Genomic DNA, 72,089 nt, shown 5'->3' with positions numbered 1-72,089 from the left:
TTTGCTCACACACTTGGCCACCCTCCTCTCCCAGTCTCGCAGGACCGACATCCCAGGTTTGACATTCTGTGCATGAAGCACACCCACATGCCTCACTCGACATGTGCCATGTTTTATTATTTTATAAGTATTATGGCAGACTATTGTTCTCACAGTATGATTGGACAGGCACTGTTTATATGTTACACATAGACTGATCAAAATACTGTATTTGAGCAATATACAAATGGTTGCTCGTAATTAATCTACATACTTACATACATTCCCTATACTGTTGAATGACTGTGCTGGATGATATGTTTGTGATAGCAGCTGTATGTGTATCTGCCATGGTTTAGTGGTAACTCACTTTGACTATAATGTGCAGTGTCTGGGGGTAGCAACCTGGGAGTGCAGAATATTTTGTTGCTGGGCAGGATGAGAGCTCTTGGCTACAGAGTAACTAAGGCACTTGTGAACAATTGTGAGTTTGCACAGGTTTGCACGAGGGTAAGCAATGCTGACCTCCAGTTATGGTGTCTTACACTGAGTTAGCTTCTACATTGCTTAACCAGTGTAGGCATTGCTTACTGCTGTGCAAACAGGCTTAAACCTGCTTACTGCTGCTTAAAAGTGCTTACTCCCACTTACCCCCATGCTACATTATTTATTTATTTTACATTTGTTTACCGGGAAAATCCAACTGGATGCTCGTCCATTTTCAGCGGAGGCCCGGGGAGAAAAGCTCCACAGTAATACAGAGGTGTTCACATTCATAGAGAGTAACAGACTTAACATAGCTAAGTAACATATTATTCATGCATAGTTTACTTTAACATGTAGGCATTATTCATGTTTAGTTCAAGTTTACATGTCAGGTATGACTGTTGACAAAGATCAGTTTAAGGTGTAGTTATATTCCAGTTTAACAGTTCTGGATAGGATACACTCAGGTATTCAGGTTAAGATTTAGTTATTCCATATTTGTGTGGTAGAGTAGAAGAGAATAGTGAAGGCGTAGGTATGTAGGCACTGGGGGGAGACATTATAACTGTATAGTAGGTTGTGGGAATAATTGGTAGGGGAGCAATAGGGAAGGATTAAAGGATGTTGGAATATGTATGTGAGGCAGGAAAGGAGGTGTTAGTTGCAGTAGTTGATGTAGGGGTATAGAGTGTAAGGTGGGGGAGGGGTTTAGCCAGGTGGTGAGCATGTGCTGATACAAGTGTGCATGAGGTGTTCCTTCAAGTGTTTTTTACATGTGTCCTCTGAGACAGCTGTGGTAATAGATGTGGGTAGGGAGTTCCAGATTCTGCCAATATAGTTGGAGAAGAGGGTGTCACCTAATTGTAACTTTAACCTTTAAAAGAAAAGCACAAGGGGTTGATAGGTAAGTGTTGTTAAATGGCACAAAGAGGGATAGACAGTAGGGGAAATAGCCAGGGATGTGCAAGAAGGCTGAAGGGAAGGTCCACAGCTGGCCATTTCTTCTACAGCAACAGCTGTGCATATACACTGAATTTGGAGGTAGATTTGGACACTCACACCCCTGTGTGGGATTGAGGACAACAATAATACATTGTGATGCCAGTTAGAATGGCTTACATACCTACAGTGGGGAGCTGCAACCATATGTTCTTTGGTGTTATTTAGTGGGTTTTGCAGCAACAAAATTGGTTATAATGTGCTTTGCCATCTACGATTGACTGTGCTGCAGTGGGACTCATACCGGGAATGCCTGCTCGTTAGGTGACTGTTCTGCCCAATTCACACTATTGCTTACATCCACGAGGCAGCCCGATTAGAACCACTCCAGCCAAACCTGGCATGCCTCGACCCATAATTTCAGACCTATCGCCCTCCCACCCTCTCCCCCTCTGCAGCAATCATCCTTTCTCTGGGTGCAGGTCGGGTCTAGCCACACCACTACACACTGCCCACTCTCCACTTCTCGGGACCCATCACTTATGTTGTCTCGACCCATGGATCATCAGGCCTTTCCAACCTTGTTGTCCAGGAACATACGTGCCGTGGCATGATGGATCGGTATAATGCCTGGAAACTAAATATTCTGACATTTTTGGGTTGTCCCGCAAGGGACGTTCATGCCTTTGTTTCTAGATTGATTAGACTTAGCAGGTCCACAATGTTTCTCCCACTGGTAGTATCCTACCTGTGGTTTGGGAAGCAGTGGTTTGTTTACTTTGTTTGTGTGTTTGTTTGTATGTTTCACCTGTTTGCCTGGGGGTATATTGGTACGTGTAACATGTATGTTGATCAGGACCCCTCAGCCCCATTGGTGGTGCCTGTGGTCATATATGTCATCCTTATCTGCTGTCTCATATCATAGATATATATCTGTGTATATATATATATATATATATATATATATACACACACACACACACACACACACACACACACACACACACACACACACACACACACACATATATATATATCTAATGACATATACGTGTATGGATGTCTGCATATGTATATTTGGTTATTTATATATATATGTATGTCTATATATGTATACATATGTAATACAGGGAGGGAGAGGTATATATATCTATTTAGTTTTACACATATATATATATATATATATATATATATATATATACACACAGACACACACACACACATACATCTACATATTTAGCTACATGTCTTGTAAGGTCGAATGGTATTGCTGGATGCTATGTTTGTGGAAATGTCAGGCTTATGTATATTTGCGGTGGCTTAATGGCAAATCACACTGCCTATGGTGTGCAGGCTCCTGGGTTCGGGCATTGCAGGGACTGTTTAATTTGTTGCTGGCCAGAACAAGGCCCATTGGATATGAAGTGGTTAAAGCACTTTTACTCTGTTGTCAGTGGGTTTGTGCGATGGTAAGCACTGCTAACTTCTGGTGACATCCGCTTACACATGGTTAGCCTCTCTGTTGCTTACTCTGTGTAAGCACTGCTTTCTGTTGTGCAAACAAACTTGCACCTGCTTAGTTGTGCTTATTTATCCTTACTACTGCTCTATTTTCGACAGTAATAGTCTATTGGTTCTTGGGGGGGATGGATCTGGCACGTGTATGGGGTTATCATTCATTACACTGCTTCCTACTCCAGTTCACACATACATGTTATTTATTAGGTTATACAACTAAATATATTGATCATATTTGACATGGAAATGGAATATACTGCAGTGGGACTCGAACCAGGATTGACTGCTCATGAGGCAAATGCTCTGCCCACTACAATATTGCTGTACTGCTTCCTTTGCACATATCCTGCTTTTTATCCTCCTTTTGCTATTTCAGCTACATTAACTGTAGCTAAGCGATGGGCACACCCGCAAACCTACAGTTAGCTTTGATTGGTGCTTTGAAAGCTATAGATGGGTTTCATCTTTTAATTTATATGTCTTGTTATTGTTGTACACGTTGGGGTCTGTTGAGGATATGGGGACACCTGTGAGTGATCTCTCTCATTTCTTAACAGCTTCTGCTGCTCAACATTGCAGGGGCATGTTTATTCTGAGAGCTCTGCTCTCAGACACACCCCCTGCACTCATTCACGCTCCTTGTAAGCCTAGGAGCTCGGCCAGCGCACCTTCATTACTATGCACAGCGCGCTGCAATCCTGTTCCTAAATGGGTGCTTCTGTGCAGGACGGAAGTTTAGTAAATATGGGGGGTGGGCTGAAGCATATTGTTCAAAGATATATTTGTTCACCTGATAACTTACTGCTAGAAGTCCAGAGAATCAGACATGCATCCCCTGTCAAATACATTAAGCTATCTATGTTTTGCAAACTCAGTCCTTACTGATTTTCTAAATTTCTGCATTAACTTTGCTGAAATTCAAATAGAGTTTAGCAGAAAGACATTTGTGCATATAATTTGTTGTGACTTTAAAATAACAGTACATTCAAAAGTACCCTCCCTCAGGATGCCAGATATTATTGTACACTTGAATTAGGCATGAATACTTTCCTGATGGCCCATTTTAATGAACATGAGAGCAGCATTTCAAATTATGCACAAAACTTTGGGCATTAGTACAGCGTGTAGGTATAACGATATGAACAGAGCAACTGGAAGCAATTTTGTGCTACAGTATTTTCAGGTTTACCAACAGCAAAATCTGTGAGAGCGAGAAAAGAAAACAACATAACAGAAAATCATGATGGCCTGAAGATCGAATGACATTTGTCTAATTAATATATAAACAGTGAATTACAGCCATAACAAAGTTTTATTTTTTTGGCTAATAACTGTGCATGTTAACAAAACATTAAAAGTGAATTATGGATAGTTAATGAATTTACATACATTAACTTTGTTATTAAAGACAATGCCAACAATTAATAGATGACAAAGAAACTAATTCTTTTTTTTTTTTTATTTTACAAAAAATTGTTTATGCAGTGTGATTTTAAGGTGTAGCAACTAATTACGTTTGTAGAAGAAAATAGTTTATGCAGTGTTATTTTAGTTGCAGCAATGATTTATTTGCAATTACTTTAAAAGACAGAAAGCATAAAGAGGGGTTGTGAAAGATAAACATACAGAGTGAAATGTATGTGAAAGCAGATTAAGAAAAGTGATTTAAATAGAAGCAGTTACATAATTATTTGCCAAAGTGATTTACATGGTGCTGGATAGTGGTTAGAAAGGACAGAGTACATTTTGGCCTGAAATTATTTAAAACAGACGGCATAAACCATCATACAGTGTCATTTGCCGTAAAGACATTTTAGGAAGCTTGACTCAGACATAAGCGATTTAGTGTCTCTTTGTAAAAACAGTTTGCACAATACTAGCTGGTGGCATAAAAAGAAAATCTCGAGTAACATTTTACATGAAAAAAGTTTAAATAAACTGTATAAATGAGGATAAAGACTGATATTTGGATAAGAAACATTTTAGACCTAGGAAAGAAACATCAGACAGAGTACTGTTTGTGATTTTATGAAACTGCACCAAGTAAATATGATGTTATGTACAGGAACAAAGAAATAGCTACAAATGTCAAGACATGATAGTGGTAGGAAGGCTTCAAAGAGATAATGATCAATAACAGGTAACTTATAATGAAAAGGTGAAGCTTTGCCATAACATTTATAGCACTTAAAGTATTGGTATGGTTTCAATGCTGCTTAACAGAATAAGCACCAAAATACATGGACTGTTGGAAAGCTTACAGCCATCAATAAAGCAAAAAGAAAATTATTTTATACTAATAATAGAGACATTAGAAAACTTCCTAGCACTGAAAACCAGTAGCAGTTGCAGAATGATATAGATCTCATAGAAAAAAAAAAGAGTAGTCAAAAGTGTATTAGACAGAAACAATATTGGTAATGCCCAAATATGGACCAAGTATTGAAAAAGACAAGGGATTATCATGGATTTTAACATTTTAGGCCAGAAAACTCTTTCAATATTTGCAACTCATGTGAATTGCTAGAAAACCAGTGTTTTGCTGTGCCCTGTATAGCCACAGACACCATGAGTTGACATAAAAGCACCATTGAAATTTCACCAATACCTAGTTGCACACAGGACATCTAATTTGCAGTGACAAGTACTGCCCACAGAATTGCAAACCAGATACTCCTGACATTACTTTATATTCTCACTCCAACTGTCTAATCAATAAAAAAGGGTCTGTTGCCAAGGATATGAACTTTCCCACTATCTCCATTACCAGCATGGTAGATACGGGCATCCAGAGGCAATTTAGAAATTTGCTCATGTTTACTGACAACCAGTTAATCTCAAACTGATATAGTATGTGAGAGATGTATTTACACAATGTCACTGGAGGCAAAATTCTCACATAAAAGCATTGCTAATGTCATTAAGGTTATCGGTATTACACACACTGCAGCCATCACACACAATTCAAAGCAGACATATAGACCCACATATACTGAGGCACTTAAATTTAACCTTTCTAAACCCAAAGATGACCTAGAAAAAGTACACATAACAAACACTCTCAGCAACCCCGAATGTACTCTTTCAAAACAACACCCATATCAACACATACAGCCTCATCTCATGGAGCCTCTACTTCTAAGTCCATAAGGCAAGTCACCACACAATCCAACATGCTAGTCATTTAAAACTCCATTGTAAAACACACTGATGTCCCTCTCACCACGCTGATTAAGGAGAAAGTGATGGTCAATTGCTTATCAGGGGCCAGGATCTGCTACATTATGCACACACTCTTGTCACTGGACCACATGTGCAAGTATGACTTAGTCATAGTCTGTGTTGGTATAAATGACCGGAGTCATACCTTCCTACACTATATGAAGAGTGACATCATGGAGCTCTCGGAATATGTGTCCCAGGCTGGTATAAGACTAGCATTCAGCAACATTTTGCCTTCTCCAAGGATGATGCCACAATGTTAATACAAATTACTGACTTTAATAACTGGCTTAGTTTCCGGTGTCATTCTCTAAGGGGTGCAATATTTGTCAGCATGGAAGGAGATGGTCAAGATACCACACTGCTTTGTCAGGGATGGTCTGCACCTCTCTCATCTAGGCTTTGGAATATTAGCTAAAATATTGTCCTCCCTCATAGTTCCTTTTTTAGGCGATGCCAAATTGAAAGTACTTACAACATAGTAAATCAAAACCAAGAAAATCTAAGGGTATTATTGCTCAATGATAGGAGTCTAAATAAAAAAACTCCACTCCCTAGAAGCTCTCCTCACCCTAGAGAATGCTGACATCTGTGCAGTCACTGAGACATGGTTTAAAGCCACGGAGAGCACTTGAGCTTATTCCTGTTCAAATCATGAAAGTAAAAATCCAGTACCACATCCTTGCAAGCTGTAGGTCCCCTTGAGTGATCCATGAAACCCATGCTATGTATTTAAACTTATTGGAAACACTCACCATCCAGTCCAATACCATATGCATGGTTGACTTTAATTACCCCACTATCAACTGGGAATCATATACATCACCAAATGTACAGGCACAGAGATTCTTGAATTTTGTAAACACAAACTTGCTGGACCAGATTGTCAGTACACCAACAAGGGGTGCAGCCATACTAGATCTGGTCCTGACTGATATTGGAGAGTGATGCACACAGAATGATCTCCTTTGAAGTAAAAATAAAATCTGGAACCTCAGCAAACTGTGGAATATTCTGGAATTACTCTAAGACTAACTTCCAACTATTAAGTGATAACCTGGCAGAATTTCACGCCCCCATAAACCCTCAGACCTGGCAAAATTTCACACCCCCATAAACCCTCAGAACACTGAGCCTACACAGACCTGTTCACAGAAACCCTTTATAAGCATGTTATTAGCTGCATAGAGGCAGCTGCACTCTCCAGGAAGACATACAGAACTAACTCAAAAAAAAAAAAAAAAAACAAGCCACCCTGGTGGAATTACATCATCAGTAAGCTGCATAACCAAAGGAAGAAAACCATGGCAAAAATTAGGAGGTATAGCACCAAGAAAAATAAAAGCACAATCATTAAACTAAGCAAACAACTCAGAGGACAAAGGCTACCAAAGCCAAATTTGAGGAGGTAGATTTGGCCTCCCTGGCCAACGACAACCTCAAGGTATTTTTTAGCTATGTACATAACCTCAAAGGCAATACACAATTGTGTGCAGAGCTCATTGTAAATGGAGCCACCTACACTAAGCCAAAAGATACAGCAAATCTACTGGCTGACAAATTCAGTTACAACTTTACCTCTCTCTCTCCATCAACCTTCCCCCAGGAAATACCATCAAAAATACCCTCCCCGCTATCACTAGTGAACAGGTCCTTAATGCTTTCGCTAAGGCCAAGAACACTGCATCAATAGACCCAGGCAGTATCCCAGGATGCCTCCTAAACAGCATGAAACATGATCTATCAGGCCCTCTGGAATTGCTATTTAACTGTAGCCTCCAAACAGGCCTTGTGCTCATGAATGGAGAACAGTCATCCCTCTGCACAGTGGTGTCTCACTAGATTCATATGCAAATCCATGAAAAGAATTACCATGGAAATGATCAGTAATGACATAGGAAACCTCCAGACACTGGACCCAACCTAATTTGGTTTCATCAAGGACAGGTCATGCCTACTTAGCCTGGTGGGTTTCTTTGAGAAGGTCACCAAAGCAATGGATGAGGGTAAAATGGTTCACACTGCCTCCCTTGACTTGGCCAAGGCATTTGACACAATCCCCAACTCAGGCATTGTTGACATACTTAAGAGATTAGGTATAAACCCTTATGTCTCCCGGTGGATAGACAGCTGGATCACACACAGGTACCCAGGAATTTAGAATTGAGGAATCCACTTCTACAAAGAGGCCAGTTGCAAGCAAAGTCCCATAGGAATCAGTCCTGGGACTGCTCCTTTTTGTCATTTACTTCTCTGAAGTCAAGGCCAATGTTAGTGGCCTCTGGATGACTAAATTTGCATGTGATCACAAATTAGGAGCTCTCATTGAATCCCACAATGACACAAATGTTCGCCAGGAAGGGCTGACACAGACATATAACTGGTGACAGAGTCATGGGCTAAAACTAAATGCCAAGAAATGCATAATAGTATCCTTCAGGAAGTTCCACCCCTGGCAACTATTATATTGACAACACACCCCTAAAAGTTGACCCAGGAGTCAGGGACATGGGACACACATAGATAGTAATCTAGCTTATGACCATCACGTGTCTCCAGTAGTGATTAACTCATTCTAAGTTGTGCAACTTATAAAGAAAGGTATGGCATCTAGGTCCAAGGAAGTCATTGTTCCACTGTATTTAGCACTGGTATGTACCTAACCAGGCATATCCAACAATTGGAACGTCCACATATTTTCCTCCCTAAAAGAATATAGGGCATAAGTGACATGTCCTATGCAGACCACCTCAAGGCCCTATCCCTGTATTCTGTCTCTTACAGGCTGTTAAGGGGCGATCTATGACTGACACACAAGGCATTGTCAGACCCCACTATGCTGGACCTCCTGCCTATCCACAAAATAAACAGGACCAGATTTACCCATTCTGAAGACTTAAACCTTGCCTGTGATATAAGTAGAACCTGCTGGAGAGACAAGTATGTATCCCAGAGGCTACCCCTTCTCTGAAACAGGCTCCCAGTACATGTAAAGCAGAGTTCCTCCCTAACCCAATTCAAGTGTAACTTGTACAATTGGATGGAGAACAGGAACTGTATCCCTGGTGTGGCACATTTGTCTTTAATGGACAACAGGCAGCATGTAAATGGTTCATCTCCCAGGCCCCTGCTTGTTAAGGTTTCACCTGCCAAGCTCCTGCTTACACTACCAAGGGCACCAAAACTTGTCAGAGATTTGGGATTCATGGCTAGGCTTAAAAAGGCCTCTGTGGTCATTAGCCCAGTAAACACCTATGAAGCTGTGTGTGTGTGTGTGTGTGTGTGTGTGTGTGTGTGTGTGTGTGTGTGTGTGTGTGTGTGTGTGTGTGTGTGTAGATATATATTTATATATATATATATATATATATATATATATTAGACACACATTTTATATATATATATATATATATATATATATATATATATGTGTGTGTGTGTGTGTGTGTGTGTGTGTATGTATGCATGTATTAGACTTAAAAATATCTAAACTAAGAAAAAGTACACTTAAAGTAGTCAACAAAAAATATCATCTGCATTATTTCCATGTATGCAGTTAAATCTCAGAGTATTCAAACAAACAAAAAAAAAACAAGGATGTTGTAGGAGGGCAAGGATGCAACCCCATACCCACCCATCCCTGCTAGTTGAATATACCAACTCTGACATTGCACAATACTAGGAAAGGGGCATTTTCCCCAATCAGGACATTGTAGCAATTTCACATGAATACAACAACAAATCTCCAAGCAGTTCTTATTAAAAAAGAACCAATATATTTTTGGAACTGCATGCTCCAAGATTATGATGAAAGCATGCGAATAATGCTCTCATAATTTTTGTCAACTGTTTTAAGTCTACTTTTTTCAGTTTAGAAAATTTTAGGTGATTCAGTTAGTGGAAAGACAGACTTATGTTGTACAAAATAATGATAATTTCAACTACTATTTCATACAAGTACAGTCCTCATGTTCCACATCCACCTGCTGGTTCATCCAGTCTTGCTTCATTCAGCTCATTCTCATTGCAGTTACTATATTTTAGCCAGAGCTGACTTTACTGCTATGGCCACTGTATAGTTTACTGCTTGGTACAGAATCACCACTTTTTGCTGTTTTTCTTTCAGCGTATAATTCTATGTTGAATGTCTGCGTTTATAAACAAATTCTGTTTTTTGGAACAGTGATACATCCCTGACCAGAGATGGCTTCTTTATTGGTTGTTCTTTCTTAACTCTTCTGACATGCACAAGCTAGCTCATGCACATCTGACTCAGCTCATTTTTGTAGCTCTGGACTCTAGGAGCAATATTCATAGTCACTTGTGCAAATACAGTAGGGATATTACTGATGCTTACAAGTGAGCATAGCAAAGGCATGATTCATAGAGGCCACTGACACTAATGTGAAGGCCGAAAAAATAATGAGATGCAAATGAGTAGTGTAGTATGCTAATGAGGCAGTTTTGCAATTCATAGTTCAACATCCCTGCTGTATGAACATCTGTTAGTAAATGCAGTGCTTTGCCTTTGAAACTGGAGTTGCAATCCACAAATTGTTTATTCAAGTATGCGCAAGCACTTCCTTGGCACATAAATTAATTATTTCCCCCAGCAACTGCTTCATTCATTTCTATTAAGAATACATAAACACTAAAATGATAAAGTAAATTATTTTGCCCAGTGATCACTTCAGCAGTCTGAGCATGTATGAACCAGCACTTCTCTGACATAAATGAATTATTTCCCCTAGGGACCCGTTCAATAACATTTCCTAGTATGTACAAGCACTGTGAAGAAGTGTTCACTCAAGCCACCCCTTCAGTAACATGCCCTGGTATGCACAAGCACTAAAATTAACATTTCACCCAAGCGACCCCTTCAATAAAATGTTCACATATGCACAAGCACTAAAATGAACATTTCATCCAAGTGTCCTCTTCAATAAAATGTCCAAGTATGCATAAGCACTAAAATGAACATTTCACCTATTGACCCCTTCAGTAACATGCCCTGGTATGCACAAGCACTAAAATAAACATTTCACCCAAGCAGTCTCCTTCAACAAAATGTCCATGTATGCACAAGCACTAAAATGGACATTTCACATAATGACCCCTTCAGTAACATGTCCAGGTATGTACAAGCACTAAAATGAACATTTCACCCAAGTGAGCCCTTCAACAAATTGTCCAGGTGTGTAGAGGCACTAAAATAAACATTTTCATCAAAGTTACCCCTTCAATGAAAAAGAAAAAAAGTCCAGGTATGCACAAGCATAAAAAAAAATACATTTACCCAATTAAATACTTAGGTGTCTTTATTAACTCAAACCATAATGGTACAATCTCCATAAATTATAAAAACTTAATAAGCACAATTATAAATCTCATAGATAATTGGAATAGATTCTGTTTTTAAATTTGAAGATAGACTAATGTTAATTAAAATGATATTATTACCAAAATCCTATATATTAGTCAGTCCTTAATTATCCCTTCACTTAAAAAAACATACATCAAATTAACAATATTTTATTGAAATTTCTTTGGCACCCCAAAAAAAAAAACAGGATATCCTTACAATGACATACTGCATGCTGGGAAGAAGAAGGCATTCATTTCCCAAATATTTAATTTTATTTAAATGCAGCTGTCCTTAACATGATCTTCTTATGGTTAAGTCCCTCTTACTCTTCCTATTGGAAATTAATGCATGAAACAATATTATTTTCTAATAACAAAATATTATTAAAACCTCTTATTAAACTAGATAGAAACATTTTTATATGGTCTTTAAAAGAATATACACAAGATAACAAACAGAAACTAAAATCCTGCTCTCTCATTAATCACACACTAATGAACATTAAAAGATTCACACAATCTAATCACTCAATCAAAAACTTATTAATATCCATCTTTCCAATTGCTTATACTAATGAATGCTTAATGTCCTTCAATCCTAATAAAATGTATAAATTCAAAGAGAGAAACTTAGTCTATTGGAATCAGTTTTAGTCTATACATAAAGTTAATTTGTCTAATTATCTACTTGCTAGATATATCTTAAATAATAGTGATTGGCTTGACATGAAAGTCTGCAGTGAATGTTTTACAATAAAATATTATCATTAGACACCCATGGTAATAATACACCAAAAACTTTGGAACTGATATATAATATTATAAATGGCTTTCCAAGAGGCACCTTATTCACATCTATGATTTATAAAACTATCAGGTCAGCCGTTAACTTTATAGATGCCTCTTACTGGAACTACTCCACTAAAATTAATAATGAAGAATTTACTACCAATAATAAAAAAGTCTTTCTAAGATCAATAGGGAAAACAACAATCTCCCCCTACTGGAAAATATATACCTGGAATTTCTTCATAGATGCTATTTAACACCACAAAAAATTGGCAAAATAATAAAAAAAAATGATAGAAGTGCTGGAGATGTAATGCAGAAAATCCTGATTTGTATCATATGATTGTCACCTGTAAAATGTTATATTTATTTTGGAATGAATTTAGAAATTTCTGTAATGCACTATGGAATAATAAATGTATAATTTCTGATTTACTCATTTTATTTAATGTATAGATTCCAGAGGTTATACCCAAAACTCATATATATATATATATATATATATATATATATATATATATATATATATTATGGTCAATACTTGCTGTAGCAAGAAAGGTTGTAATAAAAAACTGGACAAAAAAACTTTCTTCTTTCCTTTAATAACAAGTTTGTTTATTTGGCCAAGTCTTTGTGTGATAAAGACATTTCAAACATAAAGCTCAGAACAAAAAATTCAACACATAAATTAATTGCTTTGGAAAAGTTGCATTCTTTACTGCTGAAATTGTAATTAATTTCCTGAAAGTATATAGAAATATATTATTTTGCTATAGACTTTGTAAATAGTTCCTTTTTGTTGTGATTGTAAATATAATGTTGTCTTATTGTTCTTTTAAAAAAAAAGTACTTTTGAAAAAACATAATACATTTACCCAAGAGACGCCTCCAATACAAATGTCCTAGTATGCTGAAGTGCCATATCAGCTTCCATCACGTCTCTATACTCAACTGAAAATTGACTGCTTTCTGTCATAACTTCAGGGTGATTTGTACACTTTGTATGCAAATGAGTTCATTATAGATTCATGTCTATATATCAAACTCATGTGCATATGTGTAATCTCCCTTAACAGAGTAGCAGCTGCCGCATATTGGTTATGTGTAAATCACATTATGCGTTTTCAATAGGGAGGCATATATACAAAAAGACCTCTGAATTTCTGTAGTCATCCTGATAGTCCAGGATTTGCTTAGCCTCATAGCACCACTCTTCATGGATCACAGCTATGAGTATACGAAACCCCACCCTAGATGTTAAAATTTGTGGTATACAAATGCAGGTTTTAGTATTTTTCTTTCACTATACAGGACCATACTGAAATTCTGGTTTTGTTAAGAAATTCTAAACCTCACTAAGGTCCACATTTATTTTTCTTTTTTGCTTTAATTAAGTTTCCATTACAAAAATGGCTTTTTTTTCCAAGTATAGGTTGGGTTAACGTTCCAACTTCATTAGATAGCCAGCTACCTTTATTTAAATCTTATTGCATTTGCTAATACAGTTGTGTTTGATGTTTGGTAAATGTTAGCACTTGCCAGTTATTGTTTTATTTTATATTTTTTGGTCTGTGTTATAATATTTTTCACAGATTGTAAATTCCATCTTGTTATTCCCTACTGTATGCTCTTAATACAGAAATGCATCATTTCAGTCTCTGTACATTGGTCAAACAGAATGTTAGCCTTCTCTTAAATAGACAGTTCTCCTTATAGCCCATTTCCTTGTATCTGATTTTATATACACTGTCCTCATATGAGATTTTAAATTTTCAATGAATGTCATGTTTTAATTTGATTTTGGGACCAGAGCAGATGCGTTCCTTCAGCTTAATGCTCTCTATGGAAAATCATTGAGTGTGGATAGTTTTACAACTGTGTTCATAGATAGAGTAGTTACATTATTGTCATTAATCACAATTTTACAGTCTATTATGAATGTATTCTTTCTGTTTTAAACCTCTTTTGGACATGCGATATGGGTTAGGCTTGGGTGGGTCTAAAGTAGGTTGAATACTGCTGTAGTCTTTTTTTTAAAACACCTTTATTTTTTTAACACCTTTATTAAATTATCACTTGTGACATATGCAAATTTACATTTTGTCCATCAGGTGATGGGGAAGGGCTTATTTATTTATTTTATTTATTTATTTATTTAACATTTGTTGACCGGGAAAGTCCGACTAGGTTCCACAGAGCCTGTTTTCAGCGGAGGCCCGGGGAGAAATGCTCCAGATGCATGTCTTTGGAATGTGGGAGGAAACTGGAGTACCCGGAGGAAACCCACACGAACACAGGGAGAACATGCAAACTCAACGCAGAAGTCACCCCAGCCGAGAATCGAACCAGAGAACCTCTTGCTGTGAGGTGACAATGTTAACCGCTGCACTACTGTGCCGCCCACATGATGCACACATTTAATTATACTAGTGTTTTCCTTACATTATACATTTCACCTTTCTACTGCAACCACATTTAACCAAGTTTATTCTAAATTTACATTTTGTGCCCCGTGTTCAAGTTTTTGTTTTGGAACCTTAAAGGCATTCAAGTCCTTTAAAAGAGAAATTCTTTTTTGAACTTAAACCATAAGTCTGATGCTAATATTGTTATTAGCATAAAATTTGACCTGGCTAGATTACATAAAATTATATCAGATTGCTTTATTCATAGATAACTCATGTAAGTATTCATTGCACAGTTAGGCTACCTAGTAGACCTGTGGTTTGTTCTGGTTTGTTTTTTGTTTTTGCTACACAGTGCAAACTTGAATACAGAGAAATTCAATCAGGGCTAGCCACTCAGCAATGTAAATACTGGCTCTGTGTGATTGGGTGACATTGAGGTTGATGAGACAGCCTGACTCCATGTGAAAATTGGAAAAGTGCTAATGATGACAATGATAATGAATGGAACATGAGAGTCATAACCAATGTGTCATTGTAGTCATAGGTAACATGTAATCAGACATAATATGGTGATTACATATAATCTTGCACTGATCAACCACCTCTGTATGCAACTATATTACTTATAATCAGCTTGTCAAAAATATCTTGCATAACATTTTTTTTTGGTTTAATAAATATCAAATCATTTTCAAAACTCCATATTTCACTCCCAGTACAATGAAAGATTATTTATATAACCCTTGCCATTTACTAAAGTACCACACAAAACTAAGTGCTGAAAAAAAGGAAAGACAATCATAAACATTGCACACCAGGATACCAATTAATTATCTTTACCTCTGCACTAGTTATTACCTTCCCCCATTCATCTTCAAGAAGATTGGTGAAACTAATAAGTTGCTTTGCTTGTTTCCATGAAATTCTCAATGCCCACCTTTCCTGTCTCAATATGGTTGCAAGTTCCACTAGTACAAATGTACAGTAACTGTACTGGATGTACTGTTAGACTTGTAGATATCAATTGCACATTTTATCTGTATGCATCAGGTTACGTCTTAATATCAACTTTACTCTTCTCCATTTTGCAGAGCGCCATGGTATGCATACAACGTCTGTGTTTTTTGGGGGGATATCCTCACTTTGTTTAGATTAAATGTTGATCAAAGAAGCAGTTAAACATCCTAGGTGGTATGTGTAGTTGTTTTGTGTTCACCTGATGGTAATCTGCACTGTCTGCACATTAGTGTAACCCAGGAAGTAATTCAAGGAGGCCATTTGTACTAACACTCGGTAGCCTCAAATAAAATTATGCAAATGAAGATGTAATGAGACTGAAATGAAAAGTGATGTAGAACTTTGATAACAAGCCACCCCCGCATATTTGTAATTCACAGTAATTGTTTGACACATTTCCATACCATCCGCAGATGCGTTATAAAAGGTGAAATCATAATTTTTATGTATGCTTTGCAGTTGGCATAGCATCTTGTTGTAGCTGCCAACACAGCTATTTCACAGTATAAGCTGTTTGTCTTGTTTGAGCCAGAACCAGTGCACACCAGGCAAGAGCACAAATATAGAGGCAAAGAATAATTCTTAACTTTTCTAAACAGGATAGTTTTGATAGATTTAATGTAGACAGCGGCATTTTAAGGGCTTTAGTGAGTATGCATTGCCCACAGACAGGAATGGGGGGATGCTTGACCTTCCTATACCTGTGGACTGTAAGGTATGTGTAGCTCTCTCTATATTTTCAATGGGGACCTTTCAGAGAGAGACTGTGACATACTGGGTATTCTATACTTTCCATTGGGACCTTTCAGAGAGAGACTGTGACATATTGGGTATTTCTCAGTCTTCTGCCTTAATGATACTTCAGCAGTTTCTGGATGTAAAAACTGCAGAACCACTGAAGAAAAATGGTGGCCAAAAACTGAATGAGATAAAAGAATGGCAAAATGAACACCAAACACAGCCAAGTAGCTAAGAAAGAGCTGAACTCAAATATATAAAAATGACCTTTAAAAAGTTGAAATAAAGTAGGTAAGTGTTTTCACTTTGTAAATGCTTCTTCAGACCAGTTCAAAACAATAAAATCAAATGTATTTAAATACTATAAGTTAAATCATTCAACCTATCAAAAAATGAACCTATTCATAAAAACATATCATATGATCACACTACAGCCAATAATATAACAGTAATACATACACCATACCTCCAGAACCACACAGACTTTAAAGGTGTAGTGGTAAAACACCATTCTAAGGCATACAATCAATGCAGTAATCAAGCATATAGCAAAAAGTAAATAAAAACATATATATTAAATACATATATAAATAATACTAACATATACCAAAATAAGTAGTGCCCAACTCCTACCTAACAAGCCTACGAGACTTTAGCATAAGCTTCAACGATACGCATTCATTTAAACCTGACCCTCTGTCAGCCCATAGCATAATAATTCAATGTGTTCCAGAAGTTTATGTTTTATTATGTAAATCACCCATCCATTTTGTAATAAGCACCATGTCAATCACTAAAAATCTAAAGTAATGTGCATCATCTTCATTACCAACATGCTTAGCAAGGGCATTACATAAATTACCCTTGTGTATGTAATATACATGCTCTCTGATTCAATTTCTCAGAGCCTTGTTCATTTTCACAATATAAAAATATCTACATAAGACACAATAAGCAAGATAAATCAAATCCATGGTATTACAATCAGCCCTGATTCTAAAAGAATATTTAAAACCTGTTTCTGGATGTACGAAAGAGTTACATCAATTAAATAACAATATCCACATTAGCCACAGGGAAACATGCCAAAGGCACTTTCATCAATTCTAGAACAACAGTTATTCAAAGAATAACATAACAACCACTTTAATGAATGTCAGTTCTTATAATGAAAACTCAGTCTAGAACAAATGAAATTCCTAATCATGTCATCAGTTAAAAGAACTAAATACATTCCATGTTAGTTGTCTTCTTCGCCTTTTCTTCTGGATGGGGTTCGAGCCGATCCTCCGACGCTCCCGCCACCTAAAAGCTTATATCCCACAATGCTAGGCGAGAGTTACCCCAGATCCGCTTGTTGTAAGCTAACCCAGCTTATAACAATAGCATATAGCTAAGAAAGAGGTGGTAGAAAGAGAGGTCACGATCACACTCCTCTCTAGGTCTCCAGGCCAAAGAAGACAAACACATGGGAACGCTATGGTAAGAACGCTATATGTTATATGTTGCTGTCTATCTCTCTCATTCTTGCTGCTGGATGGGGGGCCTCCCTCAGCACTTCCGGGTGGCCTGGGAACTGAGAACAGTGGAACCAAAATTAGCTCTATGCCTAGAAGCTAAATCCCAATAATATAAAATAAAAAAGTGTGAGAAGTGTAAGAGCACGCTACTGTGCACAAATGGTGTCAGGCAGTCTGGGCTAACAGTGTAATTTTTGTCAGACCTATTTGAATACTCTCGAAAAGACAGGGAGGTCAATGCATTGGTTTAGATTTGATGTTGAAACCAAAAACTCTGTCCTTATGGAACACAAGGTAAGGAGAACGACAAGTGAGTGCTTGAAGTTCTGGGAAAGAATCAAAGAAGCAAGAACCCAAAATTTAGGTCAAGGAGAGGAGGATTTTTTACGGAGGGTCTGAGAAGAAAAACTCCTTTCAAAAAGGCTTGAAGAGTTTGCTTTACATTAGAGCAGAGGACAAATTATGGAAATGAAATTAGAAATAGCGCAATTGAACCTTAAGAGTAGATGGACCTGAAGAGTGCATGGAGAAAATCCAAGGACTAGTTGGAGGAAAGAATGGATGGAGGCGGTGGATGATGGTGTGTGCCTACATGTGCCCAAGCTTTCCACTTACTCAAACTCAATCTTCTCCACAGAAGCTTATAAAAGCTATCAAAAAGAAAATATCTAGTGAGATAATTGAGGCGTTGGAAGTGGAGGAACCAAGCAGTGAGGTTCAGAGAGGGAGGGAGCTGGAGAACTGACCCTGATGATGATCAAAAAGATCTGAAGGTCCAGATTCCTGCTGGGTTGGCCTGGTAAAGGGAATAGAGTAAGTATTCTCTTGCTTTGCTGTTTTGGGGAGTAGCAAAAGATCGCCAGCAAGCTGACCCCACTTGAGAAAAATCTCTCTCACTACAGAGTCTCTTTCAGACCACTCATGAGAATAGCTTATTGAGATACCCAGTTTTTGACAGACGCTAAAAGTGTAATTCCTGGCCATCGAAGGAGAGATGCTTGGTGGGAGCTGTGAGGAGCCAGTCGTCCAAATATGACCTGAATCCTTGTCCTTGTCGTCTCAGGAGAAGCTACCACACCCATGCATTTAACAACACCCGGGGCACCCGGGGCAGTGGGGGCCCTGAATTGAAAGAAAAATGATCCCAGCCTGAAGCGGAGGAACTGAGCCGCCTGTTCATTCTGTGTTCATTTATGTGTGATAGGATACCCCCTGAAATGTCTGTTCCTTTTAAAGAACCTTTGAGTAGATTCCGATCCTAGTTGGTCTGCTGGCACTGGCTGAACAGCTTTTTTTGCAAGCATTTTTGAAATTTCCTAACTATATCCTTTTTGTTGGGGTGAACATCCGGAGGGAAGTTTTTTTGACTGATTTAAAAAAGGAAAGGGAATAAAATAATTTTGATGGACTGTACCCATTTGTCCCATTTGTCTTGTGTCAGGATAGCCAGGCTTTGGCAGTGGGACGCCTCTCCCCCGCCCGCTCGGAGAGGGGGGGGGCAACAGGATGCTGAAAGGGAAAGGCTTCCGGAGGTTCGCGATCGCCCTGGTTCTTCTGGACCTCTGCCTCTAGGGGCGACATCTACCATTGTTGTTCCCCCCTGCCCCTGTCTGGAACCGACTTTCTGTGCTGGCCAGGTCCCTTGAGATTGTTTGGACGAACCATTCTTTATCTTTTCTTTGGGGTATCCATGGACCTAGATTCCTTGTTTAGTGGATGGACAGGCACTGAAGAGGATCCAGTTCCTTTCTTTGTATGGGCAGCTACCCACCATAGCATCCACAAGAGACCTTTTTGAAAAAAATTCCTTGTCTGATGGAGCTGTGATGAATTTGAGGGTCTCCTGGTGGGGGGGTCCACTGAATCAGGAGCATGCCATGCCCCAAACCACCCACCTGAGGGGGGGGTCGGGGGGGGCACCCAGAGGAAGGACAGTGAGCAAGCCAGAGAAACACAGATCAAGATTCCCAAGGGTTCCTCCCTGGGCAATTTTCTGTGGTTTCCAGATCTCCTCTAAATGTCTCAATGACATCTTCAAGGAAGGAGGGGGGACCAGAAGAATCAGAGATCTCCAGAGCTCGATAGACTCCAGGTGAGTCAATGTGCTTCACTTGCTGCACACTTCCTCTTCCTCTTCTGCTGGGCCAAATCAGGCTCCTGAGGAGTTGGCTCTCTGCGTCGGGATGAGGGAGGAGTGAGTCGACCCTGAGGCAGATAAAGGGGAGGGGCTGGCTGGACCCCGACTGTGAGTAGAGCCGAGCCAGGCCAACACCGCCCTCACTCCCCGCCCCCTCCTGTCAAGAGCCAGAGGTCCAGCTCCGGAGCTAAGGACCCCCTCGGCACCCGACATGGATGGCTCCGAGGCCGGTGTGTCGAGCGAACTCACCGCCGCCGAAGCCCAGAGGAAGAGGGGGGGGGGACAAGGGGCGATGCCACTCACCCTCCCCCTCGCGAGGGAAGCGCACGGTGATTCCATGGAAGAAAGCCACGGAAAAGCAGACGGACGCGAACGGACTGCTCGAAACCCAGGTCCTCCCGCGTTCCACTCGGCTCCCCGGACCGAACTGCCCAAGACCTCAGAGAGGCAAAGAGAGAGTTGACTGATAGGGCAGGCCGACACCGATGACCGGGGTTTGGGCTCTCTGGGCTAGCTAGTCGTGCCTCAGACTCCGGATCGACCACACCCCAATGTCTGAAGGTGAAGTGACGGACAGGACTCGGAATGAGACTTTGGACTGCAGAGACAGCTCCGACAGGGACAGCGAATGAGGGAGGGGCCGAAAGGTGACTAAGACCTTTTCTGGTTGTCGCTTTGTTTAGATCTTGTCGGAGCCGACAGAGGTACTCTCGGCCTCACGGGCTCGGCCCAGGCTCGGACCAAGGACTGTGAGGTGAAGCCACAGCTCCGGCTCCAGCCGAGCCGAGCCGGAATAAGTTGAACAAAGCTGTTGAACAACCTCCGGTCTCGGCTCCGAAGCGGGCGGAAGACTTCCCTGTTGAGCTGTTGACAGAACAGACAGACAGACAATCAATCCTCTCAAATAAGCTCTCCGGCAAGCCTCTTTCTTTTTTGAAGCTTCCTGGGCTGAGGGCAAACAGCACAACCAACCTCAAAGCTGTAGCGGCAAGAGATCTGAGGTAACTCTCTCGCCCTAGCATTGTGGGATATGAGGGAGGGCCGAGCCGGTGGAACCAACTCTTTAGAGCTTTTTTGAGTGCGAGGTCGGCGAGGGGCAGTCCGGAACAGAATGAGCAAAGGAGAGAGGCTGAGACACATCCAGCGTTTCCTAAGAAATATCTGTAATCAACTTATCTGTAATAAAACATAGGAACCATAACTTCAGTTTTATTAAGAGAGGGTCTGGCTACCGATGTTTGTTTAAAAGAAGAAAAATAACATTTGGACCTAGTCTGTTTCAGGGATACACCACAAGTTAACCCATCATCCAACTCCCTAGAATGATAACCTCTACCAAATAAATCCTGTCTCAGCACATCTAGGTCACAAAAGAGCTGATCATCATTAGCATTCAACCTAGAAACTCACATGCTCTGACCCCTAACAACATTATCAAAAATGTGCCTAGGGTGCATGCTAGTCCTATAGTAATAAAGAGCATTTATAGCAGTCCTTCCTATGGAGACTGGTAGTAAAACGTGAATCTGACTTCCTACAAACCTTAACATCTAAAAACTCGATAATGGAATGTGAGTATTTAACAGAACATTTAAGAAAATTTGTAGTATTATGCAAAAATTCAACAAAACAATCCAACTCAGCCAGGGGAACTGTCCACAAAAGGAATATATCATCAACAAAACAATGATAAAACTTAACTGAGCATTTATAACTTTTAGATGTAAAAACAATTTATTCTCCCATTGTGCCAATACCATACTGGTGTAGCTATTGGCACAAGTGCCCACAGCTATGCCAGTTCTCTGCAGATACTGAATACCATTAAATGTAAAAACATTGTTCTCAAGAACCATCTCAATAAAGAGGCACAACATTTCAATGAATCTTCCATCAAATTCACTGTTCTCAACTAAATAGCCTTTCACCAACTCAATCCCCTCATAGTTATGGATCACTATAAATAAAGATGTCACATCCATCGTGACCAAGAAGCATGCACCATCAAGCTCACTTTAACTGGTATATTCATATAAATCCCTCAGAAAATGCTTGGTGTCCCTAAGGACCACATTAGACTTATCAAGTGCAGGTCTCAACATATATATGTATATATATATATATATATATATATATATATATATATATATATATATATTGGATGGCACAGTGGTGCAGCGGTAGCATTGTCCCCTCACAGCAAGATGTTCTCTGGTTCAATTTTTGGCTAGAGTGCCTTCTGTGCAGAGTCTGCATGTTCTCCCTGCATTTGTGTGGGTTTCCTCTGGGTGCTGCGGTTTCCTCCAACGTTCAAAGACAAGCATCAGGAGCATTTCTCACCGGGCCTCCACTGAAAATTGGCTTTGTTGCAAGTTGGACTTTTCCGGTTAACAAAATGTTAAATAAATTAAATAAATAAATAAATATATATATATATATATATATATATATATATATATATATATATATACACACACACACACACACACATTATATATATATATATATATATATATATATATATATATATATATATATATATATATATATAAAGTTTCCATAAGCCAACCAGCTCCAGCAACAATAGGCCTAAAAGATGGAGAAATCGGATCTTTATGTATCTTGGGCAGCCTGAGGAAGCTAGGCACTACGGGATGTTCAATCAAAAAATACCGAGATAACTCAGGAGTAATCATATGGCTCATTAAACAGTCACCAATAGTCTTATGCACACATGTAATCATAACTTCAGTCTCATCCAAACCAATCAACAAATAGGTTTCACTATCAGATAATAGTTGTGTCATGGTGGAATAATAAAATACAGAATTCATAACAACAATCGAACCACCCTTATCAGCTGGCCAGATGACTATATCCTTATCATTGTGTAGCTGCTTAAGGGCTTGTCTCTCAGATTGCATGAGATTATTAAAACACTTCTTCATTTTACTACTATAAAATAAATTATAAATATCATTCTTACATAACCTACTAAAAGCTTCAACAATAGGGTTATTAGGAGGTATAAAAGCACAAGTCTTCTTAAACAAACTGCTATTCTTATCATTATAGTTCACTGAATATAAAGTTTTCATTGTTATGTTGTGAATGAACATCTTAAGATCAACAATAGTGTCCACTAAGTCAGCATCCTATGCAGGGAAAAAAGAAAGTCCACAATTTAGAACTGAAATTTCAGAATCAGTAAGTACTCTCTTTGAAATGTTCCACACTATGGACTGTTTGTGGGTTGCCACATCCATTTGAACATACGATGTCCTGCATCGATCAGTTGTTTCCTTTTCATCCTCCCATGACTGTCTGAACATGGAAGGGACCATCCCCTCTCTTACTGAATGGGTAGGGTAGAACAGGAAAAACCTGATTCAAAGTAGACTGATCTGTTTTCCTTCTAACCACTGGTTGAGGTTCAGCTTTAGTCACTGGCCTACTCTTTGATGGAATAGACAGGGGTGGACATCATTTGGTGGAGTGGTACACACAGAACCATTATTCTGTGATGTATTAGATGGAACAAGAGAGACAAACTTACCAATCAGCAGATGATCACCAGTGGTTCTGCTAATATCGCCAGTCAACTTAGGCTCAATTACAGTCCTATATCCCACTTTCTCTTTTCCTCTTTCTTTAGGCTTTTGCCATGAAAATATATGTCCAGTCTTAAAGTCACCAAAATCTCTGGCTAATTTGTGGAAGGGACCAACACCTCTCTTGCCGAATGGGTAGGGGTAGAACAGGAAAAACCTGATTCAAAGTAGACTGCCTTGTTTTCTTTGTAACCATTGTTTGAGGTTCAGCTTCAGTCACTGCCCTACTCTCTGATGGAATAGACAGGGGTAGACATCATTTGGTGGTGTGGTATACACAGAACCATTATTCTGTGATGTACTAGATGGAACAAGAGAGACAAATGTATCAATCAGCAGATTATCACCAGTGGTTCTGCTAATATCGCCAATCAACTTTGGTTCAATTAGAGTCCTATATCCCTCTTTCTCTTTTCCTCTTTCTTTAGGCTTTGGCCATGAAAATTCATGTCCAGTCTTAAAGTCACTAAAATCTCTGGCTATTTTTTTTCTTTTTCTGCATTAGCAGTTTCCATTCATAAACATTCCCCATTATTTAATAAAATCCATGTAGGCATAGTGTAGAGCCTACACAGAATAGTACTGTGTCCATGTACTGGGTTCCACTTGGCAGTTGGCAGTGCGCTATGCATATTAATCATGGTGCATTACTGACGGAGAGCCAAGGAAGAAGGTTATTGGATTAGTGTAGGGAGTGTAGTGTTAACTGTGTCTGAAGATGGGTAAGACACTCTCTGCACTGTCCAACTGTAGTATATCAATATTTTTTTTTAATTTAAAAAGCATATTGTGCAGTATGGTGCAGAGTGCAGCAATGCTAAGCATTACTTTGACAACTGCCAGACGTCTAAAAATAGAAACCGGATGCATTTAAATATTTACTTAAATGTGATGTTTAAGCATGGCTGAGTGGGTTTGCACAGCACTGTGCAGTGTTCTGCAGTGCTTATAGGTAGCACAGAGGTATATGTAAAGGTACAGCAGAATTTCACATATCCACATTGCTAAATGAGTAGAGTTATGCCCTCATGAGCAGTAGGTGCAGTATTTGAATACATGGAAGAGAAAATAAGCATTTACTTTTGAAATAGAAGTTATGCCAATTATTTTTAAATTCTGGCTCGCTGCACTCTGCTAAGCTCTGCTAAGACCTGCTAAGCACTGCATAAACACAAGAACGGCTGAAAATGTTTATGCACTGCTCGGCTAGTTTGCACACTGCTAAGCACTGGTAAGCATATAGATCTTCGGGTCTTACCACTGTTCAGCTCAGTTGCGCTGGTTTGCATGCTGCTAAGCAATGCACAGCATTTTTAAATGTTGCCTAATAGCATGTGAGGGCAGGAAACGGGTTATATTAAGCTCAATAGGTAGGAATACAGCATAATCCATTGGAGTTCTGTCTCTGAAGGATACTAAAGCAGGTGTTGGTGAGGGTTCGCATATTCGGGTGCAGCGTTGGGGCATCCTGGAGTCCAGGGTCATGGTCAGACTCCTTGTAAAAAAACATGAAGGCCAGCTTCTGCAGGAGGTTACCAGGGCTCAGAGTGCAAGGAGGAAGCCTACGACCAGTTGGCAAGGGACCTCAACAGTGCAAGTGGTATCCCCCGCACAGGTGAGCAGTGTCATCATCACTATCATGACCTGAAGAGATGTAAGGGGAATACTTTGGACACCTGGGTCCAATAATTTCAGGCAGGGGATGTCCCACATGTATATAAGTACTTTTACCTCTGTCCACCAATATCTAATTTGAATGTCTGTTAAACTGGTATGCGTAATAGTGTTATTCTCTCCCAACAGCTGCAGAGGAGAGGGCTTGCAACCTTGAGGTGCATGCCAGGTGCTTGGCCAGGTTGCATCATGAGTGTGGTTATTACAGATGTATTATGCTAACTGTAGTCAAATAACCAAGAAAGGGTAAAGCATTAACTGCAATTAGGAATATACAGTAAAGTTTGTATTGCAGTGATTGTGGACTTAGAGTTGTACTCCAATAAGTCCATACTGCCAACTGTACTGCAATAAGCAGGGAAGAGTAAAGCATTAACTGTAAGAAAGTATTTACAATAAAGTTTTCAGTGTGATAAGTGTGGAATTAGAGCTGTATTGCAACACCTGCATAATCACAACTGTTGTGCAATAAAACCCTGAAATTATTCCAGGAACTGCATGAAGGTATGTCAAATAAAGTCTGTTATGCAATAAGTCTGGAAGTAGAGCTGTTGTGCAAGAAATAAATTATGACAACTGTTCTGCAAGAACACATCAACCAATACCAATAACAACAAGGTAAATTGTGTACATCAGAAATGTCTTGTTTTAACCATTGCAGTTGAGCTATATGTATTCAGGCTGTGAGTTAAGGTGCTGTAATCAAGTATAACAGTGTAATAACTGTAGACTGCAAATACAATGGCTGCCAAATAAATTGTTTAACACATATAGTACCAATCAAGGCTGATTCTAGGCCACATAAGGCACATCATCCACAAACAGCAGGTAAGCAAAGTATATGGGTGAGGTAGCCCACAACATAATCTGATATTGTTTGTTGACTTCACAGATATTTAAACCCACTAACAATATATTATCTACACCTGCAGTCTATATGGTAATGTATAGGTTATCTACTATCTCTGTCATGCTTGTACTTTATGCATGTGTGTTCTACTGCACTGCAGGCTAGTATATAACTGTAGTAGTACTGCCAGGTCATATTTTGTTTCCAGGTAAGCTTTAAGCAAATAGCAGTCAATCAGTAATCAGCAGTGACTCAGTAGTTCAGTTTGTTAAATGCACTGTATAAAGTGTATTTTGGCACACACAGACCAGGGTTCAAATCTTATGTGGATAGCTTGAGAGGTCTGTACATACTACAGCAGCTATAGGGGACTTACACACATAAAGAAAGGACAGACCTGTAGAGTAGCTAGTAGCACTGTTGTCAAGTATATAGCCAATAATAGTACTAATGCACTTTGTTTCTCTCTCTTCCCACCACTTATCTTCATTTATTTATTATTGTTATTCATTGATTATTTGTGCCAGTACCAAGATAGGATAAATGGGGAGGGTTGCGTCAGGAAGGGCATCTGGAGTAAAACTTCACTAAATCATTTCATGTAGTCACCAGTAAATATTTCCATACCGGATCGGTCGAGGCCTGGGTTAACAACGACTGCCACCAGTACTGTTAGCCAACAGGGTGCTGGTTTAAATTGGGCTACTGCTGGCCGAAGGAGGAGAATAGGTGGAAGGTATGGCCGAAAGCAGGAAGAGAGGAGAAAGGCTAGGAATGTGGTAGTGAGGGTCGGAACTTTGAATGTTGGCAGTATGACTGGTATAGGGAGAGAGCTAGCTGATATGATGGACAGAAGGAAGGTTGGTATATTGTGTGTGCAAGAGACCAGATGGAAGGGGAGTAAGGCTAGATGTATCGGAGGTGGGTTCAAATTGTTTTATCATGGTGTGCATGGGAGGAGAAATGGCGTAGGAGTTATTATGAAGGAACAGTGTGCGAAGAGAGTTTTGGAGGTGAAAAGAGTGTCGGATAAATGGGCAGGGTTGCGTCCCAAATGCTATGGAACAACTGGTCACCACTCCCACAAGACGGGAAAACATATTGGATCTGGTCATCACCAACATGGGGTCTCTATGTTCCACAGAGGTATACCCCTCACTGGTAAGATCAGACCATAAACAAATCTCACTGGACATCCATATTTTGTCCCCACCCCTTGCCAAGGAAATCACAGTGAAGAACTTCTCAAAAGCAAACTTCACACTTCTCAAAACTGAGGTGGAATCCTTCAAAGCCCCCGGGCCAGTGGAAAATATGGCCCAAAATGCAGAATCCTTTACAAAAGCATTCTATGGACACCTACAGGAATGCATGGAGCATACTATCCCAAATAAAACCAAGACTCACTCCTCCAAAGGCAGGAGACCTGTCTGGTGGTCATAAATAAGCTATACAACAGAAGGAGAAAGCTACTACATGACAGAGCAAAATTCCCAAAAGGGAAGGCGTCACTGATCAGTACTAGCAAGAAACTACGATCCCTCATAAAATCATCTAAGGCCAGCTTCGAAAGAAAAATTGCACAAGACACTAAAGATAATCACAAGGCCTTCTTTAGTTATGTCATAAACCTGGGAGGCAACTCCCAGATATGCTCTGAGTTAGTGCAAAATGACAAAAAATGCACTGAACCCACAGACATTGCCAACATCCTGGCAGAAAGGTTCAGTGCAAACTCCCCCCCCTTCCCCCCAAAAGAGCAAATATCTATCCCAACAGAGAGTAGCCTTCCTGAGATCACAGATGCACAGGTGAGAGCTGCCCCCTCCAAAGCAAAAAACACAGCATCAATGGGACCAGATAGTGTCCCAGGCTGCATCTTACATGAGCTCCAAGAAGAACTAAACCCTCATATAAAGTCACTGTTCAATCTCAGCCTTACTGCAGGATATGTACCGAAGGAATGGCGTACAGCAACAGTGGTCCCACTCCACAAAGTGGTGCCACAACAGACCCCGGAAACTATCACCCTATAATCCTGACTAGCCTGGTCTGCAAAGCTATGGAGTGTATCATCATGGAAATCATAAACAAAGACATTGGGAACCTCAAGACACTGGATCCTACCCAATTCAGCTTCATTAAGGGCAGATCTTGCCTCTTGAACCTGGTCGACTTCTTTGAAACAGTTACCAAAGCCATAATGAAGGGAAGGTAGTCCACACAGCCTACCTGGACCTTGCAAAAGCCATTGACACAATACCCCACTCGGGCATCATAAATAAGCTCACCAGCTTAAATATCAACCCCTATGTCACAAGATGGGTTGCAAACTGGCTCAGGGATAGAACCCACATGGTCAGAATAGCAGGTGCCATGTCAGACTCTAAACCAGTTACAAGTGGTGTCCCACAAGGCTCAGTCTTGGGATCTCTCTTGTTCGGTATATATTTCTCCGAGGTACAGGCTAACATGGGTGGACTATGGCTGACCAAGCTCGCAGATGACTGCAAACTGGGTGCCATAACTGACTCTCTGGCTGACACAAGCATCCTCCAAAAGGGTCTCACAGAGATGGATAACTGATGCCAGAGCCATGGTCTAAAGCTAAATGCCAAAAAGTGCATAGTCATCCCCTTTGGGAAAAACAAAGTGCCCACAAATTACTACATAGGTGGTAATCCATTAAGTACAGAAGAAGTAATTAGGGACTTGGGGACCCAAGTAGATAGCAATCTCTCCTTTGACAATCACATTGCCAAAGTGGTTAGAAAGACCTTCTATATAGCCCACCTTATCACGAAAGGGCTCACATCTAGATCAAGAGAGGTCATTGTGCCCCTCTACTCATCACTTATCAGGCCCATAATTGAGTACATTTCCCCATTTGGGATGTACCTTACCTGACACCTGCAGCAACTGGAAAGACCCCAAAAGTATCTCACCAAGAGGATCAAGGGGCTCAAACAGATACCCTATGCAGTTTGGCTAAATAAACTCCAGCTCTACTCAGTTGTGTACCGTCTACTCAGAGGTGATCTGCGTCTGACGTATAAAGCCATGTCCAACCCAGAATTAATGGACATGCTTCACCTCAGGAAATCCAAATCCCTTAGAGCTACATGCTCCAGGGACTTGAACCTCATCACAGAAATAAATAGGACATGCTGGAGGGACAGATTCATATCCCAGAGGCTCCCCTCACTCTGGAACAAAATCCCAATCCATGTTAGGCAGAGCCCCTCACTGACCCTCTTCAAATGAAATCTTGATGAGTGGATGGGAGATCGTAAGTTTACCCCTGGGATCTCTTATGTGTCCCTGCTTGACAGAGGTACAGTAAACTAACCTTAAAAGGGCTACCTTCTGTGACCTACTATACAGAGGCACAGTCAACTAATCTAAAAAGGTGGCAAAAGCCAAACACACTCTGGCTAGGTTATAAATGCTCTAGGGCAGATAGCCTCATATCAACCTATGAACCTATGATAGAATGATGTTTATGAAGTTGGAAATTGATGGTGTAATGATGAATGTTGTTAGTGCATATGCTCCACAGGTTGGGTGTGCAATGGATGAGAAAGAAAAACTTTGGAGTGAATTGGATGAAGTGGTGATGACTGTACCCAAGGGTGAGAGAGTGGTGATTGGAGCAGATTTCAATGGGCATGTTGGTGAAGGGAACAGAGGGGATGAGGAAGTGATGGGTAGGTATGGTGTTAAACAAAGGAATGCAGAAGGTCAGATGGTAGTGGATTTTGCGAAAAGGATGGACATGGCTGTGGTGAATATGTATTTTAACAAGAGGGAGGAGCATAGGGTGACATACAAGAGTGGACGAAGATGCACACAGGTGGATTATATATTATGTAGGAGGACTAGTTTGAAGGAGATTGGAGACTGTAAAGTGGTGACCGGAGAAAGTGTAGTTAGGCAGCATAAGATGGTGGTTTGTAGGATTACGTTAGTGGTCAAGAAGAGGAGGAGGAGGAGTGTGAGGGCAGCGCCAAGGATGAAATGGTGGAAATTAAAAAGGGTAATTGTGAGGTGGAGTTCAGGGATGAGTTAAGACAGGCACGGGGTGGCAGTGAAGAGTTACCAAATAGCTGGGTAAATACAGCAGAGCTAGTAAGGGAGACGACTAGAAAGGTGCTTGGTATCACATCGGGAGAGAGGAAGGACGACAAGGAGACATGGTGGTGGAATGAGGAAGTACAGAAGAGTATACAGGCAAAGAGGTTGGCAAAGAAGAAATGGGATTGTCACAGAGATGAAGAAAGTAGACAGGAGTATAAGGAGATGAGGAGCATGGCAAAGAGAGAGGTGGCGAAGGCTAAGGATAAGGCATATGAAGAGTTGTGTAGAAAGTTGGACACTAAGGAGGGAGAAAAGGACCTGTACCAATTGGCTAGACAGAGGGACTGATCTAGGAAAGATGTGCAGCAGGTAAAGGTGATCAACGATAATGAGGGAAACATACTTACAAGTGAGGAGAGTGTGTTGAGGAGATGGAAAGAGTACTTTGAGGGGTTGATGAATGAAGAGAATGAGAAAGAGAGAAGGTTGGATGATGTAGGGATAGTGAATCATGAAGTACAATGGATTAGCAAGGAGAAAGTAAGGTTAGCTATTAAGAGAATGAAGAATGGAAAGGTGGTTGGCCCAGATGACATACCTGTGGAAGCATGGAGGTGTTTAGGTGAAATGGCAGAGGCATTTTTAACCAGATTGTTTAATGAAATCTTAGAAAGTGAGAGGATGCCTGAGGAATGGAGAAAAAGTGTTTTGGTACCGATTTTTAAGAATAAGGGTGATGTGCAGAGCTGTAGTAACTACCATACCTCCCAACCGTCCTGAATTACTCGTTTTTTTACTGAGTTTTGGGGTCCAAATAATGGGGTGCCACAGTTTCCAAGCAGCACCCCTTCATTTCCGAATTTTCCCCAGTTTTTTTTTAAAGATTGTATTTTTCCATGGTTTCAGCTGATGTAATCACGTGCATGATGACGTCAGCTCCACCAACCTGTCGGAATTGAGCTTGAGGGCTCACATACTCATTTCTGACTGGTTTCTGCCTGGGAAGGATTGTTTGATCTCAACTGAGTCTGCACAGGTCGATTGAATTGCGGCTTAGTTTGAATCTCAAGTTCTCAGCTGCTGCATGGGTGATTGAATGGTGGAAACTTCTGCAAGCGAGTCAGGTTGCTTTCTGCCCAGGAAGGATGAATCTCACTCATTTACTTGGATCTGCCAGTGGCTCGAAGTCGAAGTAAGTGCCTGGGTACTACAGACTAGAGCTTGAGTGAGCAGGAATTGGATCTGCGAGTAGCGTGTTTCAAGGTATTTTTATTTTTTCTCATGAACTGAATTTCAAATGTGTGTATATGTGTGTGTGTGTGTGTGTGTGTGTGTGTGTGTGTGTGTGTGTGTGTGTGTGTGTGTGTGTGTGTGTGTGTGTGTGTGTGTGTGTGTGTGTGTGTGTGTGTGTGTAGTGTGAATAGTTTTTGAAAAGTCTCACTGCATTATCCAAAATAATTGACTAATATTTCCATTGCTTTTGTGCACTATTTTCTGTTGTGTGTGGTGTTTGATCTCTGTTCTTATGCCCGTCCCCTTTTAGCATGCGCGCACATACCGCAGAGATTATTTTATTTATTTATTTTTACATTGTAGGCTGACACCCGTTTTCATTTGTAGTGGTGCTTAGGTTACCATGGATGCATCTTCTTGAGCTGGGATGACCCGTTAACCTTCACTGAGTAAAGCTGTCCCATAAGTGTCCGGGTGGCCCGAAAATTTTTTTCGTAGAAGCTTATCATTTCAGGAGAGTGCTGCCCTGTTTTTCCTTAATCTGTTTCCCCATAGGTTGCATTTTGTGTTGAAAAGGGAGCTGGTATCCAGGTATTGTTTACCTAACCACGATATGAGCATACCTTACCTTACCTTTATATTTCTGACCTGCGATCTATGGTCCACCCCTTTTAGAAATTAAATGAGATATGTTCATTTTGCATGAGCTGGGCATGGGTAAGACCTGTTTGATTTTTTAAGCAGTGTTACTTTATTTGAAGCTAAGCAAAAATTGACTTTGTCTCTAGAATTTTATTCACTATTCCAATTAACTTCTATTTTTTTTTTTGTTTTTTTTTGCCCTTAACTTAGCTGTGTGGAGAAGAATGTGAACTGCACAATTTCATTTATTTTTGCATTGTTTTGGTATCCCAAAGTAATGATTTACCTTCTTACATAGGTATGTTTGTCTATTAATGTTTTGTGGTCCTCTGTGCTTGCAGGTTTTAAATAAAATTTGACAACAGATAAGGAAATAAAAAATCCTTTCCCTTCTTAGATTATCAAGTTGGCCTTTTCATGATATTACTTGTGCAGCGAGGTTGCCTGTCTGGTAAATGCTCTAGAAAAAAAAGTAAAGCTCCTGTACATTGCAGTGTATCAGAGGCAAGCAGTGACTGTTCTTCTGTCTGTACTTTTTGTAGTGCAGGTAGGAAGGAGTTGCGTGAAATTATGAGAATCATCCTTTGTAAAAGTTTTGGGATGATGGTGGTACGAATGCCCATCCTTCTGGTTTGCTTTAGTGTTGAATGGGTAGAGCTTTAGTGAGGTGAATATTAATACAGAGGTGCAGTTTTTTGTTTTCCACATCATATCTACTAAAAGTTTCTGAGGGAGCCAGGATGATTGTGGGTAAATAACTTGCATAGAAATGCCAGTTTCAATGTATACACACTTATTGAAGTCAGAGTAAGTTACCTTTGGAGTTAATCACTTTTGTACAGTTGTTATGGTTTAAAAGGGTTTGTGGTGTAGTATAAAGTGTAGTCTTTCTAGGAACATGACCCCTAAGGTAGGTAAGCAAGAAGCGTTTTATTGCAGTTAGCTATCACCATCAGTTGATGACAGCGTTGCTGCATCGTTACTGTAATGGTTTTATCTAGTAAGAGTAGGTATAGACTGAAGCCCCTACTACATTCTCATTAAAGGGTGCTGACTATTTTGTGGGACCATGTCCTTAGGATTGTGTTGAATGTTCTTCAGTAGAATGTGTTCCCAGCACACAGGGCTTGGAATGGACCTTTCTTAACACTCTGCTGAGCTAGAAAGATTGTAGCATTTTGTAACTCAAAAAAAAAGGACCAAGCTTTCCAAGCTATCTGAACTAACCTCATTCAAGCTCTGCCCTGACAATTGGACAGGCACATCTAATCAATTGGGGTGACAAATTCACCAACTTAATTCTTTGGGTTGCAAGTATAGGCTGTTTATGGTCACCTAGAGTGCCTGGCTGTTAATTACTTGTGAATATGCTTCCATTATTCTGATGGTGAGGGTTTTAGATTATTTCAGATAGGTATTTGGTATTCCCAGAACATAAAGGTACACTTTCTCCCCAGGCTTTCAGCTTAGAAACCTTATCTCTGAGTTTAATATGGATTAAACAAAAGTGGAAAGTCATTCGAAATATGTTGTATGTTAGTGTGTTAATCAACCATGTATTAGTGTATTGGTGATTTTCAAAAACGTCTTGTTTTACATTTACTTTAATTTCCAGTTCATGCCATATTTTGATTGTCTGTTCTCCAGTTTGCATTTGAAAGTTGGTATCCCACAATCCCATTGGAGTGGGTGGGGTTACATAATTATGTATGCAAATGTTATGTTAATCAGCATACAGATTTGTACCTATTTTTCATCGGCCTTGTCCAGATTTTTGATGTTTCCAGGTTGAGAGATATGGTAACTACAGAGGGATTAAATTGATCAGTCACAGCATGAAGTTTTGGGAAAGAGTAGTGGAAGCTAGGTTAAGAAGGGATGTGATGATTAGTGAACAGCAGTATGGTTTCATGCCCGGAAAGAGCACTACAGATGTGATGTTTGCTTTGGGAGTATTGATGGAGAAGTACAGAGAATGTCAGAAGGAGTTGCATTGTGTTTTTGTAGACTTTGAGAAAGCATATGACAGGGTGCCTAGAGAGGAGTTGTGGTATTGTATGAGGAAGTCAGGAGTGTCAGAGAAGTATGTAAGAGTGGTACAGGATATGTACGAGGGTAGTGTGACAGCAGTGAGGTCTGCGGTTGGAGTGATGGATGCGTTTAAGGTGGAGGTGGGGTTACATCAAGGATCAGCTCTGAGTCCTTTCTTATTTGCAATGGTGATGGACAGGTTGACAGATGACTTCAGACAGGAGTCCCCATGGACTATGATGTTTGCAGATGACAATGTGATCTGTAGTGACAGTAGGGAACAGGTGGAGGAGACCCTGGAGAGATGGAGATATGCTCTAGAGAGAAGAGGAATGAAGGTCAGCAGGACTAAGACAGAATATATGTGTGTGAATGAGAGGGAGGATAGAAGAATGGTGAGAATGCAAGGAGTAGAGGTGGTGAAGGTGGATGAGTTTAAATACTTGGGGTCAATAGTTCAGAGTAACGGTGAGTGTGGAAGAGAGGTGAAGAAGAGAGTACAGGCAGGATGGAGTGGGTGGAGAAGAGTGTCAGGAGTGATTTGGGACAGATGAGTACCTGTAAGAGTGAAAGGGAAGGTCTACAAGAGGGTAGTGAGTGTTATATGGGTTGGAGACAGTGGCATTGACAAAAAGGCAGGAGTTTGAGCTGGATGTGGCAGAGTTAAAGATCTTAAGATTTGCACTGGGTGTGACGAGGGTGGACAGGATTAGGAATAAGTATATTAGAGGGTCAGCCCAGGTTGGAAGGTTTGGAGACAAAGCCAGAAAGGCAAGATTACATTGGTTTGGACATGTGCTGAGGAGGGATGCTGAGTATATTGGGAAAAAGATGCTAAGGATGAAGCTACCAGGTTACAGGAAAAGAGGAAGGCCTAAGATAAGGTTTATGGATGTGGTGAGAGAGAACATGCAGGTGGTTGGTGTGACAGAGCAAGATGCAGAGGAAAGGAAGAAATGGAAACAGTTGATCCGCTGTGGCAACCCCTAACGGGAACAGCCAAAAGAAGATGATTGTTTATGGTTTACTATTAACATATGTTGCTACATTAAACTGTATTTTGGGGCATGTGTTTATTATTATGTATTATAATGGTTGCATATTAACATATCTTGTTGAATTACTTATTTTGTTGGCCTTATGCTGTAACTGTCACTGGCATGTGTTATTATACTGGCAGCTCTGTTATTTATTGCTGAGTTTCACTTAATATGCATTGTTATGTACTTGGGTTATTTCCACTATTCTGGCATGCTGTTATTGCTAACAATATGTTTTGTTCATAACTAACCTATACTTATTGGTATGCTTCCATCACCACAGCATGTCAGGGTAGACCAGTTCCTGGTGATCTGCCTACCCTACCACAATTGGCCATGGCACTGGGTCATATCATGTCTGGGACCCGGGCTGCTGGTGCCCCCTCTGCTGCTCCAGCACCACCTGCGGCATCTGGTGGAACTGCCTCAGTGGACATGGCCCTGCCTCCCCCTGGGAGCAGTGGCAAAGGGACAGTAGTCACCCCAACAGCAACTACCGGCCATGGTATGTAGGACTTTTCATCGGAGCTATGAACGTTGCCTGTGCCAGATTGAGGGCACACTGGCCAACCTGGTAGGGCAGGCTGGCCCTGATGCCTGGTTCCCTATTAAGATCGCAAAGGTCCACTTACCCGAATATTGAAATGTCGACAAGTATATCTCAAAATGCGAAAACACCGATCGTCCTGAAGCGAGAAATCCGACATGTCGAATCGTCATGGTTGGCCCTTCTGTGGTATAACTCCGTAAGGTAAGTGTGCGATAATTATGGACCATAGTATTAGGGGTGCGGGTTAAGGTAAGTGTATGGATAGTAATAGTGTGCGATAGTTACAGACCTTAGGGTTAAGGTGCGGGTTAAGGTAAGTGCATAGACAGTAATGTATGTAAGGTTTAGTGTAAGGTTAGAAGTAGGGTTTTGGTTAGTGTATGTATGTGGTTTATTTATTTTGTTTGGGTAGGTAGTATGTAGGGCATGGTGGGGTTAGACAACTATGATGGTTTGAGATTTTGAATTTCACGGTTTAGGGTGTTTGGTGTATTCACAGTTTGGGTAATATATGTCGATGATTCTGTATTCGCTGTTTAGGACTTTCGTGGTTGTAATACAGACCACTGGTGCCCAGCCTCCACCACAGCCACCTTCGGAGCAGTGAAGGAGCAGTGTTGACTGCCCATGGGTGAGGACCTCAGTCATGCTGCTGCTGTCTGGAGGCACATGTGTCTCAGATTCTACAACACCCTCCCCATCCAAGGTGTTTAGCCCCCTCATGTGTCACACACTTCCCCTTCTGCTGTCTTGTCTGTCTGCTATTTCATTCTCTCCTACTCAACTGACCTCTCCACATGCCCCTATGTCTCTTCACCAACATTCCACTCTCCTTAAAAAAAGATGGGCACCTGTCCCACAAAAAAAAATTGCCCCCATTCATAGCTTTCCATTTAGTGCACATGTCCACTGGACACAACTAATGTGGTCCAATCAGCTTGACAACACATATATGTTGTTCTCACCCCACTCTCTGGGGTTTGAGTGTCCAAATTCATCCACAAAATCTGTCAAAATGCACACCTGTTGCTGTACAAGAAATTGATAGCTATGTTTTTCTCCTACACCCTTCTTGCTGTTCACTATGTTTTTTCATCCTGCTTTTCCACATTTCATCACTGTTCTATCACCCCCTTTTTCTTTTCTTTATATATTTTTAGCACGGGTTTGCATGAAGCACCATGCTATTTTACTTAGGTCAGCTTAAATGAGCTTTAATGCCAATATGTGTCTATGTCATTGTTACTCACATGCAAAGAATAACCACCTCTGCTAAGTCTCAAACCAAGGCCCCTTTCAACTAGAGAAGAGTGCATTAACCCCCCCCCCCCCATGCTACACAGGTTTTAGGTTACACATGTGTTTCCAGCAATACATAATGACTGCTACCTACTGTCATTAAGCATGTAAATGATATATAAAAGGAATGGGAAAACAGGAGTGTACCTTGGACCCTGGTGCATTAATACACCAGTGGACAGCCAAAGACATACCAATTGATGTATGTGAGGCCTGTGATAGCAGGTATATGTGTCCTTTTATCAGCAACTTGTAGAAAGACACCTGCTCAGGCATTAATGGCAAAGTACGTGTACAACTGGGACCCTAGTGCAGAAATACAACCATATAAAGCCACATACATACTCATGGATGTAGAAATGTTTCTCAGAGCCTGTATATGTTCACATATCTTGCAAATACACATAATTTTTGCAGTGTTTCAGTAGCTCATCTGTTAAATGCCCTGTATGCAGTACATTTTGCTATGAACAGTCCTGGATGTAATTCCAGTGTTGTGACGCACTTCAATTTACATTATTGTGCAGACAGCAAGTAATGACTGTGTCTTGCAGTCTTAATCCCTTCAGTTTACTGCTACTTAATTAACTGCTACCCAGCTTTGCATGATAAAGGCCTGCAGGCAGAGACACAATGCACATATCCATATCGACTAACTATATGTTGTCTACTACTCTGTTATTCACACTGTTGCATAACAGATGTACCTTATACACATGCACTGATTGGACTATGCAGAATACCCTTATCTTGTTTCTGACATAATGACAGCCCTAACACAGCTGCCATAGTTACACGTACCGCTTGCTGTCTAACAAAGTGTTCACAAACCCCCCATGTGTTGTAGGCTGCAGCAGCAGCTTCAGCCTGTTGCATACACAGCTGTATATAAAGGTAGCTGATACAGACCTACCATAGCTCTCAACCCCCTAGAACAAGTGATCAGGGCACAGCCATACTTAATAGGGGGTGTGACAAAGGCCCAGAGATAGGGAAATGTTCAACAGTTTGCCCCTACAAATATAGTAAGTTGATATAATAACAGCTATTGCAGTAGCATGCATAGCCTGGTGGGTATGAAGTGTGACACATACATATGTCTCTTCACTAACTGCCTGCAGCCCACAATGACTGCCAGTTCATTGCCAGATGACCACAATGGTATGGGATACTGACCATACACATATGAGGCAAAACTGTGGACATACAGCATACATCTCTACAGTAGGCAGTGTTTGTACCTACACTGTGTGATGCTGTAGTCTCCACACCTCAGTAATGTCCATCTCAAACAGTAAGAAAGGGGCCAAGGTCTAGATGAAGGCCTTATATATTGCACTGTGGTGGCATGTCATTGGCTACTGATACTGCAATTCAGCTGTTTTGGCTGCAATTAGCAATTCTGAGCCACTGATTGGTGCAGAGACAATTACCAGCTAATGAGAATTACCTTTAAAAGCAAGCAACTGGTGATGAGAAACAGGTCTGTATGAGATTTCAGTCACACAGACAGTGCATGTTACAAGCTTTTCCAGAGGAAAGCTTCAAAAAAGGGATACTGCACTCCAGCAGGTATGTACTAGATGTCTCCATATAACAAGATGCAGGTGGGATGATGGAGGTATGGGGAATAGGGAGTATAGCAGTAGGCTTGTCATAGATCTATGGTATTGAGATGTCATTGATACGCTGCTATCCTACACCTACAGGTGTGACTCACACCTGTCTCTGATTTCCTGCACATCTCAGCTCTGCCCCTATCAATCCCTCCCACAATGGTTGGCTGTTGTAGCAAAGCTAGTGGATTACATGTAGTACATAATGACAGTAACTAAGGGTGTATACTCCTGTAACATCAAATGATGTACTGTGTGTCACCTCCTCTCATTCTGTGAATGTGTCACATACATACTTCTAACATTGTAAAAATGTCCCTGAATGTCCCTGTTGTACTCTGGCTATGTCCCTGCATACCTCTCAACTGTCCCTGACTTTCAGGGATGTCCCTGATTTTGACTCAAATTTTAGCTCAGTCCCTCATAATCCCTCCTAAACCTGGTGACTTTTGGAGAAAAGGTGGTGAATGTACTTTAATAAATAATAGCAATACTTAGAGTTATAGACTTTTTTTTTACTTCAGAGAATGCATATCAATTCATATTCTCTTATGCTGTCAATGTCTCAAGTTAATAGTACTAATATTTTAAAAGTGTCTCCAATTGTCCCTGATTATTTCTGGATTTGTCCCTGATTCTAGAGAGATTTGTTTCTGATTGGTTGAGAGCTATGTGTCCCTGTGTCACTGACGTGTGTCCCAGTTTGTATGACAGCTATGCCTAATATACCTGTCAACTTCCTACAGCAAGAAATCAGGACAAAGCCATAATTAATTGTGGGCCAAAGAGCAAAACTCAGTGACAGAGGATATACATTGCCCATACAATATATGAACATGAGTAGACAAATACATATTACTGCAGCATAACTGTTTTCTGAAGGGTATGACATGCGAAAGTCAGAATCTGACTGTATATTCTGACATCAACCATCAACCATTTGTCAGACAGCCACAGGTTTGTGTGAATAGGACCACATGTATAAGGCAAACATTTTGACATTCTGCAAACATCTGTATAGTTGAGAGGCATGATGCCTACAGGGGGCATATACAGCAAGTTTGCATTGCTTTCTGTCATTGTGGCACACTAGTGTTGCTGGACTGTCCCTATATAGTGGTCATACTAGCATACTGCTATTTGTCTGACAATGGCTGAATGGCATATTAGTTCGAATATGCCTGCAGGGGACATGCCACAGTAGACTGCAGTGATGGGTGTAGGGACATACACCAGAATCTGTCTCTGCACACAGGGAGATAACCCAGTATTGTTACTATCTTGGTGATATCCACACATGTAGTGTATTTCCAGACTGTGGGGTATGATGTGCGAGGGAGCAGTGGATAGTGCAGGCCATTATGGATGTGCAGGATCTGTACATAGTGGACATCCATGTATCTGGTCCTATAATGTGTTCCCTCTTGTTATCTTTCAGGAACCATGTATCACAGGAGACATCCACCATTCACAACTGCATAGAATGTCATAATACTGGATGGCTTTAGGCACCACCATCACATCTTGCTTAGCAGGGATCAGCACAATCATGAACAGTGGCAGCATTGTGGGCAGACCTTGTGTGGGCTGTTAATCAGATTTGCCATCAGGACAGGACCTATGAGCAGGTCCAACACCAGATCACAGATATGGTAAATGCTGCACATCAAAGGGCATCTGCTGTTGCACGAGATCGTGCTGCCACTGAACCAATCTTGGCCACAGAGGAATTCCTGATGAACCTAGGATCAACCTACAGCTCCCAGGCATCCATCATGCCATACATCCTGGTGTGGGTGCCACAGCATCCACAGAAGAGGACCATCCAGGTAAGCTTACTGTGTTCACCAGTAATATAACCAGTAATACTGTATCAGTCATTGTGGCAGGGTGTATATAACAGTACGTGGTTGTCAGGTCTATCTGCATTGGGGGTGTTGAGTTTTATGCACAGATGTGCACACATACTCAGGATGTCAGCTATATAGCCATTATCACAGTAGCTACTGTACATGTTGATATATGCACATATTACCTTGTAGCACTGCATCATTTGGTGATGCTGACAATACCTCTCCCTCACCTTTTCATGGGTCTGTCATGTTTGGCCGAAGCCCATGGTCCTGTACCTGGTATGTTTGATACTGTTGTTTTATGGATCATATATACCCTAAGAAAGTTAAGGGCTGCCATTTCACCCTAAGTACAACTGTAGTGCTTAACCAGAATAGACTATTTGTATGTTCCATTCTAGAACAGTTAACTACAGTTCATAGACTGGGTAATCACAGGTGTGTATTTGTACAAACATTAACACATTTGCACTTATAGTTATAATTGACTACGCAGCCTGCTATACATGAGGCAATTACTCCAAGATTCTTGTTCAAACACAATAGGAAGATGGTACATACCTGAGCAGTGATACTACAAATGGCATATCATTCTCAAGATAGGTGTACTGGGAGTTATCTGTAGTTCTATCATATACACTGTCATATATCATACCTCACAGGTGTATTGTACTAGCAACATTAACTGGATATAGCTGAAGTGCATATTATAAAGGGCCTGACTTGTCTGTGTATGTTGTTATGAGTTTGTCTGTTGTGCATGGGAGCACAGATGAGAAGATGTGGCATGTGTAATGCAGTTGTGGATCCTCATCTGTACGAATCTGTGTGGATTATCATACATAATAGTGCAGTTGGTAATGTACTGCTTTTGCCTTGCTTCTCACATGTGAATGGTGGGGTTGGCGTCTGTCCCTCTCACAACCTGATGTCAGTGTCTCATCAGACTCTGATGACAATGGTGGCCATAGTGAGGCACAGGGGGTTGTTGGGGGCTGAATCTGTCCCAGAGGTTGACATTCCTCTTCTGCCCCCATTGTCCCCTCACACAGTCAGTATGCCCACACATACTCAGTCCCCAGAGGCCACAGATATTGGACTGTCAGAGGGTGGCACATTGTACAGGACAGTGTGAAACTATGGCATCAGTGAGTGTAGACACTGGTCACTGGCAGAGAGCTGGTGAGGTCCCACTCAGGCAGATTGACAGGGGTGCTCGAAGGAGGACTGCTGCCCATCCACAACCTGTCACAGGTGTCACATCACGGGTCACTCGCTGCATGTTTCGGGCCATCATGGAGGCACAGGCATTTTCTGAATGCAACATGAGACAAATACTTAGGGTTATGGATGCAGCACAGTCTGACATCCGTGACTGCCTCCACTGCATTGACAGCACCCTTGATCAGTTCACTAATGTAGTGGATAGACAGTGGGCTAAGACAGTGTCTGTCTTTGACCACACATTGTCTGTGCTGGAACATCTGGATGGAGTTGGGCATCAGACAAGTCAATGTAGGCCAGCAACACCATCTGCTGAGAGTCCACATGGCTGTACACACTCAAGATCCAGTAGTGGCAGAACCTCCAGCACTTCAGAGGAAAGTATGCTGTCCAGACCATGATGTGGCAGGCCATAGGCATGTGGTCCTGGGTGGTCCTGTGGGGGACACGGGCCTAGTAGACAGCAGTCACTATCAGATACTAGCACCACATCTGACCTTGGGTATGGTGGTGCCAGTGCTACTCCTGGTGGAGTCAGTTCCTGTGTTCATGGCCAGAGATGATGAACTGTCCACTCTACCATGTATTGTCCACAGCTGTCCACCATACACATGTGTAGGACTAGCACTGGGCTTGACTGTGTACATGCACACACTCTAGCACCACTGTCACATACAGATCACCAACAAACACAGCACCTCTCTGTGACCCATCTAACCAGCACCCCTTCCTGACTCGCACACATGCTGTCAACTGTTTGGCACAGCCTAGGCCTCTGGCACCCCCACACCACACCCTGTGCATGTGATGATACCTGTGCCACATCTCTGCTCTTGATGTCATCGATGCAGGGACTTGCAAATATGTGTTTGATGCACAGGGTGACTATATTTCTTGTCATGTGCTTGTGTAGTGCAGTAGTGTTATGCCATGGCAGTTGTTGTGGGCCAAGACAGGTACTGTAAGCTTGGCATGTGTGATGACTACACATCAAACTTTGTGTATCTTTGTTGCCTGATGGTACACTGATGGTAGTGTTACAAAATGACAGGTGTGTCAGTGACCTGTGTATGTTTTTGTAGCAGGAATCTGTGTGGTTAAACTATGGACACATGGTGGCAATACAGCAGCACAGGATGCCAAGGCATCACAGCAGAAATATGACATTAGCAAGGTATGCCAGTATATGTGCATGGCTCCCTAGGTGTGTATGTGTAAGATAGTATGTCAGGGACAACGGGGACAATGGGGACAGCCACCATCATCATGCTTTCATACCGTGTGACAAGATCTGCTACCCTTGATATGTGTCACCTGGGTATTCTGCATGTACAAATCTAGTTGGTGGCGGACATCAATTATGCTTATGTAGATGAGAGCAATTTAGGCCCAGCAGCTAGTCACAGGGCCATAAAAGCTGGGCATGTCTGTAGTGTCACAAGACACACAGACACAAACACACAAGTTGGATGCTGTGAGATTAGAACACCTACCTATCTATCTAGTAATGCACACTATAGTTTGCAGCACTTATCACATGCGCCACTGAGTTTATCTGATATCAGAGTGCCAGCCAACACTCATAAGGTAGACGACATCAGCAGGCCTTGTAAATGAGGTCAATAGCTAGTCACAGGGCCTTAAAATACATTACCACTGCACAAAGATAAGCTAGATGGGCATGTCTGTAGTGCCACAAGGGGATATATGCACATAAACAAGTTGGATTATGTGAGATTAGAAGCCCTACTTATCTACTGTTACACACTTCAGCTTGCAGTATGTATTGCATGCACCACAAAGTTTATCTGATATTGGATTATCAGCCAGTGCTCCTAAGGTGAATGACATCAGTAGGCCTTGTAGAGGATGGAATTTAGAGGCTAGCAGCCAGTCATAAGGCCATAACTTGCACACCATTGCACAGAAATAGCCCGTGTGGGCATGCCCATAGTGCTGTGAGGGGTTTATATTGATACACGTACACACAGAGTTAGATGATGTGAGATTAGGACCTTTACATATCTAGTAATACACACACACTATAGCTTACAATACTTATGTCATGTGTCATGGAGTTTATATGTTATTAGTCTGTCAGCCAGTGCTCTTAAGTTTCTGACATCAGCAGGCCTTGTAGAGGATGGAATTTAAAGGCCAGCAGCCAGTCACAGGTCCATAAAATGCATACCAAGGCATGAAGAAAGCCCATGTGGGTATGTCCATAGTGCTGTGAGGGGATTTATTCACACACACACACACACACACACACACACACACACACACACACACACACACACACACACAGCAATGGATTATGTGAGATTAAAACTCCTACCTATCTAGTATTATACACTAGTATATGGTATTGTACACAGTACTTATTGCATGCACCACAGGTTATGTCTGTTGTGTATGTTGATGCAGGCAAAGTACTTGTGAAGTACACAAAGTGGCCTTGTGTTAGACAGCATGTGTGACTTTCAGAGTGGATACTACTTGGTACTGTTACTGTATCTAGTATCCTAGGGGGGGAATACCTGGTAATATCCCTGTTATGTGTGTACAGTCTGACCATATGTGGCTGTTTGCAGTTTGATAGGACATGTGGCCAGAGACAAATATGGCCTGTCCAAGGCATGTGTTGCACCCATTGTACATTACCCAGCCTGCATACCTGTGTCTGTCTACAAGGTGACAGTCCACAGGCACAGGGGTCTGTGGGTGAGTGGATTATGTACTGTTGCGGCCTTTGTATGGTTCCATCAGTAAGTCCAGATAACCCCAGCATTCCTGCGTATGTGGGGACATTCATACATCCCTACCCATATCTATATAAATGTGTATAACAGGGATGTCTCCTTAAATGTTGTTGTGTGTGCACGTTATGTAAATGTGTTATGTAGATATATGTGGAGAGTCTATGTATCATTGTACTTTATATATATATATATATATATATATATATATATATATATATATATATATATATATATATATATGTATATATATATATATATATATATCTATATGCCACATACTGATAGATACACTAATCAAGCATGAGGGGGATATGGAGAGACATATATGTATATGTAGCTGTATGTATGTACAGACATATTTCCACATAGCAGGTCTATGGGCAATAGAGGCAACAGACTTGGGCTCAAGTTAGCTAAGTGTAGGAGCATTTCCACTGTGACTGTCAGTACCTACAAGGTGACTCCAGGGCAGAGCTACCTGTACTCCAGTCTGGGATTATGTGTGCTGCAAGCTTTGGGCTGCTGCACTTGTTACCACAGTACTGCACTTCTCTGATATTGTCCAAGGCATTCCCCGGCTGTTTGCTGACCTTAATATATGACTCATACCTCACAACTGTACAGAGCTTCACAGACTGTCAAGAATTGTGTCTCATATTTTTGGTCCATTTTACATAACATTGTGGTTTTCTGGTAAATTAGTAGCAAATCAGCGAAGACTGAACTCAGTAAATAATGACAGACATTTGAGTTTCAGACTCCATACACATCGTGAGATTCATGCTAATGCAAGACCTGTTATTCTGTTGACATTCTACGTTTGTAAGAGCAAACATTTAAAACCTGTCCCAAGTTGTGGGCCTTAGTACCACTTTTATTCATGGCTTTGGCCAGATTTCCTGCTGTAAAAGGTTGAGAGGTATGTTGTGACTGGGTACATGATGCAACACCACCCACAGGGTGACAGTCTGCAGACCTCTTTCTGTACATGTGTTTGCAGACTGTCCAGCATTTTGTCCCATATATCTGCTCTGTTCCTCATATATTTGTGATTTTCTGGTACTATACTGTAAACATCAGTCACTGAATTATTGTAAATACTGACACATTTCAGTGATAGCCTTTACATCCTGCAGCTAATCTGACCTGTTGCAGCCTGATGTTATACTAGCCACCTGTTAAGTTACTCAGATCGTGTATAATGTCTGTCTGTAGGTATGTCCCTTTGTCCCCCTATTCATTCTGGCTTTGTCCAGCTTTGTTGCAGTAATAGATTGAGGGGTAATGACAGTCTGTGGGAATACCACCATATGAGTACCTCACATGCAAAAGATGCTGGATGCTGCCAGATTTGTACCATCAACACCATTGCCCATGCTACTGTCCATGGCTCAATGATCCACACCAGCCACCAGACAGACAGGTTTTATTCCTCACACTGTCAGCAACATACAGGAACTGTCTAATCTGCTGACTTGCCATTACAGCAGTTGTATGCATACACTTATGTATTTGGGGTGGGAGATGACCAGCCCATGCTCTGCTGGCACAGACAGTTGTGCAACTATCCTGTGACCCCACTGTTTGGCATCTCCCTTGAATAATGTTGTGAACTTTCCAGCCATGTGGCCTACTGAATATTATGGGGCACATGCTAATGAACAGAGTACCTGTTATCAAAAGTGGCTGTTAGTTCTGTACGAGAAGCCCAGTAGCCCACTATAGATGTCTGCAAGTAGCCTAGTAGCACACTATATATATATCCCACTATATTCCCTCGCATACATGTGGCAGGTCCATACATGTGCTACCATATTGTAGTACCCCTTACAAGTGGTGTATAGGAGAGTGACTTACCTTGCGAATGCAGCAATTGATAGACCTGTAGCTCAGGCCTAACTCTGTCAGATGCATGCAGTCCACACCCAATACATGGAGAGGTACAGGTTGTGTGAGCTAGCTGGCATCATTTTTACTAATATGTATGCGAATCAGAGTAAGGTGTCAGTCCCTAGGGCCCCAGTTTATCAATGGATCTGCTATGCGTTGTCTCTTGGCCAAGGCCCGGGCATATTGGGCACACCTACCTCTACCCACAGAGACAGCCTCAGGGGGTTCCTCATCTGAGTCCCCCTGTGGGTGCAGCTGTGGTGATCTAGGCACTGGTGGGGGGCTGTGTATCCCTTCCCTTTGCTGACACTGCTGTAGCTGTTTCTGCAGGATCATATTGTGCACCATGGCACATACTGTGAACATCTATGCACATGTGGCTGGAGAGTACTGCAGGGTTCCACCACATATATCAAGGCACTGGAACCATGACTTCAACAGCCCAAACACACGCTCTATGATGTTCATAGTTTGTGCGTGTGCCTCATTATGGCATTCTTTGGTGAGTGTGTGTGTGTGTTTCTGATAGGTATCATCATCCATGGTTGCGGTGCATAGCCACCATCCCCTAGTAAATGGCTGTGTGGGATGTCCCCCCTATATCTGTGGCACCTAGTACCTCAGAGTAGTGTGTTACATAGTAGAAGAATTGCATACTGCTGGCCATCTCCTCATAGGTGTGGGGAAAATAAATTTGCTCACTGCATGTGGAGGCATGGCATCCAGGAACTAGTGGAGTACCCTGGAAGAAGTTACCTGTGAGACCCCCATCATGTCCTCAGTTGGTCTTTGGAAAGAACCTGTGACTAGTATCCTAAGGGCTACACATACCTTTGTTTCCACTTGGGTGAGTTCCCCTCTGTTGGCCCTGGGTCTGAGTTGAGGTCAGCAGAGCTCAGTGATTTCTTGTAGTATGTCCCTGTCCACCCTGTAGTGCTGTACAATCTCCAGCTCATGTGGCTCCTAGTAGGCTACCCTGGGCCTGAACGTTCTGTTCCTTCTCAGTCTGGGACTATGGTCAGCATCAGCAGTAGCTGCAATGACCTCAGCATCTAGCACATACATACGTAGCAGACCTGTAGCAGCCCCTAGCATTCTCGCAGTTAAAATTCCCAAGTCCATACTCCAATGGTGTAGAGCATGGGGGAAAAATCAGATTTTAGGTGTATACATATTTTATAGTGCTCTGCTGTAGGTGTAGCATGTGTGATTGGCTACCTATGATGCATTCCTCCTGCCAGGTATATCATTAAGGGATTTTAATGGCCCTAGTTTAAGTGAAACAGGGCTCATAAGTAATTAATATATCATTGGCTTTCTCAGCCAATTTTTTTTTGACAGCCTTCCTTGCTGAGCACTGCAGCACACCATGCAAACCTCTGCCACAAAGATTAACAGTGCTTAGCAGTCCATAGACACACCCCCGTGGACGGTCACTCTCAGCATGACAGTGCACCATGCAAACACATGCAAACATGATGAAACACATGCCTCAGAGGTAAACACATCTTATCAGTCTGTGTATACATCCCCCTGCTCAGCTCAGCAGTGCACCACCCAAACAGGTGCCACTGAGCTCCAATGAGCTTACAAGCACTTGGACACACCACCTCTTTGATGTCAGCTACTTCTTTTGTGGACACTGACATGGTTCTGTGCCTACAAGGATGCGATCTGCAGACACAAATGCCCATTTGTGGTATTCAGCAACCCCATCTCATTTGCATACAATTCCGTGCACAGTACCTGGTAACTACATGGTCTCAGGCCCTGCCTCTTTAGCAACCACAGCTGTGTAACATTGCACATACTCCAGACAGGGTCCTATATTGCACTACTGTTACATACTCACACATTCTGGTTTTTACACTCTTTTTATATATTTTTTTCCATAAAGGCATGTTTGTGTATTGTGGTGATTGCACAAACATACCCAAGGTATTAAAAAAATAAAATTATTTTCCATATGGTTTTGGACACACAGTGGATAGTTTTGCACATATCTGTGTCCACTATACTATTTCTGACACTTTAAGTATACTTTTACAGCCTCTGGTGTCATTTTTACATTCTGTACATGGAACTTTTCCGTGTACATTATGGACTCTAACACAGGGTTTGCAGGACTGCCTATCTGCTTGCTGGATCACTCTACCACCCTCATTTGCATACATTTCACTTGCTTATCAGGTGATTTGCATGTCATGGATACTTCCATGTTTGCACACTCATGCACGCCCCTCATCTCCATTTACTGGATCACACATCTGCTTACTTCTGTGTAACCACTGTGCCACTATGCCTACGCAGAAAATAAGTCTGTGTAAGCTTTATTGAATTCCCCCCATTGTCGATAACCTGGCATAATGCAGTATCAACAGAGTTTACAGCAGCAAAACAATACAGTTCATTCTGCAACTTAAGAATATTCTCAGTTAATTCTGTCTCAGCAGGCTTAAAATAATCAATTAAAAGTCTCAAATATGCAAACCTAGTATCCAAATTGATCTGTTGCCATCTGCCTAGTAAGTCATTGCTCACCTTGGGTCAGCATCTTCCAAACCATCAGACCCCTCGGTACAATTCTCAGATGGAGATAAGCCTCAAAGTAAAGTCTCTGTACCTGAAAATGCTTAAGATGAAATAGGTCATTCTCAAGTGCCCAAATCCAGGAATGTAAAATCCATTCATCACTCAGATCTTCACTATTAATCTGAATCAACAATTCATTACAGTCAACAATAAAGGGTTGACATCAATCTTCATAGCTTTGACAATTCATTAACTCTCATAGTCGTTCCAGTAACTCCAGGGTTATAATCCAATTCAGCATTACTGTTGTAGCCCTCAGCCATGTCCCACAATGGGACAAAGTTAATAGAAAACACAGAACTACTGAAAAAATGGTGGCCGAAAACTGAATGAGATATAAGAATGGCAGAACAGACACCAAACATGGCCAAGTAATTAAGAATGAGCCAATCTCAAATATATAAAAAATAGCTTTAGTAAGTTCAAATAAAGTAGGTGAGCACTTTTACATTGTAAACACTTCTTCAGACCAATTCAAAGCAGTAAAATCAAATACATTTAAATACTATAAGTTAAATCATTCAACCAATCAAAAAATGAATCCATTCATAAAAACATATCATATGATCGTACTACAGCCAATAATATAACAGTAATACACCACAACTCCAGAACCACACAGGCTTTAAAGGTGTAGTGATAAAACACCATTCTAAGGCATACAATCAATACAGTAATCAAGCATATAGCAAAACATAAATAAAAACATATACATGAAATACATATCATATAAATAATACTAAAGTTCTCTCCTTTCCTGCACTTTTACTAGCTTATGAGTCTAGCACTTCACCAGACTTCTTGTAGCAATTATTGTAGCATACAAAAGTGCTATCAGCACTAAGCTTTCTGCAAGGAAACAGCTCCAGTACTTATTATTAATGTCGAACCCTCCAGGCATGTCTAAAGGTCAGTTTCCTGTGCTTACTCCTATTAACCTGATGAACTTAGGCATCCTCAAGCAATGTAGCAGCTGTCTCATGTACACTGACAACCCTCTCCTCTTATCTACCAACTATCAGACTTGCGAGAGATGCACTTATATATCCAAACTGGAAGCCACGCACTCTTCTACCAAGACCAGAACAGCTGGTCAAGAGGAGAAGGTCAACACTTGCACCACACCACATGGAACACATAGCCCTCAAGAACACACACCAGCACTGCCTTCACATAAAAACACAGACCACACACCCACCTATGCAGAGGCTCTCAATAAAAATATACCCAAACAGCAGAGACCTCCAAGGCAGAAATGCACTCGACCACCACAATGCAACACTAATCATGAGATACATAACTCTCCTAAACAGTGAGCCACTCAACCAAAGCCCCTAAGGCAAAACAGCATGCCCAACAAACTAGTCATAGGTGACTCGATAGTGAAGCACACTGATGTCCCACTCACCAGGCTGAATAAGGAGAAAGTAACAGTCAGCTGCCTGTCAGGTGCTTGGATCTGCCACATAACACATGCACTCAGGTCCCTCAACAATAGGTACAAATATGACTCTGTCATTGCACACGTGGGTGTGAATGACCTGAGATGCACCTCCCTGGACTACATGAAAAAAGACATGGAGGAGCTCTTGGATTATGTAGCCCAGGTGGGTATGACCCTAGCCCTGAGCAGCATCCTACCATCACCCAGAATGATACCACAGTACAAGCAGAAAATGATTGATATAAACAATTGGCTAAGTTTCTGGTGTCATTCTAAGGGGATCCAGTATCTGTCTGCCTGGGATGACATGATTGACAGACCTCAATGCTTTGCCAGAGATGGCCTGCATCTGTCACCCCTGGGCTTCCAGATACTGGCCAAGGCTCTTGCCACCCCTATAGTGCATTTTTTAGGTGATGTTCCAAAGACAAATTACCACTGTAACAGCTACAAACAAATGCAATCTGAGGGTCATTCTGCTCAATGCTAGAAGTATAAATCTCAAAATGCACTCGCTCAAAGCACTCCTTAAAATGGAGAACATCAACATTTGTGCCATAATAGAGACCTGGTTCAAGGCAGCAGAAAGCACCCCTGCACTACCAGGCTATAACTCATTCCACACCTTTCGGCACCAGAAATTGGACCAAAGCTCCAAAGGTGATAGTGTTCCCTTATTCATAAAGGATGTGCACACCTCCAGACTGGCAGCCCAACATAATGCATCTGAGATACTTCCGGTGCATCTAACAATGGGTAAAACAGAGATTCAGGTCATAGCTTCCTATAGGTCCCCAAGCATGTCCCAAGACTCACACTCCACATTCCTAAGCACCTTGGAGAATATTATGGTCCAACCTAACACTCTCATACTGGGCGACTTCAACTATCCCTCCATTAACTGGGAAAACTACTCATGTACCAATACACTTGCCCAAGGTTTCCTGGAATTCATTAATTCCAATGCCCTGGACCAGCTCGTTCTTACCCCCACTAGAGGTAGCAAGATCCTTGACCTGGTCATTACTAACATTAGCGATTGTTGCTTTATACCAATAGTCAACTCCTCACTGGTTAGAGCTGACCACAAACTAATCACCTTAGAAAGCCACATCCCCCCCCCCCACAAAGGTAACCACCATGAAAACTTTCTCCAAAGCTAACTTTGGGCTCCTAAAAACAGAGGTGGCTAACTTCATGGCACCCATGCAAATGGAGAATAATTGCATGACCACCAAATCATACACCAATGCACTGCACGAGCACATACACAAATGCATGGATCTCGCCATACCCAATAAAACCAAGACGGTCTCCTCCAAAAAAGGGAAGCCAATCCAGTGGTCCCCTGCCATAAACAAACTCTACAACAGAAGGAGGAAACTGATGTGGAATAAGGTGAAGTCCCAAGACTGGAAAACCTCCCTTATCAGCCTCAACAAAAAGTTGAGATTCCTCATCAAATCCTCTAAAGCTAGCTATGAAAACAGAATTGCAGCAGATTATAACGACAACCACAAGGCCTTCTATAGTTATGAAAAGAATCTCCATGGCAATACCTAGATTTGCTCTGAGCTACTGCACAATGGTACCTCCTATACCAAGCCAACAGATATTGCCAATATACTAGCCGACAGATTCAGTGCCAACTTTACCCCTCTCCCCCCAAAGGACCAGTCACAATACCAGTAGATTGCCAGGCACCCAGTATTACTGCTGCACAGGTTAAAACAACACTGTCCAAGGCCAAGAATACAGCTTCTATGGGACCTGACAATATCCCTGGCTGTGTTCTACATGAACTACAAAGTGAACTGGCACCTCACCATTGTGCTCTGTTCAATCACAGCCTCACCTCAGGCTTTGTCCCTACCAAATAGCGCACTGCTATAGTCATCCTTCTCCACAAAGGAGGAGTGACTACAGACCCTGAGAGCTATCTCCCATTAGCCTGACAAGTCAGATATGCAAAGCTATGGAATGCATCATCATGGACCTATAAACAAGGCTACAGGGAATCTCCAAACTCTGGATCCCACACAGTTTGGTTTTGTGAAGGGTGGATCATGGCTGCTCAACTTGGTCAACTTCTTTGAGTCAGTCATCAGAGCTGTAGATGAAGGCAGGTTGGTTCATACAGCCTACCTTGATCTGGCCAAGGCCTTTGATCCCATTCCCCACTCAGGAATCTTAGCAAAACTCACTAAGCTAGGCTTCAACCCCTATATCACTAGGTGGGTTGCAAACTGGCTCACAGGTAGAACCCACTGTGTGAAAGTAGCTGACTCCAAGTCAGACTGCTGACCAGACATGAGTGGAGTCCCACAGGTTTCGGTCCTGGGTCCTCTCCTGTTTGGTATCTACTTATCTGAAGTCCAGGCAAACACAAAGGGACTCTGGCTGACAAAGTTTGCAGATGATTGCAAGTTAGGAGCTATTAATAACTCCCCAGGTGATGTTGACATCCTACAGAAAGGCCTCACTGAGACCAACGACTGGTGTCAGAACTATGGCCTTACGCTCGATGCCAAAAAATGTGTCATCATCCTCTTTTGGAAAAACCCGGTTCCCATGAATTACCACAACGATGGTAGTTCACTGAACACAGAAGGTATTATAAGAGATCTGGGAGCACAGGTTGACAGCAACCTCTCTATTGACCACCACATTGCCACTGTGGTCAGAAAGTCCTTCTATGTGGCACATCTGATTACTAAGGGTTTTGCATCCAGAAAAAAGACTTCATTCTCTCCCTCTACTCTTCCCTCATTAAGCCAGTCATCGAGTACAATTCCCCATTTGGCATGTACCTCAGTAAACACCTGCAACAACTGGAGAGGCTGCAAAAGTACCTCACAAAGAGGATCCTAGGCCTTAAACATTTGTGCTATATGGACAGACTAAAAAAAACTCCAGCTATTCTCTGTCTCATATCACCTACTTAGAGGCGATCTCTGCTTGACTGACAAAGCCATGTCTGACCCATCTCTGTTAGAAATGCTACATCTAAAGAAATCCCAATCCCTCTGCACCACATGCTCCAGAGACCTCAACCTCATTACCACAAACAACAGAACATGCTGGAGGGACAGGTTCATAACCCAGAGACTGCCCATGCTATGACTTCCCATACATGTCAAGCAGAGCACCTCATTGGCCCTCTTCAAGAGAAATCTTGATGAGTAGATGGGAAATAGAAAATTTACCCCAGGGATCACTCCAGTGGCTTTACTTGACAGAGGCACTGGGAACTAAGGTCGGGTGGCATGATTCCAGGGTAATCCTATGGGCTAGGCTTGTAAAGGCTCCAGGGCCATTAGCCTAGTACACACCTATGAACCTAAATAAGCAGTGGTGCCCAACTCCTACCTAACAAGCCTACGAGACCATAGAGTAGGCTTCAATGATACACATTCATTTAAACCTGACCCCCTGTCAGCCCATAGCATAATAATCCAGCATGTTTAAGACATTTCTGTCTTATTATGCAAATCACCCAGCCATTCTTTATTAAGCCCCCTGTCAATCACTAAAAATCTAAAGTAATATGCATCACCTTCATTAACAACATGCTTAGCAAGGGCATTACATAAAATTCCCTTGCACATGTGATACAGATGCTCTCTGATTCAATCTCTCAGACCCCTGTTCATTTTCCTAATATAAAAATGTCTACATAAGAAGCAATAAGCAAGATAAATCAAATCCATGGTATTAATTTCACCCATATTGCCATTAGAGCTCCATCAGGTCCACTGGCTGAGCAGTGCCAAAACAGGAAGGGCTACTATTCCATCAACAACATGGCAGTATGTAATGCATGGGGTTGCAACACCAACAGGATAGCTCAGAATCCTGGCAGCAGCCATGATTCCCATATCTGGCACACAAGCTTATTCTACCTCCTCTTCCTGCATGATTGGATGCCCATGGCCATCTTGATGGTAAGTAGAAATTTTAATCATCTAATTATTTTTCTTCATAAAATGTTTTTCTTATGACTAAATCACCCTTCCCATCTCATATCCCATATTTTGTCTACTTTTTTGTATTTATAAGGTCATTCAGGTTGTCCACTGGAGCTGTGACTTACTAAATCTATGAGGAACCCAAAGGGGAACAGCATAAGAAAGGTGCAACACTGCCCTGTTCCATACATGGATAGTCATCAAGTGAGTGTTTGGTATGCTAAAAACCCATTTCCCTTCTCTGGATGAGTCTGGGGATGCCCTTTAATGTGACCCTCCTACTACATGAAGGATGCTTACTGTGTGTTGCATCCTGCACAACATAATCATGCACCAGTCTTTTGTTGAACTGTCACATGATGCCAGTGTAGTTCCAAGTACAGGTCCTGCCACAATTGATGATAGGGCGGGAGGCCAGCAAGCAGCAGTAGTAAGAGACCACATGTGTCAGGCTAGTGTACAGGAACCACATGTCTCAGGCTAGTGCACAGTATATGGCTGCACAGGTAAAAAGGCAGAATGTAGTCTATAACTATGGACCGTGACATTCAAGTTACTGTTGTTCCTTTATTAAAAAAAAAAAAAAAAAAAAAAAAGCACACACATACAGTATAATGCTATGTGTACGCTACGCTATGTGGTGCATGACTTTCTGTCACTGTTCTTCAGACAGTCCCTCATCATTAAATATATATATATTTTTATTTTCTACAGTAGACTTACTCATACAGAGGTATGCATGATTGTTCACTAAGATCTGTGTGGTGAGTAGACTTAGCCTCTGCAAGGAATAAGTACATTCTGTGCAGTTTTTCTGAATGTGTTTTGTTTAGGGACTCCAGGTAAGTATGACCATACTGCTTCTGCTGCAGTGCTCAGTAATTCAAAATCATAATTGCAATACTCATTTGAATTTGTGAAAAAAATGTATGTATTTAAATATGTTCTGGTGCTGTATTCCAGCTTGCATTTTTTATGAGATGATATTTGCATAGGATAGGAAAATATCTGATGTTTCTTTCTTATGTTGTAATGTTTCTTCATATTAGACCTGACAAATAAGTAGCAATTCAATGCTATCTGTAAAGGTACTACACATCAGATTATGTCATTATATCATAAATTCCAAACCTTTATGTCATCAGAACTAATATCGATCATCGTTTGTGCAGTGCTGAGGGTGAGGTGGCAATAGTGCAGGTATTGATGGCAGGATGAAGAAAATCACTGGCAGGAACCACTGAAATAGAATAAAATAAATAGCTTTATTAAATACCCTGGATCCTTAGGTCAAAAGCAGCCTTCAAGGAGTACTAAAAAGCACATACTCCTATCCTACGTAAATACACATACTAATTATACAATTAAACAATAAAAACAAATCAGTTAGATAAGCACTATCCAATTACAGTCCACATTAAGACATGAGGGACAAAAAGTATTAAATTTCAAAATAAAAAACACATACTTCTTAAAATATAAAAATACTTCTTTATACAAAAGTTTTCTTTTATAAACATTTTCTGTATAAAAATTTAAAGACACTTGTTCCAAAACAGTGACTTTTAAACCACTAGGATCAGAATTGTAAAACTATACAAATGTTGAGGAATAGAACTCTCAATGTTCACCTGTTTAATATTCCCAACATGCTCTTACAACCTCAATTTGAATGTCCTTTTACTTTCCCCTATATATATATATCAACCCACATGGACATTGTAAAGCATATATAACACCCTCTGCATTGGAACCATAAAATCAGAAGTATAAAAAGGGACCCCATTTAAATACTCAAATGTCCTAACAATATATTGGCATGAACAACAATGTCTACAGGGATACGTACCCAAAACATTAGAATATACCAGTGGAACAACAGGGGCAAACAAAAATTATTATGAACCAAAATATCTCTTAGAGTACTACCCTGCCTATATGAAATACTAGGAAAAGGACATAATATACTGCTAAATTCCTTAAATCTAAGTAAAAAATTCAAATTTAACTAAAGCTACTACCTCAGAACTCAAAATATTATATGTAGTCACAAAATAAATTTACTCTTACAATTTTATGTTGGGAGGTTGTAAGAGCATGTTGGGAATATTAAACAGGAGTACCATTCATATCTAACTGCTCTAAATCAACCCACCCAGATGCTGACCCATTAATCACTTTTTTAATAGCAGACTCTACTAGTTCATGATCATACCCCCCAGCACAGAAAATAGATGACATCCTATTAATTACAGCACAAAAATCCTTATCATTATTACAAAGCCTTCTAAGCTGAACACATTCACCAAAGAGGAGAGTAGCTAGCACATAGGGTGGAAGGCAACTACACCCATCCAAAACTGTCCTCCATCCATAAACTTTCTGTGTACAGAAGTAATCAATTCATTTTTTAAAATTTAAAGACAAGCATCCAAAAAAAAATAATTTGTCTCCCAACTTGGAAACCATCAAACAAGAATCCAAATTGATTATTTTGTAATTGATAATAAAATTCATAAACTTCATCTGCTTCACCCTTACAAATAAGAATTAAATCATCAATTATTTGATAATACTTAACTACAAATTTATTTAAAAAATTACATTGATAAAGACACTCTAATTCATATAAACCCATAACCAAATTAACGTATATGGGGGCAAAAGATGCCCCCATGGCAGTCCCCTGTAGTTGATGGTATACACAATTATTAAATACAAAAAACGTCTTAGCCAAGCAAAAATTTTAAAGTTGTAATATATAATTAGACAATGGAGTACCTCCCATAAAATATTTAACAGCCCCTAAACCTATACCATGTCTAATATTAGTGTATAAACTACAAACATCTACATTAATAAAAAAATGTATAATCTAACCAAACAACATTTGAAATCTTCTCTAAAAATCACTGAAACTCATGCAAAAATTATCCATATTTGATAAAAAATACTTACAAGCTGACACTATTGGTCTGCCCGGTGGGTTCGATACACTCTTGTATACCTTAGGAAGACAGTAAAAAGCTGCTAGCTCAATATCAGAAACATGAAATTTAGCATCTAAATCTGTTCAAGAAAAATAACCTAGTCAAAAACCTTTTTCCAAAAGTGCAATATAATTATCAACAGCCTTATTATATTCTACAATAGTGATCTCATAAATATTATTATCCTGTAGATGTGACATGCACATTTGAAAATGCTGATAATTCATAACAACAATTTTGTTGCCCTTATAAAAATGTTTTATAACTAAATTATTATTCTTAGAAAGTAACTGTAACTCATCCCACTCATTTTTAGACATATTATTGGAAACATTGCGCTTAATCTTCATAAATTTCTGATAAGCATGTTCAACTGCATAATTAAGCATACCTGACAACTGTTTTATACCCTCATGTTTAAAAGGAGGCATAAACTGACTTTTACAAACAACTTTACTAGTGTCTAAATGGCTATAAGCATTAATATAACAATTGTCCCCCAGGTCAGGCAAACAAGAAAAGAAACTAACATTATCAGTACTCTCAGTAAAAACTTTACCTAAACTATCAAACTTCCCATGCAAACCCCTTCAATCACATTCAAAATAATACAATAAATGTAGCTTATGAACTAATTTAAAAATATCACATTTTAAAACATGAATATGAGGTAAAACAGTGGGAAAAAATTTAAACTGTGGGAACAAGTTTAAGTCCATATTCAAGCACATGGCATCAGGTCTTCATTAATTCAATGATGAAAATAATTAAAACCAGTGTACTATACTTAAAAATATTACTGCTATTTGCCTCTTTTAAAATGTCACTGTCCCTCTCCTGTGTGCATATTACCAGCTTCTGGTTGATTTCACCCCCATTTACGATCATTGGAACTCTCTCTCCAGTCCTGGTATCCTCTCTGAATGTCTCTAACAAGATTCATTGGCTCTTGGACTGGAGGCAAATAAGGAAAAGACTGTTCATCTGTTTCCAAATCAGTGGAAGTGCCTGAAATGTCAGAAGCAAAAGAAACTCCCCTTGAGTTAAGACACTTCCTGGAGTGATGAGAAACATCCTGGTGGTCTGGAGGAAGGAAAGCACAACTCCACTCATAATCCCCAAATCTCTCTTGAGCTTAGTAGTTTTATGTTCAATAAGCTCCTGTTCATGTTTCTTAAGTTTGTCATTTATATCTGATAAACAAGAGTCCAAATGAGCAGAAACTAATAATGTTAACAACTCTGAACAAACAGATTTAATTTCACCTTTCAATTGATTCCATTTGACCTTGTCTCTGTCCAACAGAATATTAACCAACTCCAAGGCACATTCATTTGCAGCTGCAAGCCACCTTTGAGAAAACTTATCAGTCTCATCAGTCATATCAAAAGGAGTGGAAGGGGTCTTAAAAGCCCTAAGACCTCTAGGTGAAACATCAAGTTCTATGTAACATTACAAGCCCAATAGAATAAAATGTGTAGCCATTTCATTATAAATAAAACATTACAATTTATCTAATAATGCACATGAATCACTAGGTAAGGAGAAATTAGATCTTTGATCCACCATTAAAAAGGGATTATCTATTCTCATTCCCCTTTCTTGTTCAAACCTTTCCAAGATATGTGGTGAACTTTCAACAATATTGCAATGGCCAGAACCAGGATGATCTTCAGCAGCATCAACGTGTGTCACAAAATGATCCATAGTCCATTGAGAAGTAACCAAGGCATCTTCTCTAAAAATACAAGGCAAACTTAAAGAGGGTTTACTCATGTAATCATTTTTCCAGTATGTGATAGGCTGCTAATAATGCATTTTATTTCATTTTGCCTCTCCCTGTTTCCATCTTTATAGATTTTTATTTATTTATTTATTTGTGTAACTGTCAGCATTTGTATTACTCAGTTGACAGACATGGTACTGAATGGGCCCTTAATGGTGTTAAACATTGGGTACTTGCCTATTATTGCAACCACATTTCCAACCTGCCATATTTCTATATGTTTTGTTGAAAATATTTATATTAATCTTAAAAGGGGTGTCCGAACTATTAATTATTACTCTGTCACATTGAATATGAGGCAAGAAGAGGAGCACCTGAAAACTCGTGTGTTTTTGTGTTCTACAACAGTTTTCCCTGTGTGTCTGTGTTCTACAACAGCTTCCCCTATATTAAAGTGCAGACATTCACAAACCATCAAATAAAGAACTGTTATTATACCATAGATAGCCATCCTGTTACTATAACATAGTTTACCTAAGTTGGAGTTTACAACCATATGCATGAAATTATTATACTTATAACCAAAGCTGCCATATGTTTTAAAAGTACTCTTTTTACGTACCATAGGTGCCTTACTAATCAGTCAGTGTGTATTCAACAGCCCATTTATATTTCTCGCCTCCCAACTATTTGCAAAGCATACCTATATTATTAGTTACAGTTTTATTAATTTACTGGATAGCAGAATATTGCAAAAATCATATATAATATTTGTTACCATGTAAATGAGATAATTATACCTTGAAAGAATCTAATATGTAATGGCATTTACAGCTTATCGCAATCAGATTGCAAACAGGAGAAACAGGTATATGGCTTGGAAAAGAGCCGTTTCTCCTGTTTGAAATGTGGTTGCGATAATACTCATTAGTGAGTCTCACAGAAAACAAAGCAATACTTTTTGTTAAGTAACAAAAGAAAGTGGTACTTACATCTTTTCGCAATGACATTTCGAACAGGAGAAACTGCTATACAGTTTGGAAAACACCTGTTGCTCCTGTTTGAAATGTGGTTGCGATAATGCATAAGTACCAAATATTATACTCTGCAACATCACCCTCTCCCATAATTTCTACCTTTGCTTTGTTTCTTTTATTATAAACATTACCATTAGTCATCTGAAATGCATGCTGATGAAAAGCTTCATAGTATGCAATACATTGCATGCAGACACACACAGACATGTCCATTCCATCCCCCATTCCACAGTTATGTATGCATAATTTTTTCTTTAATTGCCTTTGACCTTAAATACTAACATTAGCTCCTTAGTCTACTGAAACACGTTGATGAATTGAGACATGTCAGCCCTGAGTAACAGTAGATCAAGGTGAGGTGTGCCATACACAATGTCTCCTAAAGATAGACCAGGTAATGGTGCATGTGATCATGAGGAAGTGCTGTTATGTGAGCTTGATGCTAATTTGCTAAGATGATTTGATCTACTGGGTACAAGTGATGCTACAGACACTGATCTCACAGTGCTGTATGACTGAGACCTTGAATGAGAGGCCCTGCTATGTGTAGATAAACCCTGATGTGGTCTGCATGAATTCTGTTTTGTTAGGCCCCCCCTACTATTTCCAGAACTTTCTTAAGAAGCACTTTTACTGTGACATGTTATGCCCCCATGTGTCAACTCATCCAACAGCAACTGCTCATTGAGTCTGGTAGGTCCTGACTCCTGCATACATGAATGTTGAGAGTTGCTTTATGTGCCACTACACTGCACAGGAGTGTAACCATAGTATTATCCATACTTAACCATTTCCATGCAGTGCTGAAAATTCTCATGTATACCCTGCAGTACGCTGACCACCTCTACCTTAAACTCTGTTGCAGTGGACTAATCTGATCAATGTCACAGCACATTTGCTGTTTGCTATCCAATGCTTTTCATGTTTCAGAGGTAGTCATGATATGTGCCTGTGCCTGGCATCCTTTTGCACAGGTGTTACATTAGACACTGCTACCTCAGAGATGGCTCCTGTGGTTGAGGAGACACTGGTGTTAAGGTGCATGCATTCTCTGCCAGTACAGTCTGCAATATAATGTCCCCATCTACCTGACTTTATGATCCTATGTCACTTCTTGCAGAGTTATGCACCTACTGTGGGGTGTGTGATCCTGCCATTAAACTTAGTGACTAAATGACACTGTCTTCAGGCTGTCTCATGAATACAACAATGTTATAATCATCAACAGCCATTATAGGTTCATAGGTTCATATGTAGGTACTAGGCTATCTGCCCAAGGGCATTTATAAGCCTAGCCAGAGTGTGTCAGCTTTCACCGCCCCATTGATTAATTAACTGAGCCTCTGTCAAGAAGAGTCAATCAAGTGATCCCAGGGGTGTATTTTCTGTTACCCATCCACTCGCCAAGGTTTCTCTTGAAGAGTGTTAGTGAGGGTCTCTGCCTAATGTAGTTAGGAATTTTGTTCCAAAGCATGAGGAGTGCCTGTGACAGGAATATGTCCCTCCAGCATGTTCTATTTATTGTTGTGGTGAGGTTTAGCTCACTAGAGCAAGTGGCTCGCAGTGACTTGGATTTCTTTAAGTGGAGCATGTCCATCAATTCTGAGTTGGACATGGCTTTGTAAGTCAGGCAGAGATCACCTCTGAGTAAGCGATATGCCACTGAGTACATCCGGAGTTTTTCCAGTCGGGCTGCATAGGACATATGTTTGAGGCCAGTAATCCTCTTGGTGAGGTACTTTTCTGGTCTTTCCAGCTGTTGGAAGTGTCTTGTGAGGTACATCCCAAATGGGGCATTGTACTCTATAATGGGTCTGATGATTGACGAGTAGAGGGGCACTATAACCTCTTTATTTCTAGATGCGAACCCTTTAGTAATTAGATGGGCTACATAGAAGGATTTCCTAACTACTTTGGCAATATGATTGTTAAAGGAGAGATTAGTATCTACCTGGGTCCCCAGATCTTTTATTACCTCTTCTGTATTAAGGGGGCTGCCACCTATGTGGTAATTCATGGGTGTTTTCTTTTTCCCAAATGGGATGACTGCATTTTTTGGCATATAGCTTGAGACCATGACTTTGACAACAGGTGTCCATCTCAGTAAGGCCCTTTTGGAGAATGTCCATGTCAGCCGGAGAGTCAATTATGGCTCCCACTTTGCAGTCATCAGCGAACTTGGTTAGCCATAGTCCTCCTGTGTTTGCCTGTACTTCTGAGAAGTATATGCCGAACAGTTGGGGTCCCAGGACTGAGCCTTGTGGGACACCACTCCTGACTGGTTTAGACTCGCACCTGGAGCCCACTATTCTTACCGTGTGAGTTCTGTCTGTAAGCCAGTTGGCAACCCATCCCTTGACGTAGGGGTTTATGTTCAGGCTGGTGAGTTTTTCTATAATATCCAAGAGGAGAATGGTGTCAAAAGCCTTGGCAAGGTCAAAGTAGGCTGTATGAACCACCTTCCTCTCATCTATGGCCTTGGTGACTGTCTTGAAGAAGTCAGTCAGGTTTAGTAGGCATGATCTGCCCTTAACAAAGCCGAACTGGGTCGGGTCAAGTGTTTGGAGGTTCCCAATGTCTTTGCTAATGAGTTCCATGATGATGCACTCCATAGCCTTGCAGACCAGGCTAGTCAGGCTTATGGGGCGATAGTTACCAGGGTCAGTTCTGGCCCCTCCTTTGTGGAGCGGAATAACCGTTGCTGTGCGCCAGTCTATGGGCACATAGCCTGTGGAGAGGCTAAGGTTGAACAGTGTGTTTAGGTGGGGGGTTAGTTCGTTCTGTAGTTCGTGCAAGATGCAGCCTTGGACATCATCTGGCCCCACTGACGCTGTGCTTTTGGCTTCTGAAAGGGCTGTTTTCACCTATGCATCTGTGATTTCCGGAACACAACACTTTTCCGGTATTATTGTGGGCCCTTTTGGGGGTGAGAGGGGGGTGAAGTTTGCACTGAATCTATCTGCCAAGATGTTGGCGATATCAGTAGGTTCAGTATATTTTGTGCTATTTTGCACTAGCTCAAAGCATATCTGCGAGTTGCCACTTAGATTCTTGACATAGCTAAAGAAGGCTTTGTGGTTATCTTTCAAATCCTTGGCTATTTTTCTTTCGAAGTTAGCATTGGATGATTTTATGAGAGACCTTAGTTTCTTACTGATACTGATCAGGGATGTCTTTCCTTCTTGGGATTTGTTTTTTTTCTGAACTAGTTTCCTCCTTCTATTGTATAGCCTGTTAATGGCAGGGGTCCACCAGACTGGTTTCCTTCTCTTAGGGGGGGGAGTCTTGATTTGCTAGGGATGGCACGATCCATGCATCCTTGTAGGTGCTCATAGAGTGCATTTGTAAAGGTTCCTGCATCTTGGACACTGTCATCCTTTAGCGTGGGGGCTGTGAAACTTACCACCTCTGTTTTAAGTAAGGTAAAGTTTGCTATGGAAACGTTTTTCACTGTGGTTTCCTTGGTTGGGGGTGGTGGTGTGGACATCCAGAGTGATTAGTTTATGGTCTGATATAACCAGTGATGGGTTGACCTCCAGTGCAGAACACCTGTTACCATGTTGGTGATGAACAGGTCCAATATGTTTTCACCTCTGGTAGAGGAGTTTACCAGCTGATCCAGGGCATTTGAGTTGATAAATCCCAGGAAGCACTAGACCTGGGTGTTTGTACTTGAGTAGTTTTCCCATTTAATGGTAGGGTAATTGAAATCGCCCAATATCAGGGTGTTTGGTAGGACCTTCATGTTTTCCAGTGTCTCCAAAAAGGCGGAGTGGTAGTCCTGGATCATAGAGGGTGATCTGTAGCAGACCACAATTTGCATTGCAGATTTGCCCGATGTTAGTTGCACATGGATGATCTCAGAGGTATCATGCTGCGCCACTAACCTAGAGGTGTATGTATCCTTGATGAATATGGATGTACCCCCTCTTTTTGTGTTTCGGTCCATGTTCTGTGGCCGAAATGTGTGGTATGAGTTGTAGCCCAGTATTGATGGGGTGCTCTGTGGAGCCTTGAACCAGGTTTCAGTTACTGCACAGATGTCAATGTTCTCCATACTGAGGAGTGCTTTGAGCGCATGCATTTTGAGATGTTAAACTCCTGGCGTTGAGTAGCAGACCCCTCATTTTTTTTATTTGTGCTGTTTATGGAGGTGGGTTGGACTTTTGAGCCTTGCCTAAAAAAGGCACTATGGGGGCAGCAAGAGCCTTGGCCAGTATTCAAAAGCCTAGGGGTGACAGGTGCAAGCTGTCTCTTGTGAAGCAACGAGGCTTGTCGAGCATGTCGTCCCAGGCTGACAGACACTGGATCCTCTTTGAATGACACCAGAAGCTTAGCCAATTTTTGAAATTGATCATTTTTTCTTTATACTGCAGTATCATTCTTGGTGAGGGTAGTATGCTACTCAGGGTCAGGGTCATACCCACCTGAGCTACATGATCAGAGAGCTCTTCCATATCTCTTGTCATGTAATCCAGGGAGGTACGTCTCAGGTCATTCACACCAACATGAACAATGACAGAGTTATATTTGTACTTGTTCTGGAGTGACCTGAGTGCTTGTGTTATGTGGCAGAGTCTGGCTCCCAACAGGCAGCTAACAGTAACCTTCTCCTTGTCCAGTCTAGTGAGTGGGATGTCAGTGTGCCTGACTATAGAGTCACCTATTACTAGTGTGTTAGGTATGTTATTTTGTCTTAAGGGCTGTGATTGTTGGCACACTGATTTTGTGTTTTATGTGTTGTCTGGTTTGTGATGGGAGGTGCAGTTTTTTTGGGTGTCTGCTTTGGAGCTCTATGATGCTTTTGCAGGTTTTTGTTTAGAGCCTCCGAGTATGATTTTGTGTATTTATGTGTATTTTTTGCCAGTGCTGGTTTAGTATGTCTATGTGAGGCTGGAGGTGTGGTGCAAGTGTTAACCTTCTCCTCATGACTGCCTGTTCCAGTCTTGGGTGGAGAGAGCTTAGCCTCCAATTTAGCTATATAATTGCATCTCTCGCATATGTTAATGTTTTGTGGTAGGATGAGAGGGTTGTCTGTGTACATGAGGCAGTTGTAACATTGCCTCAGGATACCCAGGTTCACTAGCTGGACTGGAGAGTATAACTGAAATTGCCCTTTGGGAATACGTGAATAGTAGGGTGAGCTGCTTAGTCACTTGGTTGATGAAGGGTGAATAATGAGCCTTGCCCTGCTGGGTAATCAAGTGTTGGGGTATATTAGTGCTTACTATTATGCTGCTAGCATTTTCTAGCTTTGCTGGTAATATGAACTGCAACTTTCTGCTGCTTACCCTGTGCAGAATTCATTAATTATATACTGAGACAATGGAACTCTCCACTGAACGCAGTGTAATGAGGTGTTAAGGTCACTTATCCTGCACCCTCACTTCACTTTTATGATTGGCAGACATGATATGCTCACCTGTTGCTAGACAATGTTGTGTGTTACATGTAACCATTTAACCTCTGAGGTCACCACCTTAATGTGAATATATCACTATGGAGGCACTAAACTTCCTGAACGCAATTCTGTGGATGTTGCTGAGGTGGGTAGTTGCCATTGTTCATAACACCTCTGATTATAGCCATGCTATCATCAGTGTCATAGTTATCTCCCAATATGGAGAGGTGGTATTCCTCATCGGGTGTTAAAGGTTTAAGTTTGGGGAGTCTCTCACCACTACTGCTATGGGCAATTGCACTCTGTCTTGCCTTTGCACAGGCACATTCTACCATAATATTTCTCTTTTTCAGCACTGTGTCAATGTGCAATTCCAACCCCCCCCCAAAAAAAATATATAATTTATATCCTTAACCACTTGCCTCTATACCTTTGCTGTCTCATTTTATTTTGTTCCCACATTTCCAAAATGACACGACATATGTCCTGAAGGCACCCATGAGGACCCATTTCTTCTAATTAGTTTAATTGTCTGTAAAGATACATTAGCCTGGAGCAAAATATATGTGTAATCCTAATGAAGCTAGGACTAACAAAATGAAACATACTCATCAGCCCTGCAGGAAAGGACATGTAAGCGTGCCTGAATTCCTTACACCTAAATCCCTTTCCGAACCATGCTTGTAGCACCATTGGAAAAGAAACTTTAAATCCAATCCAAGCAAAATTGTCACATCATTATCAGTCAATGGTATAAGCAATAATTTCATCATATCAGTAAAGCAAAGCACAGTTCAAAGCTGGACAATGCCCTCTTCATCTTTTGTACGTTCCATTCTCACAGTGTGTTATGCAAATAGACCTGCAAACATTGAAGTGTTTATTGACCTCTCATTACACATTTCTTGTATAAATAACATGCCATGGATGTTCACTATTAATAAATGAAACTTCACATTCCCAACTCCTGCCATTACCACTCCTGTCATTTCAAACAGCATACAACAATTACATGTAACATTTGCTTAAACTTAAAAAAAAAACATTTTTCATGGAAGTAATTATCCATCAAGCTGAATTTCCATGCTGTGCTAACTTACAACTGCAAAGTTGTTATGAGCGTACTTTTAAAAGTTTGCAGTTTCCCAAAGCACATGTTGCCGAACCCGACCAATCTGCAGATAAATATGGCAGCTTTTGATGGAAATTCAGACTACTTTACATGTTTGGTATGCAAATTAAGGTCAGCTGTACTGAGCTCTAAAAACTGCAGTAATATATGCATGTGTATCTGTTCAGATACCTGTAGATAGCTTTCAGGTGGCTATGGACAAGCTGCACAGAGCTGCACTTTCCACGAGAACAAGTGGCAGTGCAGAGCATGTCCAAATGCAACTTAACTATACCACAATATTTACGAGGAAAACTGGACTAGGTCAGTGTTAGCTTGGAATTTAATGAAGCCTAATCACTATCAATCCTGCAGAATGTGACACACACTAGCACTTTCTCACATATAATTAGTTTAATTAAAGCAATGAAACACCGACTGCACACACAATTAATTATTTTCATTTTTTGTAGCTGATGAGGAAATAAATTATAAGTTACCAAGTGCAGAGAAGATTAGAGAGGCTTACCAAGGTTGCTTGTGATTATGCAAATAGCAAATATTCTTTTGCAGTAAATATGCACGATTAAGGTAAGCATTCAGTTGAATATCATCTGAAGTATTTCTTTTTCTTTTTTTTAATGCACATGCACAAGTAAGGAGCAATGACATATAACTGCAGAAATGATGTGCTGCCATTAAACAACTTAAGCATAATATATTTATTAGCTTATTGCAGAATTTTTTTTTTTTTGCAAAATATGCCACCGTTTCTTATATTAAACCTGCTTATTTGAAGCTTATCACTAGCATACTGCAGAATACATTGTCATTATAAAATGTACTACCATTTGATAGCTTCTTATTAATCCTGGTGGACTTCTTTGAGAATGTCACCAAGGCCCTGGATGAAGGTAAAACAGTACATACAGCCTGTCTTGACTTATCCAAGGCTTGTCACACAATCCTCCACTCAGGCATCATTGAGAAACTCACCCAGATGGGAATAAACCCATATATCACTAGATGGGTAGCCAACTGGCTCGCCGACAGAACACGTCTAGTCAAAGTTGGGGATTCCACCTCAACCAGCAGACCAGTTGCCAGTGGTGTACCACAAGGATCTGTGCTAGGCCCCCTACTGTTTGGAATTTATTTCTCAGAAGTCCAGAAGAAATAGATGGCTTGTGGCTTACCAAGTCAGATGATGACTGCAAACTGGGTGCAATCATTGAGTCTCCCAGCAATGTTGACATACTACAAAAAGGGCTTACACAGACAAATGACTGCTGCCAAAGCCGCAGACTTAAATTAACAGCAAAAAAGTGCACTATCATCCCTTTCGGCAAAGTGGAAGTCCCTGTAAATTACAATACTAACAATACCCCCTTTAGCTCAAACCCTGTAGTAAGAAATCTGAGAACACAGGTTGATAGCAACCTTAACTTTGATCACCATGTGTCCACAGTGGTAAGGAAGGCCTTCTATGTTGCACATCTCATACGTAAGGACATCACATCCAGAGATAAGGATGTTATAACCCCCCAGTACTCATCCCTCACTAATAGAGTACAAGGCTCCCTTCTTTATGTACCTCACCAGACACCTGCGGCAGTTGGAGAGACCTCAGAGGTTTCTCCGCAAGAAAATTCAGGACCTTCAACACATGACCTATATGGACAGACTGAAGGCCCTGTCATTGTACTCTGTATCTTACAAGTTGATGAGATGCAAATTGTACTTGGCTTACAGAGCAGTCTTGGACCCTGCTCTAATGGAAATGCTGCACATCCACAAGTCAAATGAGACAAGATTCACTTGCACTATAGATCTTAACCCAGCCTGTGACATTAACAGGACATGCTGGAAAGACAGATATGTCTCCCAGAGATTGCCACTTTTTTGGAGCAAACTCCCATTTCACGTAAAACAGAATTACTCAATGACCCTATTAAAGCATAACTGAGACAACTAGATGGGAGAACAAAATTTACCCTGGGGGTGTCACCTGTGTCCATCTTGGATAAGGGCAATTGGTGCTGATCATAGATTCATGCTGCAAATATAGACCATACAACTTGGTCAAAAACTGAACAAGGGTATGAGCTTTGAAACTTAGTGGAGGATGTGGTAGACTGCACAGTGAAGAGGGGCAACTTCAGCCCATGAGAGATCTTCTACATTGGGTGCAAGACTTGCTACCTCAGTCATTTTCAACCACCACATCAACATAAGCCTCCACCCCATCAACATCAGGGTCTTCCACTGAACAGCCATCAAGCAGTAGAAACATTTGAGGTCCTGTGGTGTGCCTAGCAACAACTCCTCATTACTGTCCTCCTTCCCCAGTTCTCTCCTACACCCTTTAACTTACTCTTTCCCAAACTACCCTGTTACATAAAAAAGTATTTACATAATAGGGTGTCTATCCCCCAACAAAAATATGGAACCCTCATCTCCCACCTCCTTGACCACTTGATGTGTTCCTTCTATGTATCGCTCTTTGTTATGTTGCCATTTTCCACCTCTTCAATCTTCCCCTTTCCCATCTTTCAATGAAACAATAAGGTTGTTCACATAAGGGCAGCCCTCCCCCCCAGAAAATACATAAAAACCCCTGTATATTCATAAATACCTGTGTTGTGAGCCACTTGCCTTAACTGTCAGTTTTTCTATCTGGCTTGTGCACAGACACACCTCCACAGTATCAAAAATTCATCCAACCCTTTGCATTTTAATGTACTAATTTCCACATGTTTACAGTATTACTTCACCAACTTTGAGCATTTCACAAAAGTGGGTATTTCCTTCACAGAAGCTTTCACTCTGCAGTAGTCTTCACACATGACCTGCAGTCAGTAAATGTGAATATATTGTAGCAGCACTCTTTGCAGATACCTGCTATGGCTATGCACAGGTAAACGTGTAGACTATGAATACCCCCCATCATTTTGTATTCTCAGCCCTATCCAACAAATCCAAATCAGTCACACATGCCTGTATCTTTCTAGTCATCTATAATACTCTATCCTATTCTAAGCAAGATGTTCAACATGACATTTAATTAAGAAATGTGCAATATACTCTCTTCAGTCTTTTTACAGACTGCTAACATCCTTAAAGACCACTGGTGAAATATGGAATTTAACATGTGTAAAGAGCTTGCATGAAAAAAAATGTGTTTCAAAATATTTATCACTAGAAAAAATTGTGATTGATGTATATAGCCCATTTGTAACTTTGTTCTTTTTTAAACTAAAGAGCACATATTAACTAACTTCAGGAATATACTGCACTCGGTGAGCTGTAGCATGAAAGCTAAGTCTGTTCTCAGACTGTAAAATCATCTTTCAGAATTTACAAACATATTTAATCCAGAGCACAAAGGTAGTTGTATTTATACTGCACCACTATATATATATATATATATATATATATATATATATATATATATATATATATATATATATATGGACCATAATAACACACCTCAAGCTGAATGTGGAATGGGCTATACAACAGGATACATCACTTGTGAAGACGAATCTGGATGAAATGGATTCCCAAAATAGTACAGGTAAAGCAAAGCTTCTGAAGATGTCAATATGGGTAGTAATTACAGACTTAAAATTGCAAACTTAACCTGGTATCTGGCGTCACTTGACAGAGAAATCAACTGAAGCGGAAAAAAAGAAAAGAAAAAAGGAGGGTCTCATTAGATACTAATTAGACCTAAGGCATTACAGGATTAGTCATGGTCCATTAGCAATACAGTTACACCTGGTAAAGGAATCGAGCACCAAGGAAAATAAATCCATTTTTCTGCCAGCCCTGTGATCACACAATACAAGCTAATCACACATTCCTTGGGAAATAATCTTACTGAACAGTTATCAGGATAAGAAAGATCAGGTTTCTGTCCTGAAGTGAAATATGGGGTTTCAACCTGTTACATGAACATATCCTTATCAGCAGGAGACCAGTGCATGCAAAGGTTGCATTCATGTTTTTGTCTTTATTTTGGATGGCAGTTATAATACTGTGTGATTTGATGGTGCTATTTAAATAAAATCTGATGTAGATCCAACTGAAAAACCTTCAGTCAAATGGTCAGTTGAATATGAAATGTAAGCAACGAGCCATAAAATTTTTGACACTGTTTTGCTTTAAAAAACTTCTCAAATCATTAATCGTTACAGATATTCTTCCAGTTTAATTTTGAAGTCAAACATAATTTTATAAAAAAAAGCATTAATAATAACAACTGTATTATTTATTTAGCAACTTGAGTCTTGATCATTTAAAGTTTTATAAAAAAGAATCCATCATTTCATTGTCAGAAGGCTGCTGTATTCTGGGGCATTGTCAGCATATTAGAAGGCAGGTAGTCAATCATGTTATGGTAGTCAGTGAGTTTTTCAGTAGCTCGCTGTTCAACTCATTATTTTCAAAGGCTTTATTAATAATCTCTGCATCATGCCATTAGCTAAAACAATTCTAGAAAATGTGACAAAAATTGAATGAAAAGGATAGAATCTGTGCAGCAGAACTGAGACATTTAAATCTCTGCTGTATGTTAGCAACACATTCACTACAGAAATAAACAAGATTACCCAGCTTTATTTTGGCAGTTCTAGCAACTCAAGTAAGTCTAAAATCTAATTATTTCATTCTTTCTTTGCCATCCACTAAATTATCCTTATTAAGTGAGGTATTCTGCATGCGTATTAGTTTACTGAGCAAAAATCTTTGAATTTTATTAACTGGCACTTTAATTTTCTCTTCCTTTTTTACCCAGTAGAGTGCTGAATTAAATGCCTAGAAACAATGAGAATTCATAATTTATACAGTTACACAGGTATATTTGGAGTATTTACCTATGACAAACAAGTAGAAAGCTGTCATCAAAATGAAATGCATTAATATATTAAAGCAGTAATATAAATACCTTACAAAACAATGCTGTACCTCCACCATTTTGCATAACTACCCCATTAATAAAATATTTTAAGATGCTGTCTACTTGCCCTGATTCTACTGTCACCCTTGTAATTGTCAACAGGTAGAACATTTATAGTATAATTTGTCCATTGTCTCTGCATACATTTTAACACAGACATGTTTCATACAGTCCCAGTACAACCAGATCATTTAAAAAACTTTGCATTCACAAAAGACTAGCTCAGTATTTTCTCACATGATCAAACAATGTATTTCATCACGTTCCCAGCTACCCCACCAGTCAGTACAGAACATCTCATTGGTCAATGCTGTAGTTATTCCTGGAATTACACAGACAAATGCCCTTCTTTCATAGGAAAGCTTAATATTTTTTTTCTCAAACATAACTAGAT

The sequence above is a fragment of the Protopterus annectens genome, chromosome 1.part0 (genome assembly GCF_019279795.1).
Source record: "Protopterus annectens isolate FY-2018-M chromosome 1.part0, PAN1.0, whole genome shotgun sequence".
NCBI classification, from domain to species: Eukaryota; Metazoa; Chordata; order Ceratodontiformes; family Protopteridae; genus Protopterus; species Protopterus annectens.
Note: the sequence above shows the minus strand (reverse complement) of the source record.